Genomic DNA, 72,089 nt, shown 5'->3' with positions numbered 1-72,089 from the left:
AGGTTCCCCGTGACCCTGATCAGAGACCCCCAGCAACCTCCAGGTCCTGGAGGTGCCTGGATGCGCCAACAGCAACCCTGCAGATGTTCATGTTAATCCTGCAAGAATGTGCCAAGATAAGAACTCATAAAACAATAAAAGTAATTACTCTCACATACACACACACACATAGACAAACAAATACAGCTCGTGCAACTGCTCCCCCCCTCCCCCAGAGTTGCAGGACCATGTAGTAGGGACCCCCGAAAGAGCATAAAAAGAGAGGAGTGTGAACTGCATACTGTATGTGGTTTCACTCTCCTCGCTGCGAGTAACTTTGAATATTGTTGTCTGTCTCGTCTGTATTTCTGCATTTAAGTGTTTTTACAAGTGTCACAGGAGTTTGAACCTGACAATACGCCCCAGCACCCCCCCACCCCCACCCCCCATGGTCCTAGTGAGGACACGCAGCATAGAAAATGCATAGATAGATATTCCAATGTGAAAGAGCTGTGAATGCATTTTGCAAGAAATTCCGGACCTTCAATTTTCCTTCATGCCTTCATTTTTGCCAGTATATATCTATATGTATTTAATATCTTCAATGTCTTAAATTGCATTAAATATGATGTTAAAAAAAGTGTCATTGAAATCTGGAGAGACCCGGGTTGTAATTACAATTATTTTTGATATTTTATTTTACACACTTATATTTATTTGTTACAATGCGCCCCGTGAATTTGAAGTAATGTTAACTCATGAATAATCATACAACTGATGTATATGTACGTATATTGACTCGCTCCCAGTCTTCATATCCAGACTCAAAACTCATCTGTTCAGGACTGCACTTTGACTTGTTCATGTTGTCTTTATTCTTTGTTGTTTTGTCTATATGATGTGCAGTGTCCAGACTACGGCAACAATAACCAACCATTAGCATAACCATCCGTAGATTGACTAATTACAGATGGTGATGGCAGTGTGATGAATGGCTTGTTGTTCTGCAATCCTCATTGGTTTGGTTTTTATGGACAATTCTCTGACGACCCACGCCATGGTAAGGCCATGCATCAAGTGAGGGATGTAGTTTTCAATAAAGCCAAATCAATGTTCTCTTGAATATGAATGTGAAGGGGTGACTTTATTAAAAAGCGCTGGTGCATGGCCTACTGAAAATAAATCTGGCCAATAAAGAAATGAAATGGACGATGGAGGAGTGGTGTGAACTTTGGAAAATTATCCCACCTGAATAACTTTCAGGACGTGTACTTACGGCATCTCTATTGCTTTGGAACACATCTAAAATGCAAAACAAGACCTGTGAGATTGAGGCACTTTTGAGGGACATTGAGGCTTTTTATGACTTGAAATTGCCTTAAGTATTGGCCATTACTGTATAGGAAGCTAAAAATGGAAGAAAATAGAGAGATCATTCATCATAGGTTATTATTATTAGTCATAGGTTATTCAGGTTGAGAGAGAGACTTTGACTTACTTCAATTGTACGCGCGTTCTATGGTTGCATCACAAAAACAAAACCAGTCGTTACAAGATCTTGGATAATGTCACATGTAATGATGGGAGCAAGTCTTGTTTTGTTTAATTAATGAGGTATGTTTTCCAGAAATGGCTCTAAATTTGGGTCATTCATATTTGGTGGTTCAACTTTATGTGGTAGACTACGTTAAAAATCCATAGCATTTCAGTATGTGGAATCAAACTATGGAATGGATTGAGTAAGGAACTCAAACAATGCACAACGATGAGCCAATTCAAGAAACAATACAAGCAGTTGATGTTTGCTAAATACAAGGATGAAGAGTCTTGAACCAGTCATGATGTGCTATATATATCACTATATTGACACTTACTATGGTACCCATTATGTCATTGTATGGTACGTGACAAAAAAAAACACTCTTAGGAAAGCAGGTAGTGAACAAATGTAACAGTTACTGATTGTAAAAGTACCAGATGGAGGGGTAGGATTTAATAAGCTTTGCTTCTTCCTACTCCTTTTGGACATGTGGAACTGTGAACTGATTATGGGATGCATTCAATTGTAATCTGATGCGTGTTCAAATGAAATAAAACCATTACCATTACATTTAAAGCAACAGTTTGGCAGGTGTAGCTGGTGTTTATTACAACTGTCACCAAGACTCTTTAATTATCAGCAGCAACAGGGAAGTGCCTGTAGACAGTGACACGCGCACACATGCATAATCAATTGTGTATTATTATGGTGAACAAGAAAAAATATCTTGCAGTCAGTAACATCCCGACAGTGGGAGAGTCACAGTTTGACAGGATAATAACCATCATTAAGGTGTAAAAGCTTGAAGATCCAACAAATCCCACATCCTCAACCCATCATTACCTCTTAGGTGCATATGCAAATGAGGACATACCCTTGTGACTGCACTTGTTGTGTAATGTGATTAAATGTGAGATTATTTGTAAACAAAAGGTAATTTTAGGTTTTCAATGTGTATGACAAATGATGTAGATCAAAGTATATTGTTTATCGAAGCAGATAGGTCATAGGTATTTTATGATATTGTTTAATGTTAGACCGTTTTTTTTTATATAAAATAATATGCTTAATCCCACTAAGTGTTTGTTTCATTCCTTCAAGTTCTTAGTGGTGCGGAATATAAAAGCATGTATGCAAATGTGTGATTATGTACTGGCTCACCACTTTTTGTGTATTTTGTTTAATTGGGTGTCTCATGTCTATGTGTGCGCTTGTTGGTGCATCTCCTATTTGTTGAAGTGTGAGTTTCCCTTTGTTGGACATGAAGGGTAATTGCAGCCTTTGTAGATTGTCGAGGCAGGTGGTGAGCCATCTGGTGACGGCAGGTAAGAGAGGAGGATTGAATCTTCGGGGACAAAGGAGTTGCGAGTGGCAGACGAAAGGATGGATTCACCCTTCCATCAATCACACTTGAATAAACAGTTGCAGTTACACGGGCAGTGGAAGCCATAGGAGGAGGCCTGATGTAAAGAATGGGAGCTCATGTGTTGTTTCATTATCATGCAGTTAAATGTCTGCGTGGAGGTGATAATGATAGAGGGATTTGCAACAGATGTTCGGCTCACTTCACTGGTTAAATTCTAACTAATTTGTTTTTTGAAAATAAAGTGTTATTCCATTTTACAATTGATCTTTTGGGTTTGAAATGCATCGTTATGTGATCTTTTATTTATTTATGTATGTCTAACTCTGAAGGATTTTCTCCAACATATGATGCATTTTGAACAATCCAGAGATGCAATCTTTTTTGCAGCGCAGTGTAGTCCAATGAGGAGTCTAATGACATCTACACTGGCGAGACTTAACATAACTCATAGGAAATCAGTTTCTTCTGGCCCAGACTCAGCAGTGAACAACAATGTCCAAACTGCGGATTGAAAGATGTGTGAAAGAAGCCTTAAAAAGGCCGTCCCTAACCATAGAAGGAGGTTTAAGGGCAGGTTTCATGCAATGAAACCAACAGTCAGTACTACTGCTAATATCCAAATATTAGTGGTATTTCACTCTCTCTAAACTTTATATGGCAGGGTAGTTATGTAAATTGAAATTATTTTGCTGGTGCTCGTGGCCAGGTGTGGAAGAAAAACAGTTTGAAAGGGACAAGCAATGAGGGTAGCATATTAAAAATGATAATTAGTGCAGATGGTGATATAATGCTTGCTTTCATTGCAGAAGCTTTTAATTCTACCTCTAGTTCGACATTTGCCAAACTGACTTATTTAACTATGACTTATTTAATGTAATAATTTAATTTAAGTACTAAAATTAAAAATTAAAAAGTAAAAATTAAAAATTAAAAATGTTAATTTTGTTTTAAATTTTATGTTTTAAATTTTATGTTTTTAATTTTTAATTTTTAATTTTTAATTTTTAATTTTTAATTTTTAATTTTTAATTTTTAATTTTTAATTTTTTTATTTTTTTATTTTTTTATTTTTTAATTAAATAAAATTTAACTGCAATTTACCGTTTACGCTGTATATTGTTGTACAATGTACTTAACTTCTACTTAACTTATTTAATTATGTGATGTATTCCTTTGTAACTTCATTCATGTCAAAATAAAATTAAACCATGACCATTACCACAACTATACATTATCCTTAGGTCGTGGTAGGATTTAGCACATAAGGTCGAGATGCAAAGTTTGAGTCTAATATCAACATACAAGGAATAAAAACAAAAATCTTTAGAAAAGGGCAGCAACTTCACAATTACCCGGTAAATGGAAAAATAGTAAGAGAACTACAATGTGTCAACTCGACAATAGCCCAGGTTCCTTATTAAAGCCATTTAGAACGGTGGTACTCAACCAACTGTCGCCATATTTGTTTTCACAAGAAATCCATTCAAAAATGTGTATTTCTTCAAGTCCTTTCTCCCTATTTACTTGTTATACTTCAGTTGATTCCACAGCTTTGACTCCACACTGGCTAGCTCGAAGAAAAGCTCCCAAATGTACAGCAATGCATACCCAGCGTCTATCCAGCAGCCCCCCCCCCCCCCCCCTTACAGATGACAGACAAGACAAAGCATAAAAAAAGTATTTGTCAAACAGCTGACAGACTGGCTCTATGAAAGATTCTCTGTAAACCTGCCAAACTTTATGTCTCCCTCTTTGTCTTCTTAGCCCTCAAACATTTTTGCTGTCTGCAGGCGGGTTTTTGTACAGTGCGTATGGGTGACAGTGATGCCTTGCACTGCAAGACATGCCGCAGTATCACTATGATTCTTACATTACCGCTAGAAGAGCAGCAAGTCAGACAAAAAGACTCGAGGCGTATGTGGGAAATATAGAACCGTCATTTGGACCATTGTGTGCAGCTTATGAGGTCAGACCATTTAAGATTGGGGGTGCTGTTACAGGGAAGGGATCTTCTACAAATCCGTGGGTTCAATGGATGGAACACATTCATGACAGTACCTCATTGATGCAACAGCACTTTTAATTAAAAACTTTAAGGGCACTACTCACGGCGGTCGAGTGGTTAGCACGCAGACCAGGGTTCAATTTCACCCTCGGCTATCTCTGTGTGGAGTTTGCATGATCTCCCCGTGCATGCGTGGGTTTTCTACGGTTTCCTCCCACATTCCAAAAACATGCTAGGTTAATTGGCGACTCCAAATTGTCCATAGGTATGAATGTGAGTGTGAATGGTTGTTTGTCTATATGTGCCCTGTGATTGGCTGGCGACCACATAGTACACATTTTCATACACATTTGCTTACCTCTGCTTCACATAGACAGATAAAGGCACCGTAATGGGTTTCTGTTGACTTTGCTGCTGCTGTTTTGCTCTCTAAAACAGTGACTTGGATAAAGACTGGATTGGACCTCTAGCTGGTGGGACAACTTTGACAAGCAGGTCATTATTTTGGAAGAATGGCATGACAATATTTGCATGGCAAGGATATTGTGATTACTTTTGACTGAGCTGTTTCAGTTATATTACAGTCATGGAGGCAATTAAACAATGGCAATGCTAGAAACAGAATTATTTCAGCAAATGATAGCGTCACTTCTCTCTAAAACTGCTAGTGTGGCTGTCACTATCACCAAACGCTTTTTATAGGCTGGACTACTGCGTGATGGAAAGGATAGCTCAAGCTAAATGGCTAATTTGACGAAGGAATTATGAGGCTTTTTCAAATGTGATGCAGAAAAAGACGACTTTTGTGGTTTTAATTCCCAGGAGGAGCATAAGGATGGCAATGAAAGACTTAACAGTTCTTTAACAGTAAACAACATTTATTTAATAAAAAATTTAAAAAATCTTGGCTGCACAACAGTCTAGTGGTTAGCACGCAGACCTCACAGCTAGGAGACCAGGGTTCAATTCTTTCCTCGGCCATCTCTGTGTGGAGTTTGCATGTTCTCCCCGTGCATGTTTGGGATTTCTCCGGGTACTCCGGTTTCCTCCCACATTCCAAAAACATGCTAGGTTAATTGTCCATAGGTATGGATGTGAGTGTGAATGGTTGTTTGTCTATATGTGCCCTGTGATTGGCTGGCCACCAGTCCAGGGTGTACCCCGTCTCTCGCCTGAAGACGGCTGGGATAGACTCCAGCACCCCCCGCGACCCTCGTGAATGAATGAATGAATGAGTAAAAATATCACACTAAATGCACTAAATATCCCATGTTATGATGTGAACACCTGGGCCTTATAGACAGGCGTGACTTATGCACTGTATGTACAAATCTTAGTTTCTCTTTAAATTTAGTGTGTGCAACTAACATACCGGTGTACTCTATAGTCCAGAAATAGGCGAATTGGTAAAACTTCTGAAAGAGTGGTTGTTGTATACTGAGCCTTAAAAGCTTTGCATTACTACTTGTGTATATACTGCATACACTAAACAGTATAAAAGGTAGTCTTTCTCATGTTGTAGCGTCCATCTGCAATTCTTTTGCACCCTTGTTGTGTTCGTTTAACATTTGCAGCACACAATATTGCTTGTCAAAATATCACACCGCAGGCACACAACAGTTCCAGAAACTTGTTAACTTGTGACACCTACTCTTGGTAAAGTGTTAAGGATTCTTACCTTTCCCCCGTTGGGAAAATGTTGACGTGTGTGTTTTGCATTTCTCTATGCACAGGAAGTATTCACCTGGAAACTATTTTAATTATGTGTACTACAGCACACTTTGTGAGACTTAATTATTGTTTATTTAACCTGAGGACAATTAATTACTATAAATGGGTGAAACTGTTCAAGATGGTGTTGAGTACAATTGTTGTTATGGTAACAGCTTGTAGCCATGTTAAATAGTACAGGTAATGATAACACATTTTCTGTCATTGGCGCTGAAAATGTAAAGCCATGATCACACTTCAATTAGAGTGATAATTGCTATTATCTATACGGAGACTCTACACTCAAACATAGCAGAATTAGAACACAATATCATCTAGGAGGCTTTTTAGAATTCATAATGTTGTGCTATAATAAAATTATGACTTGTGCGCCTGTTATGACGGTCAACTGCATGCTGTAGAATGGCCTCCATCTGTTTTTCTTCTCCACAGCCCGTTTTTGTGTTGTATCCCCATAATTCTCTTCATGGTCATGTAAGGTTTGTTCCCGAAGCATCTCAGTGGCTTAGCTGTCATCGTGGAAGCGTTCCAAATCTGCTTTACTGTTCATCTCCCAGGGTAGTCCTGTTCCAAACAGCGACTTTTGCTGCTAGTACTACCACCCACAAGCCACCCTTGTGCCACAGTGTAGCTTGCTTGGAAAACCACCCAAATGCTGTTTTTGCTCTGTTGAAGTTATGTTTATTATGGTGAATGAAGTATTAGGATACAAATTGTGTATGCGTAGTTAAATTTTATTTGCATAGCCCTTATGGCAATCTGGGTTAGGGTTACGCGTACCCCACTTTGGGAACCCAGGATGTAAATCAGTCCTTCAGAAATATGGTGTGTGTGTTCATACACACTGTATGTGTATGAATGTCTTCAGGTTAGTGAGTGAGACAGAGATGGATGGAGTTTCTGGTATAAAAACTAAAGTTAAATGTCACACCTGTCTGTCACAACACACCTGGTCTCACTGATGCTTCAACCATGTGGCAGGCTGACATTTACACACCTACACCAACAACACACATACACCCGTACACAAATTCTGTACAATAACTGCGCAATAACCATGCAATATACAAGTGCAATAACCAAACAAATACCCAGCTGTAAATACTGTACTGTATATAACTCTTGATCTGTATTACCTTGATTTTGCACTTTATATACTCTTGTGTGCTTTTGTACTCTGTACACTTGCTGCTTTTAAACTGTGTGATGAATAAAGGCATATGTCATCTTACCTTAAACTTTCATGTTCATGGATATACTCTAAATATATGAATAGTTCATTCATTCATTCATTCATTTTCTACCACTTATACGTACTCCCGAGGATCGCGGGGGTGCTGGAGCCTATCCCAGCTGTCTTTGGGCGAGAGGTTGGGCACACCCTGGACTGGTTGCCAGCCAATCACAGGGCACATATAGACAAACAACCATTCACACTCACATTCATACCTATGGACAATTTGGAGTCGCCAATTAACCTAGCATGTTTTTGGAATGTGGGAGGAAACATGCGAGAACTCCACACAGAGATGGCCGAGGGTGGAATTGAACGCTGGTCTCCTAGGTCTGAGGTCTGCGCGCTAACCACTCGACCGCCTGTATACTGATATTGTCCAGTACTTAATTACTGACACCGATATTGGCAAGTTTTATATAGCACCATTTATGCACAACTCATTCAAACTGCTTTATGGAAAAAAGGTAAGATTCACATTATAATTCCATAAAAACATAAACTTATTCCAAAATCATGACATAAAATTCCATAAATATTCACATAAAACAAAACAAAACAAAAAGAGTGAATATTAAATACTTTAACTTGTCAAATGCACAGTTGAATAGTGTGCTTTCATCAATTCATTGGATTATAGGATTATAATTACATCTCAAACCAGCCCCTCAACCATTTTAATTAAAAACAATATACATGTGTGCTGCATAGACCCACACCACAGTCTACTGGCTGCCTACTGTTGAACTCAGGTGCCTGGCTGGCTCAAGCAGCCCACTTCCTGGCCACTGGAGTGTATTTGACAGAGCACAGGCTAGAATTCACACAAATGTCTCAGCTGACCTAAAGCTGCTAAACAAGTGTGACAAGAATTGACATGTAGCTTGCCAACTACAAAATAGATGTAAAGTATTTGCTTTCCAAACACAGTAATATTTCAGTGCTATCCTGCAGGGCCGCCAACTTTTGAAGAAAACACATTTTGACAGAAGTCATGTCCGAAAGGAATGAGGGTAGTGATGCAACTTTGTAGATATTCATTGTTATGGAGATGCCATAATGTAGATTGATGTCAGTATTTTATAGCATAAAACACAAATGCATTGGGTTGTGTCCCTCTATATTGTGAAATATATCGATAAGTAAATATCACATACTGTGAGGCTCTGTTGGCTCTGCTGTTCATTACTTACTAATACTGACTTACTTACAGTAACTCATCAAATGTTTAACTTTTAGTAAATTACCACTTTTTGACCCTTTGAGGCTACTGTAATTTGTATTCATGCTCAGCAAATTCAAAGTGACCCTGCAAGGCTGAGTTGGGATGTGTCACAGTCGACTACAGCTGTGTAGAGGCACAAATTTTGTTTTCTATTTATTCCATATTTGTCATGCTGTGCATCTGTCTGTCCATTCACATAAAACAACCGTCACTCCAAGAGGGAAAAAATACAGAGATCGCAAACTCAGAGAGCACACAGATGTCTGATGGAGACACTTCCATGAACCACGCCCTGGATGGATGCATCATATATGAAACATACAGTAAAGTCTCGTTATATCGATATTCTCGGGAGTCGGAAAAAATACCGATATAACCGGACTATCCATATATCCGATCCTGCGCCGAACTGCATTAAAAGTGGGCGGCTCTTTGATATGGCATGTAATTTTCTCCTTGAGTTCATGGATTGCGTATCTAGCATGCTTTTGTACTACAATAAATTTTGTACTACAGTAAATAAAAATAAACTTACGCTGTAGTGATTACCGGGACATAATTCACCCCGGAACATAATTCACCCCGGAACTATCGATAGGGAAGGTGTTGCCACCCGGAGGGGTAGGCGCGAGGGACGGGTGTTTTCCGCTGTGTGTGCTGCACTCTGGTGGTGGAAGTGTGAAAAATAAAGTTGACTGGAAGCAGCCGTTCGCCGTGTTCTTTTTTGGTATTGAAATCCTTAAGCAAAGATTGATTTAAGCTGCTTTTGTATCGATATAAGCAGACCAAATTGGCTGGCGGGAGATGAAAAGGGCATCCTAGTAACCGGATTATCATAATAACCGTGTATCGTACTAACGGAGCTAATTATATCATAAAAGACTAGAAATTTGCCGGGAAATGAAAAAGTATCGTAATAAGTAGTAATTCGTTTTAACCGATATCGATATAACGAGACTTTACTGTATAACAACCTATAATAATGAATGTTAAAGGGGAACTGCACTTTTTTTTTGATTTGTTTATCATTCACAATCCTTATGTGAAACATTATTTCCCTTTTCTGTGCATTATACCACAAGAAAATGGGTTAATATGAGCTAGCTAACAAAGAACTATGAAGCCCTATTAAAAAACCAAACTTTAATAACGTTGCATCATTTGATATATACATACATGTGCAATTAGCGATTAGTGACACGTTGTGTTTTAATCCGTGAGATAAAAATAAAAAAAATAAAAAAAAACATGTAAATGGAACGCTGTTGGTGATTTTGGGGGTTTTTTTGTGACGTTTTTTGCGTCAAAATACATGTGCCCAATGACGTCCATTGTTAGGTAGCTCATATTAATGTGTTTTCCCGTGCTACAATGCACAGAAAAGGGAAGGAAATATATGAAATATGGCACCATTATGAAAGTGTCTACAATGTGGCATCCATGTAATCTACGTGCATCGTTGATGAGAAGGGGATCTTGCTTCTTCTCTTGTCCTGCCAGTATAAACATCATCTATGTTTTGACAAATGACTTATTGTCTGAAAGGGCACAAAGAGATAGTAATAACTCACCACTTATCTAAACCAAACACATGTTTTCAATTCACTCACGTGTACACACCGGCACATGTGGAGAATTGAGTATTGTAATAAATTGTAATAAATTGAAATGAAATGGTTAAGGATGGCAGACACCTATTATGTAAGACCGTAGCTGAAAAGACTCGGTCCTGCCAATTTTCCATTGATGCACAAGTGCAAGAAGTTGCTCTTCGCCATTCTATTCAAAAACAATTGATGCACGCTTGGCATATCCCAGATATTATATTTTACTTGCTCTCATATTCTTCTGTCACATTGAAAATAAATTTTATAGAATACAATCCTGAAATAACTTCTACATATACAAAGATGGCAGTCCCCAAAATACAATAAATCTGTTAAAATATAATTTATAAAAATAATATTTATTATATTACCCATAAATATGTATACTGAATGAAATTTTACACATCTTATTTACAAAATGAAGCCTTTTAAAGCATTAAAATGGCTAAATTAATTGAAATACCTACAGTACATATGGCATTCAGAAGACGCATTCAAAGACACTGAGAATGATTGATATGTAGTATTCTACAATGGTCACTAGGTGTCAGTAATGTTACTGTAATGTTCGGTAAGACACAATACCAGATTTTAGGATACAAGCCGAAACAACATGCTATTATTGTAGGTTTGAATCACACAACAGTCACAATAAAAAAACGTAAAAATCCCAAAGTCACTTGCTGTCCCCCCCGGCACTCAGCTCCCCCATGGGGACACTTTAATAGCAACACTCACTGGCACAAGATGTATTTACGTCTTAAATGGCTTAAGTTATGTCTACAATATCGGATAATATGAGGATACAGGTGACTGTAGGGGTGTTATTTCATGTTTAGAGTTCTCTAATAATGTGAAAAAGCATTTTATTCATTTAAAGCATTTATTTAATTCAAAAAGAAAATATAAACAATCTAACATAAACACAACACTCTTCCATCCAGAATGAAAGGAAGTAGAAAGAAGACAAATCTTATTGTCTCTGCCCCCAGAATCCAACTACAAAGGAAGCAATTTAAAAACAACAACATAAACGCATACATATACATAGCAGCCAGCCACACAGACAGTCACACAACTCCTCAGTTTCCCAATTACAAGTCAGCCGATGCCATTACCCGCACCAAAAATGACCATGGTATGATGGTATATTTAATAGGTCGTAAACAATTTTATTCATGAATAATCAACTTGCTTATCACATTGTGTGGTTGTGTCTAGGACTAATTAATGACAATAAACAAGAGATTACTGAATATTACACCTTCTCCAAACCTACTGACTAAGGACTTGACAAGAGAGCATTGTGACAGCACAATTTTTAGATATGAATACATATGCATGCATAAAGTTTTATTTGAATGGCGTGATTTGGGCCCACAACAATAATTTCTTAAACTTGGTGTTTTATGTGGACATAATGTGTCAGTGGGACTATCAGACAGTCACACACAGAGTCTGGCGAAGCATTAAAGCGACAAAGTAATTTATTTTCTATGTGCGTCATTCGGCTATGATAGGAGTCCCTCAGACATTTTTAAACGTTATTCAAGCCAAAAAAAAGTAAAATTTGCCTAAATATACACATTTGTTTACTACTAATAGACTGTATTCAAACACAAAACAGTGATCATTTATTATTTAACTACTCTGTGAAAAACAACAATAGAGTGAGAGTGTGATGTTCTATTTGCGATGTAGTGAGGGACGACTCTACACACAATCAAAATGGACCTTTTTGTTTAATGGAGATTTATTGCTTGTTTGTTTTGTTAAGCATACAAATCAAGCCATCTCAATATAATTACATTTTCATAAATAACTCTTTTTTTATGAGGCCGAGTCAAAAGAACCAGCTCCCTCAAAAGAGCAGAAATTCCCATCACTGATTATTTATGCTTGTTATTCAATTCATATACATCTTTTGCATTGGCACCTCACATTTTGGAATAACTTACTATGCATGTGCTCTTGAGGCCAATAAAAACACCCACTCCATTTAAAAATGCACACATATTGAAAAATCCACAAAATATGTAGCTGTGATCAAAAAAAAAAAAAAAATCAGAGCTTGGAAATATATAAAGGTACCGTTGCTGCCATTTTGTCTCTTGAGACGTCATAACCACTTTACTTTTATTGTTGGATGATGGCTCAAATCACTTTACCTCATGTCACCCTCCCTTGATGGAAAACCATACCTTGTCCTCTTTGGATGGTTTATAATTCATGTGGGTCTCTTAAAGCCAAACCAAGGTCTCAACAGAAGTAGTTTAGTGGATCCAATGAAGTTGTTAAATTTGGACAAGAACAGAGGCTGACTCCAAGATGCATTCAAGTCAAAAATGCGGAATCCGAAATCTCATTTTTTTAAATTAATCACATTACTTAAGAACATTCATTCATTCATTTTCTACCGCTTTTCCTCACAAGGGTCGTGGGGGTGCTGGAGCCTATCCCAGCTGTCTTTGGGTGAGAGGCGGGCCAATTACAGGGCACATATAGACAAACAACCATTCACACTCACATTCATACCTATGGAGTGGTCGATTAACCTAGCATGTTTTTGGGAGGAAACTGGAGTACCCGGAGAAAACCCACGCATGCACGGGGAGAACATGCAAACTCAAGGGTGGAATTGAACCCTGGTCTACTAGCTGTGAGGCCTGCGCACTAACCACTCGACCACCGTGCCGCCCTAAGAACATTCATATGATCATATTACACTGAAAAAGTTCTTATATACAGCTGTTGTGAAAAATGTACACAGTCTTAGTACAAATGTACATAATCCAACTGTTATTTGGCACAGTGTGATGCTTTGGATCTCCTTGAGTTCTCATTGCTGCTGTCTGTTGAGATTTGGGGAGGAGGTCTGACCCCCAGTGTCTGTCGATACTGAAGGCTATTTGCATCCCAGTCCCTGCTGAGGGACGGATGTGTTCTGTTAATGCTAGGAGGGTGTGTCTGTGTGCATTTTATGTGTTTATGTCCACTCACTGGCTTTGGCCCCTGGAGCGTGCTTGGGCTCAATATGTCGCTGTCATTCCACATGGAGCCCAATGGATGACTGACGTGTGCATTGTTTGGGAGCATCTACTGTGCTTGTTTCATCTAGAAGTGACACATAATCAGATTTTAACCGTTTCTCATTTATGGAGTTGATTGTTGGAATTATACCGACTGGGCATCAATAACTGCTAATGTGAATATATATCAAAATAACCTTGCATGATGACAACTTGTCATTTTTGTTCAAAAAACTCACTTGGAAGCTGATTAAAAAAATGCACTAATGTTGGTCTAAATCATTGAATTTGTCTTGAATTGAATTAAAAAATTGTAAAGTGACCACATCATAAATTAAGTGCTTGTACTTAAAATTGCTATGCATCTTTTGACAGGCAGTTTATATTATACTCCTTATTATAGCATATTTGCTCAGTCTCATTGATATAATTTGCGACCTCTCTCTCTCGCTTGAGGTGTATGATGGCATTCACTGGCATTTCTGACCTCCACACATGGCAAGGTTAAGCACTGTGCTTTATAAGCTGACTAATGTTCGGCATGGGCTGTTACAGTAGTTCCACATTAATATAGCTGTCACATGCCTTCATAACTGCATGCTGCTGCCGTTCCTTACACGCCACTTTGCCGCCATTTACAGTTTTAATTATATGGTTACTGATACTTAACATGAAACTAACTCAATATATGTAACTGCTAGTACCGTAATACACATGAAAGAAAAAGAACCTCGGTTAGAATATGCCTGGTTAGTATGTTTTTCTGTTCACTTTTTGCTTTTGGGAATTAATTATATTTACACTATTATTATTATTTATGGGAAAATGTATTCATTTGAGTATGAATGTGAACTTCTGGTTTTCATTAATTATCAAGATTCCACTGTATTTGGTAGTGTAGCTTCTTGATAATAAATATCAGTCATTGGAAAGCATGTTTATTTCCCTGTTTAACAGAGAAATGATTTGTAGAGGGGTTTTATGCTGCTGATTTCGATACACCCAAGTGTGAAATCGCCCAATACCGACACCGGTCACATGGATAACTGTAAATGTTTAAATGTATTTATTATTTTTTGTATTTATTGATTGATTTAAAGAGGGAACAGCACATATTAACGAACATTTTTACAAATGTAAATATGCCAGATTATAGCTTTGAGCTAAATACCATCTGCAGACTCCCTGGCAGGTTGATGGTAAGGTATACATACAAGACACTATGCAGACAAAACACAGTAGGACAAACCCAAGGACAGTAGACAAGTATAAAAAGAAAAAGACATGCATATTGCACATCCTCACATCAGAGTCCATCAAGCATTTAGCAAATGCAACTTCTATTGCCCTAACCCATATTGCACTGCACGTTATTGCACAGATTTATATTACGCAGACCCACTTCATATTGCACAAATCCATATTACACTAAATATTATTGCACCTATTTATATTGCACAAATCCATATTATACTAAATATTATTGCACCAGTTTATATTGCACTAGTCCTTTTTGCACCAACATGAGCAACTAATAGGTCACGCATGCTCACATGATAGTGTTTCTCTCAGCCATAGTTTTAGATGTATCTTAAATGATTGTAGACTTGGACAGTCCTTCACTGATAAAGGAAGACTGTTCCGAATTTTTGCACCCTGGACTGACAGGAGGTTTTGAGAGAACGCGGTTCGTTTTCGTGGACGTTCACAGTCTCCTCTGACTGTGGCCCGGGTCACTCGTGCAGGACCACGGACAGATTTCTGCTTGATGAACTTATTCATTGTAGGAGGGGACAAATGGTGTAAAGCTTTGTAAACTAAGCAGGATGATTTAAATGGTTTAAATTTTGAAAAATGATTGGTACAGTTGGCTGGGGGTGCCGCATAAGGGGGAGAAGTTAGGACATCGAACATTGGCATCTGCGAAAGAAAGGTTTTAAGAACTAAAAATATTTTGGATGGCGGCCGAGTGGTTAGCGTGCAGGCCTCACAGCTAGGAGACCCGAGTTAAATTCTCGGCCATCTCTTTGTGGAGTTTGCATGTTCTCCCCAAACATGCGTGGGTTTTTTTTCCAGGGTCCTCCAGTTTCCTCCCACATTCCAAAAACATGCTAGGTTAATTGGTGACTCCAAATTGTCCATAGGTATGAATGTGAGTGTGAATGGTTGTTTGTCAATATGCTGGAATAGGCTCCAGCACCCCTGCGATAGAATGAATGAATATTCTTGTCTTATTCAACACCACAAAATTTCCGATCAGAAATTCTGTGAGAGCACCAAACATTGGACATTGAAAGTTAACAAAAGTGTAAAAAAAGGTAAAAACCTTGACGGTCCTGATGACTTCTAATCATTGGAAGAATCTATACCGTTATATAAAAAAATATCACCCAACCAATCATTTTGTTTTATTCCAGATAATTTGGCAATATTTTTTTTAAAGATAACCATTTAAAAAAAAAAAAACTTTCATCCGTCCATGTCAACAACTTCAACTCATTGTATCTTAGAATATAAATGGACCATGCACAATTTTACAACATGATGTGGCAGTTTTACCAAAAACATGAAAAGCCACTAAGTGTCAGGGAGAGTATATTCAAACCATTAAAGATGTACTATTTCAAGGAATGGCAGGAGGCGTTTGCATTGCTCATAGCTAAAACTGTACCGAGTCTGATGAATATTTTAACTTTGAGGGCAATTACATGACTCTAAATGAGGCGAAATGTACTTCAGCTCAACTTAAATATGCAGGAGCTGTGAAAGACATGGTGTGCAGCTCCAGACAAGTGAAATAAATCTGACATAATCACCTTTAGTATAAAATATGTTAATGAGGTATTTGTTAGCAGGAAGTAGGATGTCATTCAGCACTTGGGAAGTTTCCATTTGTATTTGTAGTGTTTCTGATGTCGAAAGACGGCGAAGGTTAACACTTTGATTTATATACGTGGTGGGGAGATATTTTAGCATATTTAAGAGAGTGTTATATAACACACATTGGTGTGGAAAAGGTGTTTTTCCCTTCCTGATTTCGTGTTTCTTTCTTTTTTTGCATATTTGCCACACTTAGATGTTTCAGATCATCAAGCAAATGTAAATATTAGTCAATTTTGTTTTTAAATTCAACTTTTTTATTATTAAGAAACATCCAAACCTTAATGGCCCTGTGTGGAGGAATAACAGCTAACTCATCTTTGCAAAATTGTTGCAATTCAGCCACATTGGAGCGTTTTCCAGCATGGCTACCTTTTTAAAAAGCACTTATTATGATCCTTTTCGGCTCTTTGTATTGAGTTGTTAACTCCAATAGATAACCCGTAGAGAACGCTTTAATTTATTCCACGTACGGACCGCCTCCAGGCACGCCCACTGTGATTGGTTCCACTCAGCTTGTACCACATATGGGCATGCCCAATATCAAGAAATCACCAGCTCCATCCAGCTGCTGTTTGGTAATTTGTGACTACTTGGATGACTGGTCGTTGGGCTCTTGGGGTAATTTTGATTGACTGGCCACTCCTGGGAACGTCCACGTTTTTTTGCCATTTGTGGATGATGGCTCTCACTGTGGTTTGCTGGAGTCCTAAGGCTTTAGAAATGGCTTCATAACCTTTTTCCAGACTGATGGATCTCAATGAATCTCAGTTGCGTTTTAACGGGGGGACTCACTTTTTCCACACAGAACCATATAGGTTTGATTTATTTTTCTCTCTCTTAATAATAAAATGTTTAATCTAAAATGGCCTTACGTGTTCTGTTTAGTTGTCATTGACTAATATTTAAATCATGTCAGTCGCACAGTTTGTTGATCTGATTTCATACAAACACTTTTTCCTTTAATAGTTTCTCCCCTATTTACAGTACACACGCATCTCTTTTTTGTGCAGCATTACTTCACTCTTTTTTTTAAATGCATGACCTACGGGGTTCATCACAACCCCTCCTGTCAATCACACTACTACAGCGGCCAAGGAAAAACAAACTATAAACTGTCGAGTCAGTAGTTTCTATTTTGCTGACAATGATTACTCCCCTACTGCCCCCTTCACTCTGACCAGTCGGATGAGGATGACTTACTACATATAATGTAAATGTGTGTGTGTAAGGGGTTAGACTAGATAACAATATCACAATTTCAGTCAAAACTCATGAACGAGGATGCGGTTGCATGTGTGAACAATTCCCCCCTCCAAAGACTTGAGCATAGGCCAGTTGATACATAATTCATTGCTACTGTCTCCAAGGGGAAATGTGGACAGATCAACATGCAGACACAGGAATAAAAAAAACAAACACCACAGCCAAAATAACAATTGAAGAATTAAAGGATACTTATACAGTGGAACCTCTAAAGTTAAATGGCGCTGAGGTTCACCAGTTGGACCTCCAATGTCATATGACGGTGTATTTTTACATTGTTTGGGGTAATATAACTGTACTGCTGCTGTTACAATGTTCACTCATACAATACAAAATTTCTTATAATCATAATCACATTTTGCATAATTTATATCAAGGTATCTTAATAGCTAACCGTGCAAACACTATATTGTATGTGTGAGTTTGTGTCAACATGAAGTTGCTATAAATAGCTTAAGCGTGGCATAAACACATATACATGTATGGCTCTAAGATTTATATTGTGTGCCAATGATTATGTCCTGTGTGCATGTGTGTATTTGTATATTTCTCATGATGATTCATCTTGCTATTTGGTTTACTTCATGCCAGTGTTTTTCATTATCATTCTTGTTGTTTTTTTTTTTATAAGATATTCAAAAAATGACATTGAAATGGTGAAATCACTCGTAATTCCTCTTCACTGCGAAGGTTTGCTGCTCTGCTTCTTGAGATTCACAAAGCTGTTTCAACCTTGCACAGTTTTTTTTACAAATATTTTTCAATCTTGAACCCATGAACTTCTTTTTATCTCTTCGATCATGACACCTGCTGCCTTTTGATTTGAATCGTAGTGCTGCATAGTTTTCCTCCCAGTCCGAAATCCCTCAGAGGTCTCCATCCACATCATCCGTAACTCTTGACATTCTATTCATAAGATTTACTTTAGTTCCTTTAGCTTACCAGAAAAACATCAGCAAATAGAGAGAATTGAATATATTGGTCTGAGTTTACCGATTTGTATTATAAAGTGTAGTTGCCTATTTACTTTTACTTTTACTTACACACAGCTTAGCTTAGAGACAGAACTCATAAAGGTATTGTTAGAGCTGTCAATTCCAACTCACTGTTGTAACAATAGATTCCTATACAGCAGAGGTGCCCACATATTACACAGTGAAACATTGGTTAAGCGTCATTAATCATTCCAGAAAATCAGACACAAACTGAAATGTAAGCAAACAGAATAAACATTTTTAATTTTACATGCAGAAAATGCATTGAATACTTGAATGCCTTAAACTTTTAAGACTTAAGTCTTTACGTTTTTACCTTTTTGCATTGACAACAGAAAGATGAGGTAACTCGGTGTGTAATTACTTCTGTGTTTCGCCACTTTAATGATTTTGTGAACCTTGCCTTGCATTTCTACGTTGATTATTCATTATTCATGAATATTATTGTATTCACATCAGAGTCATTTGATGTACTTGTTTCAGAAAGAGGCTGTATCACCTCAGGTTAGTTCATTTGTGCAGATTAAGGGATTTCTGTTCAACTCTTACTGCTGCAATCCTGTTGCATTGGGTCCAAGTGCAGCCCCAACAGGAAGTGGTAGCAATTGTAAATACAATTCACTTTGTTCTGATCAAGGACACTAGAGTTGAACAGGACTGCCAAGTCAGCATCCAACTCCGTAGTATGTCAGGCATGTCTTTGGCCACCATTATGGTGAACAGAACCCAGAAACATTGTATTGTAAGCATGTACTCGGTACACTGCTCAGCCATTAATTGTTGTAATAGATAACCACATTTTTCAAGTTCCCCAAAGACAAATATTGTATGTGTCATAAAAATTATGTAGATTTATAACACTGCAAGATGAGCTGCAAATTACAGGCAGGCATAGCCAAGGACAGCTATATGGGGGGGTTATGTCAATACGGCCATGTTTGAAGAGAAGAATGGACTTAAATAGCATTAGCAGCTCCAGTATTAGCAGCGTGAATCACTGGAAAATGGCCATCATGATGGAGTGAAAAAAGTTCTCCCATTCTGTGTGGAAGCAGTAAGTTTTTTTTTGTTTCATAAGTTTAGAAGAAATAAATTTGAGGCTGACTGGCTAGCTAGCTTGCTAGCTAGCAGCCGTCTGCAGCATAATATTTGTGCTCAATGATACATGTATGGTATATGTGTTTTTTGTGCCGTGTGTATGGGCCAACATAGGCTCAGTAGGTACCTTAATCCTCTTTTCCAGGGACCAACCTCATCTCCTTGCCTTTCAGATGTGTTTAAAGGTAAGTCGCTGAGTTGCACCGTGTGTGGTATTGTGTGAAATCAAAGAAGGTGAGTGAGTGCAGCCATTGAGGTATCAGCATCTGGCTTCAACACCGATGGCTTTGCTCTAGGGCAAAGGATGTGTGAAATTGAAGTGAGGCTACATATTGTCACCCATTGCAAAACTCTGAAATGCCACTCTTTCACTCATAAATTGATGATGCCAAATGTTTTTTATAGCTTGTATCAGGAGGAACGATGTTTGGCAGAAGTGAACTAGCAGGATTATACAATATATCTTTTTTGAGGACACCTGCACAGTCAAAATGAGGGTTACAACAAATGCACACTGGGAAAAATATAATAAATGTGCCATTATGCACAATCTCTAAGGAAGAAAAAAAAAGTCTCTGTTTCAGTATCTCTGCACTGGGACCAATCAGTGTGTTTTTGCTGAGGTGTGAAGTGTTCAAGCAAGTGTGCATGCATGCATAAATATGTGAGTGTATGTACTCAGCATTTCAATGCTCAGGAGAGTTGTTTAAGGTATCAGAAACAGGAGTATTTTGAGCTAAACCCTTTGAAGCTCCTCATTTGAATGTCAGACGATAGCATTGGATAGTGTGTACACTGTTTATGTGAGGGGATTGGAGTTTCACACTTTTTTTTCCATTTGTTTTTTTATACTTTATGTGCATGCTTCTTGTATTATTTGCATATGGACCACATTATCGGTAAATTCATTCACCTCATGCTTACCATTTTAGCTTTAAAGGTTGTCAATGTGATGCAAACTTGTTATAAACAGGTGCAATTCTACATTCATGAGTATGACATATGCTTTGTGGAGGATCGCGCTGTGATAGAGTGGTTAGCATGTACGTCACGCAGTCAGGAGATCGGGAAGACCTGGGTTTGAATCTCTGAGTTTGGATGTTCCTCCCGTGCTGCATTCCAAAAGCATGCCCGTTAAGTTAATTGCCAACTCCAAAATGTCCAAAGGTATGAATGTGAGTGGTGTACCTCGCCTCTCACCCAAAGACAGCTGGGATAATGAGCATTTGACAATACTGTTTTGTTAAATACACCGCAAACGCTATAAAACAAGTTAACCAACTAACTTTAAATATAATACAAACCGAAATGAGAAAAATACAGTACAGTCATACATAGTCATTTTTTATAGTTATTCTATAATACTTGTGAATACAAAATTGTTAACAGCGCAATGAAAACATATGCCCATCTTCATAAATGCCTGCCGGTGTTTGAATTTTACATCTTTTTTTTTACACAGTAAGTTAATTCTATGCATTAGGCACATGCAGTAGTATACAATCTAATGCTGACCACTCTGTAACCGTTTCCTTGGCCAGAGGGATGTGAAAGTGTGTCCCATATCCACCGTAATTACTACCCAAATCCCATAGGAGCAGAGTGGGCTGGAAAGGATATGAGCAGAAAATGACGTGAGGGCGGAAGCTGGCGGAGTGCTCGTCATAATAGGATATTTGCTATATTCCTAGACCGTAATGATGGGGATTAAAGGTGTTGTGGCACAAATTAAAAACTGTGCAAGATAATAATGGCTGCATATCACTTGATTGAGGAAAATTACGAGGGAGGGAGGGCAACACACTTTCCAATTTGATATGCTTGGAAAACTTCAATAGATGTACTACTTAAAATGATAATTTAACCAGTTAATTAGCACCCTGATTAATGCTGATGAACATATCATACATTGAAATCATGTGTTATGACTTTGACACCTCCCCGACTCACTCCCTCGGACTGACCCCGGAATCAGGAAGTATATATTGAGTATATATTAAATATTGCAATATACCCTTGTATTAATATAGGATGTTAAATTTAAGAACTCGTTTAAAAAAAAGTTTTATTAAAAGCCATAGCATATAAATGAGAAAACTGACACACAACGGCATTAGTGTCTGAGCTTGTCTGTAGGCAATCATACAACTAATATGAAAGCGGGCTGGATTGACAGCGAGTGAGCGAGAGAGCAAAAATGAGAGCGATGTCCCTCACTACAGTACAGCACCGAGATTGGGTCCGTTAATTATGAATGGCGATGTATTAAATTTGGATGGGTCCCTCCGTGCTGTACAGCCATTGAGTGAATGAGGAGCGTCTGTTGTTCCTTCTGTCGGTACACACACTCACACTGCAGGGGTGAATGAAAGCCAGTGCATTTCAATGACAGTTATGAGCAAAACCAACATGCAGAAACCTCCTAAGAGCTTCATGTTGGATAAATCATTACTAATGTTCCACCTTCAACCGTAGAGGTGCGACTGCATTTTTAGAAATTGTCAACACTCCTGATCAAAATTTTAAGACAAGCTGAAAAATTGCAAGAATTTACATTTTGCTGTATGTTGGAGGTTCTAAGTGCAACTTCAAAATGCAAAAAAGTAATCACAAAGAGTAATCACTTTATTGCAAACAACCATTAAAGAAGCTAGTCATCAGCCGATCCAAACACCACAGACTTTAAAAGCCAAAATTTTGGTGAAAGTGTGGATCAACGTTATTTTCACACTGTAATGATCTCTAAATGGCAAAAAAGGATTTCTCTCTTTGAACGCAGTCGAACTGTTGAGCTGCATAAGGATATTATTATAGCTGCATATTGCTATTAGGCATCATACCCTACAATGTGAGCACTACTAGCCTAAATGTTGCTGGGAGTATCACCATGACACTGAAAAAATGTTGTTTATAAATACTGGTAAATGTGACATGTAAATAAATCTGACAAATGCTACTGCAGTCTGAATCTTGTGTCTTGTACATTCAACCTATATGTAATCAAAAGGCGACAAACATCACAATTTGTCACCAAAATAAACAGACACAAAGACAAATGGCAGTCGAAAAGTGTCAGTGGCTACAATGTTTTGGAACCAATTACACATATCGGTGTCCCACCATTATTGGCTCCAACATTCACCTACATGCTCCTCGGTTATACTACAAAATTCCATAGTCAAAATTCATTGATGTTGTATTTCTTAATCTTCCACGCAAAAACAATTTGTGAGGAAAATGTGGACTTGGAATGCACAAAATCCTTGAAAGTGCCACAAACGTAATTTTCCTTGTGTGACTTCCTGGACGCATTCACATCACAAATACCAGTAAAATTGTTTTTTTGGTAATGTTATCGACTGAATAAAAACATGGCATTTATTTAAAAAATCTGAAGTGGGGCTGCACGGCGGTTGTGTGGTTAGCACGCAGACCCCACAGCAAGGAGACATAAGTTCAATCCCACCATCGGCCATCTCTGTATGGAGTTTGCATGTACTCCGGTTTCCTCCCACATTCCAAAAAACATGCTAGGTTAATTGGCGACTCCAAATTGTCCATAGGTATGAATGTGAGTGTGGATGGTTGTTTGTCTATATGTGCCCTGTGATTGGCTGGCCACCAGTCCAGGGTGTACCCCGCCTCTCAAACTGAAGACAGCTGGGATAGGCTCCAGCACCCCCGTGACCCTTGTGAGGATAAGCGGTAGAAAATGAATGAATGAATGAATGAATCTGAAGTGGGCAACATACCGTGCAGTGTAAACATAGCCTTATACTCTGGAGGGATTTATAGTTTGGAAAATACGGAGCAATAATCATAACTACCTCAGCTGAGAAGCTTGCTAGATTAGGTTACATGCATCTCCACTCTTCCACTCCTGTCATTAAAACTTTATGAATATGTGAATGAGTTTACAAAGCCATACTTCTAGTAAATATGTGGTAGATCATGGTAAAATTCAGTTGTGGGACTTCCATGTGTTTTTCATGTGCATGCAAGGGAAGCCACAGGCATGCAGCGAAACAAGAAAAAGACCCCCCGCAGGTTACACAACAGTCAGCACCAATGACAACACAAGTGACACTGATGCAGTTAGACACAGCATGCAAAAGAGGAGCTGGGGTAGAGACGAGCTGCAAAGTGACATCCAGGCAAAGTGGGAAGAAGGCATGGGCAGACTAAAGCAGCTTAAATAAGTGCTCCCTACCGATATGAGATTTGCCAGCTGACTGCCTGGAAGAGAATCAGCTGAGCCAAATCAAGGTATGGAAAGGGGTGGAAGTGGGTCAGCAAGCTGATGTGGGCTGCTTTTGGTTCTATTATTCGTATGTAGCGATAGAAGCAGAGCTGAGCTTGTAAAAGTGGACTACCTGAACAAATGCTGAGCTTAATTTCTGTATGGAAGATGGACCCTTAAAAATTAATCACACCAGCTTGATGCTGTTATAGCTTAACAATGTTTGATTCTATTTTGTCACATCCTCTATTACAATATTACATTCCATTACCTTGGTGCTTGGGTTAGAGGAATAGCAAAAGTCAGGCAAGGCAGAGTTTTTTTTTTTATGTAATTCCTACTAGTAATGCTAATTGTTTTAACTTTAGAAAAAAATTTGCTTTTTGTAAAATCAAAAATTATTTTATAGTTTTTACAACAATTATAAATACATATTAATCATTAATGAAAGGGTAAATTAACATTAACATGTCACGTTTAACTTCATAGAAGACGTAATATTGACGTATGTGAAACAACAATAACATTAATAATAAAAATAATAATAATACAGAAAATATTGTGCTGATCAACTTTGCGCTGCACTTACAGTGCCACAAATGCATTTACATTTTATTCTGAAACACTTTTTATTCTTAAAATTGGCTAGATCAACCCAAGTTGAAGCAGCCTGACCTTTTGATAACAGAAAAAATAATTATAAAATCTTATCTCTTCACTTCCCTCTCCCAAGGATTTAATTGCAGTCAGGGCTGTGGGGTTCTGCAAAGATTTTAACCGGATGTGATGCATCCTATTTCTACTTTGTCAAAAAAATGCTAGCACACACAATGCCATTAGAACTGATATAGAGTTAAAGTAAGCCAAATTCAACCTAAATGTGCATGAAGCGGGCATAGTAAAGTCCAGGTTAGTAAACGTCACTATGGGTTATAGTTTCCAAAATGCAAAGTGACTTTTTTGACGTTGTAAAACATATAGTGTTGAGCACTATTGGAAGTACAGTAATCAGAATCAGGACTTTATTGAGGGAAATTTGCATGCATTGGGCTACAGTGCAATGCCACTATAACACATTACAATAGCAAAAATAAAAGATGTAAAAGCTCATATAAAACATACACAAATTATATGTAGGACATTGCAAATGAATATTTTGTTGTTATACTTGTTACAATATTAGCAATACATAATAATGTTGCCACTGATTTGAAACTTCATTGACCCAATTGACTGACTGTGATGAGTAAGGCCTTCTTGTTTACGTCCTGGGATATTGCCCAGTTGCACCCTCGTGTGGTGGAGTAAGGAATGAAAAATATATTTATGTTTTTTTGTAGAATGCCAATGTATTGCATTGTTGATAGCTTCTAACATCTTGCCACAGGATAAGCCAATCGCTCACCAATACAACTCATTGCTGTTCGACTAACTGAGCGTTTGGGCAAATTGTTGTTTCCCAAGATGCATTGTACCCGTTTTAGATATATTTTCCCATGGTCAGGAATACGGTCTTTATCCTTGATGACGGTCGGATTTCACTTACATGGTAATAGTTTTCATACATTGCAATTTGAAGTGTTCACCTTAGACCTGGGAGACAGAATGAATATTAAAAAGTCAACTAAAAATAATGGGACGTCCTTGCTCAGTGTAGATAAGTACAACTACGTATTCTTATGCCACACGCACACAAGTAGTTTTCTTTTTTTTGTGAATATTTGATAATTTATGGGTGTGCATCGTGACACGAAATGTCATATACTTACATTTTAAGCACCTTTCTTGGCAACCTGAGAGACCATGTATGATGTCAAAGACCCTCTTGAAATGCCGGTGGCATGTACGTCCATACATGTCTTCATATATTTTCTGTTGTTTTTCTATTCCCATTGTCCCTGTCTTTGTTCTGATTTCTTGATCCGGCTTCTGTGTTCTCTCAGCTTCTGTCAGACCTTGGAAAGGGATGATTACTTAAATGTCTGCCCGTTTCATTTTACAATGGCACAGCTGACATTTGTACCATCAACACTATTATTCTTTGACCTTCCCCTCCTGTGTTTCTCTATGTTGGGTGCAGCCATTGTGCTTGGCTGTTTTCTCCTCATCCTGACTTTTGAGGAAGAGAGCCTCTTATTTACTTGAGTCCATGGTGAGTTCAGTGTCTACAGTATCTCACACAACTGAGTATAAGCTTCACATGTCAGCAATCATTTTTATTACCACACCAATTCTCAAGGGACAATATTATAGAAATTATACTTATATACTTCCAGTCACTTGTACAGTATGATTGAGTGTTAGGGCCTCATTGAAAGAAAAATAATTTGATGAGGTTGTAAATTTAAGAATAAAGTTGAAAAATTACAAGAAAAAAATCTCAATATTAGCGTGCATAGCAGTGTACATTTACTATACACTGGAAAGGGCTCAACACACAGCTATTTTTGTCAAAATATCTGGCAACACAACTGACTACTATGGTAATTGTGTCTTTCCTACAGTCAAGCATGGCGGTGGTAGCATCATGGGGTGGGGCTGCATGAATGCTGCTGAAACTGGGCAGCTGTGGTTCATTGAGAGAAATAGAAATTCCAACATGTATTGGTATATATATATATATAAAACCGTTTTCCAGCATGGTAACATCACCAAAAATGACATCTCATAAGCCTTAAATGCATTACTTGGCTGTTAGTGTCCATAAATGTAGACTGCTTTCTACGCTGTACTAATACTAAGTTATATACAAGTTTCATTTCTATAGTATTGTGCCTTGACAAGATAATAAAATGGTCGTTGAAATGTGACGTGTGAATTTCTTTGAAGAACAGTCACCAATAATTATTTGTTTACTAAAAATTGCCGTATCGATGACATCAAAGTCCGCCTTCAAGCATTTCCTCTCATCATATCATCAGCCGCTTGGCGTGTTCTTAAAAAGCAACCACCCCTGACCTCACATTGTTATGCAGTAATCTCAGTCATTGACAGCCATTGATGCGTTCGCGCTTGTATTCTTCACAGCGCTTCATCTTCAAAGTCGCAGTTGAAGTCTCTCCCTTTATTCATCCTCGTAATTCGACTAAAAACTTTCTCAGAAATATTCACTCTAACACATTCAAAACAAAGATTACTATACAATATCAAATATGAAAACTTCTTTAGCCCCAATAAAGTGAAAAACTCTTATTGTTCTACTCTAATGTATTAAATCCATATTTACCTGTAAATACCTGTGATGTTCCCAGGTGAGTTCCCCGGATACTGTCCCTAGGGTGTATATAAATGCATATCTTGCTGGAGTTTAACTCATTTACAAGCATGCTTTTGTATTTCCGTCTTGCTTTCCCTTCTTCCCAGCTCTCAGCCATCATCTTATCTGGTGATGTTATCCAATGAGCAGCCAAATCTCCAGTAGTGCAAATCTAACCCAAGGGAGTTCTGACACCTCGTTATCATAGCACATGCAGAGCAGCCCCTGTAGCATCCTCTGTACATGACATCCTCTTCCGAGGAGGAGACAGACAAATAGAGTACAGAGACAAAAGAATATGAAGAGCGGGAAGGGGTGCATTGTTTAGCGAGAAGAAAAGGGATGAGAATATACTTCAAACATCCATTTATCACGTATACGTTTAGGCTTCACACACTGGCCCGTAGGGATTCGGAGGACAGACCTTGGCTTTGTTTTCTCTCTGTATTTGCTTTCTTATTGTCTTTGTTGTCAATACAGTATGTTTACTTAGATAGTTCCACAGCAAATACAGTATATTTATTAATCAAGATGTAAACTGAGTCACTGAGAGTGTTGTGGTTCGACAAAGCCGTGTCAGTTCTTACTTATGCTGAGCAGACCCTGAGCCGGATAAATTGTGGAAAAATGATGGATGGAATATTGAAATGGAAAAGTAGACCCATTAATTTACAGTGCTGTCCAGCTGTCGCCCCTGAGGGATTACTGTGTTGTTTTTAACAGGTTGAACAGATGCAGTCCTAGCCTGAGACCAGTTTTAAGTGCTGCCTGGAAACCTCTACTGTCAACAACCAGGGGATAATATTGTAGTGTCAATCTCCAAAGAATTTCAAAAATAAAGTGAAATTAAATCTCAAGTCCACATAAAGTTACATAAAGAGTAAGAAAGGTGTTATGGGGAAAACATTATTTTTATCTTAATTTTTTTTTTTTAAAAAGGTAATCTTATATTCAGTGTGATCATTCAGGTTGTAGGGTTCAAACTGGATTAAAATACATAAATAACACCTTTCATAACAGGATAGGATTTGTTTGAAGTAGGGGTGGGGCTGAACCCGAATACGGTATTCAAAACGGCCATTTTTGTGGCTTTAAACTGCATGAACTCCTTTTTGCCTCTTGCTCAAAACACACATATATACATAAACACACAAATATGAATATATATTTTAAAATAAAATAAAAAAAAATATATGGCTGCACGGTGGTGGAGTGGTTTGCGCGCAGACCTCACAGCTAGGAGATCAGGGTTCAATTGCACCCTGTTCTCCCCGTGCATGCGTGGGTTTTGTCCAGGTACTCCGGTTTCCTCCTACATGCCAAAAACACGCTGGGTTAAATACCGACTCCAAATTGTCTGAAGGTATGAATGTGAGTGTGAATGGTTGTTTGTCTATATGTGCCCTGTGATTGGCTGGCCACCAGTCCAGGGTGTACCCCGCCTCTCGCCTGAAGACAGCTGGGATAGGCTCCAGCATCCCCGCGACCCTCGTGAGGAAAAGCGGTAGAAATGAATGAATGAATGTATACAAGTCTTTTGGAGTGAGTTTTTGGGTTTAAAAAAACGCATAAATATTTTGAGTTAATAGACTGTATTTTTATACAGCTTTAGTATTGACTTTGGCTAAATCAGAGATATTCGCGGACATCAGTTTGAAAACAAAGAATGTAATAATTTCATACCAGTGTAATAAATTGGAGGTGAAATTGTCAAAAAGCAAGAATCCAATGGGAGAATTATAGCAACATTCCATTCTGCAGAAAGTATAATTGTGTTTGGCACTGACAAGCCCAGGGTCATGCCTATCCCGCCCCCCCCCCCCCCCTCGTGCTTAAACTGAGTGGGGCGTACAAATGGAAAAGAGGCACGGCAGGGAAAAGCGAGATAAGCAGGAGTAGACACAGTTAAGAGAAAGAGAGTTAGAGCTAGAAGGAGATGAGTTGAAAGAGAGCTGGGAGCAGGCGGGGGTAAAAGAGGGAAAAGAGAAAGGGCATCCCCAATCAATGGCAAAAGCAGTATGCTCCAGATAGAGACGAAAGCATTGTTTCCATCCCTGCTCTGTCACTTTCTGCCTGTCATTCTGTCTTTGTGTTACATTCCTTTTAATGTCATTGCCCTTCATTTAATTTCTGCCAAACTGTAGAAGCGAGTGTCTCTCCTCTCCCTCCGACTACAAAAGCTGTTAGAAACAATCTCCTCACTCCTCGCTACACTTTTGTGTGTTTGCTGGCTTCCTGTCTGGATTTTAATGGGGTCAATCAGTAACTCAAAGTAATATCCCAGCAAGAAGTAATTAAGTTGTCAAAATAGGGTTCTTTAAACTTCTGCCCACATCTGATGGTGTAATTCAGTCTCTGCCTCCTGCTGGTTCATTAGCATATTTTTTATTATCCATCATTAACTCAGAGTTGACACTGTGCTCATTTTGTAGATACAAATGCGTGTATGCGCAGAAATGTGTGTGTATTCACATTGGAATGTTTATCTCAGCCAAGCTCAAAACGGGACATTAGTTGGGTGTTAGTTGGAATCTTACTAAAATGTAAACATTTTTACATAAAATTGTGGATATTTTACATTTGGCTGCAGGGCTAGTCTTTAAGCACGGTCAAGTGCAAAAATACAAAAGTTATGGTTTTTGGTTTTATCCTTTACGAGTTAGTGAGCCAAGATTTTGGTTTGTTATTTTTAATGAAAGAAGTTAAATAATAACTGAATGTCATGGTTGATTCGTGAGTTGACGCCTTGAAAAACATAACACCAGCAATTAAGCTGACAATTGCTTGACGCAGAAAAAGGAAAAGATCGCCATGGTGTTTGAAGAGACAGTGTCTACTATACTAGAGATGCGACATGTGCGGACATGTTGGTTGCGCCTTCTACAATTTGCATTCTTAGTTGTGATTTATGTAAAATGTTTTTTAGGTGCGGAAAAATTCCAACTAGGAATCAAATTTTCTTTCAAAGCACGGGGATATGACACCACCTTATCGAATGTTTACAATTAAAAACACAGTGAAATTAAAGTATAATCAATATATTCGAATAATTCCCACCAATACTGCATGTATTGGGTTGGTTGCGACAAGTTCCCCCCAGTCTTTTGAAGGAATCTTTGAAAGGAACAGCTCCTCGCGATTAGGGGCGCCTAATCTGAGATTGATATTTGATATCGGTCCGATGTAAGCAAAAATATATTATATCGGTCGGATATCCAGCGCCAGATCCATCATGCAGATCCCACGTGATCATAACAGTGCGAACAACCCCATCGTGCATCCAAAGCAGCACCACAAAAAAACAGCATTATGATCCTCGCAAGACCATGCAAGCGAAAAAACAAACCTCCGGCCCTCCAAACAATCAATGCAGTCTGAATCGATCACAAGTAAATATTTCTTATACCAACTATTGCTGACTATTGTTCCCTGTTTGAGTGATATCACTCGATCAAGACTACAAGGCATTTCACCATATGCAGTATTAAAGTGAAAATGTTGTATGGGACACACTTTGTCAAGATCCAACTCCCTTCAAAGAGCCGTAAATCCCATATTGAGTGTCTACACACCTATAAGACTGGAGTGGAACATGTTTTAACCCAATTTAAGGCTTGTTTTGTTCTATCCACATGTACTTGACTGTTTCCAACTCTATGTCTTCCTTTAACCACCAATAACATTTAGAAATTGAACACCATCTGGTCTTATATATATTGTTTTTAAGGAAGCATTAAGTCCAAACTATAACTGTAGGAGTCTCAACATGAACGAGGAGGGGGAAGGAAATTAAGGGAAAATAAGGAGTAAAAGCTGCAGAGAAAAGAAGAGCAACATTAAACTGTAATCCGGTTAGCTACAGATGGGTGTAATCTCTCATTATTAACATATTCCCAGTCTAATCTTCAAACTATCAAAGAAGGGGTGGGGGAATTTTCCATTGCGGCAGTTCCTTTTTACACATTCATGAGCGTTGTTGGAAGTGTCATTTTTGTAGACGTCAAATGTCAGACGGCTTGACAGTTTGTCAGGCGTTGAAGGGAGAAAATAAACACTGTAATTATAATTACAAATACCCCCTAAAACCCCTGATTCCAAGTGATTAGTGGGGATAAACAAACTGTAGTAGGATATGTTCTAACAAGTAAATCACTGAAAAATTGAAGTGTGCTTGTCATGAAGGGCTCAGAAAACATGCATAGGTGCTTGTGTAGAAAATCTTGCATATAAATTTGTTGTTTAGAAATAAGATGGAATCCAACAGGCATGGTGACATTAAGGCTGGATTTACACTACATGGTTCAAGTGACCCAATTCACATTTTTCTGGGATGGGGCCTAGTTTGGATATGCGTCATAGCAGTTTAAGCATGAAAAAATGCATGGATTTGGGCTTTAACCTCTTATGCACCCCGGCTTTACAAGGTTCTGGCTATATTTAAATGTTAATAAGAAATTTATAGTCATTTTCACGATGCCCGTGCTGCAGTAACAGCAGTCAGGGGAAGCATACCCAATCCAATAATAACATAAAATTAATTTGTTGATTGAACTTTTTTGTTAAGTAAAAATCACTGATCATTTCCTGATCAAAAACAGAAATCAGAAAACTAAGATGATGCGGGTGTCAGGATGGAGGATTATAATATTCACGCTTACCAGAAGGTGATCACACCTTTACAGGAAAGTAATAGAGCTTTTCCTGGAGACGGTAGGGTGTATACACTTCATCTACACCCCTGACGTAGACTAACTCTACAGCACTGCGATGACAACCGAACTAAGTTAATTAACCCATGCTCTTGAAGCTAGCTACTGTCCTACAATGCATTGGATCTGCTGCTTATCTACATTACAGCATGTCAAGTAACGCTAAATGAGGATTTATGTAATAGTTTGGGCATTAGGAGCAGATTGCAGGGATTTTTTTCCAATAGCCAATTCGATAGAATTGGCCGGTATCAGATCGGGCCATCTCTATTAACTCATTCTCTACCAAGGTTTTTACACCCTGAGATAAATTATTTTTATGCATAACCACCATTGTGTTGTTTATGTTGTGGCATAGTTTTGTTTTTTTTTTTTTTTAGATATTTTGGCTGAATACATATGGCTACATTTGTGTCAAAATTTCAAAGTTTTGCTTGGAATGCATCTTTTCAAAAAAAGCTGTTTTTCTTTGTTTTTTGTTGAAAACTGAAATTTTGCTCCAACTTACATATGTTTTACCGCTGATTAATAAAGAATAGAAAAATTCGAAACAAAGTTTTTGTCTGATGAAAAATGGGATTCTAATGTTTCTTTAGGCATATTTAGGCATATCACCCTAGAAGACAATATTCTGTATGCCTTGAAGAATCAGTCAAAATCATCAAAAAGTGGCATGTCTTTTGAGAAATGGCTGGGATTTAATTAGTGAATTACTTAATAAAATTAACAAGACTTCCACAACAAGCTAGAAACGGCAACAAGTATTATTTTTTCAGCCCTAAAAATCACTGGACAAGAAGCCAAAATATGATCGTCACATTCCTGGTATGTGGATAAAAATCGGATATACAGTAAGTGATAAACCACATGTCAAGGGGCAAAGACTGTCAGCAGTACACCATGGAAATATGTCAATGATATACATATATGCACCAGTCCAAAAACATGTCAAATCAAAACTACGGCCACAGCTTGGAAAACTGTGGATGAATTGTAGTCCAATGGAAGGAACACAAATACTAATTTTTCAACAGTAAATGCATATAACCTTTTAATTGCAACTGGATTTGCAAGTAAATGGGAAAATAGCATGGCCAATATTTAAAATAATGAGCAGAAAAAAGTAACTTCATAACCTTGAAACCATCACCGAAAGACAGCCATTCATTTTCTACCTCTCATCCTATTATGGGTATCAGGTGGGCTGGAGACTAACCCAACTGACTTTGGCCGAGAGGCAAGGTACACACTTGACTGGTCGCCAGTCAATCACAGGGCAACCATGAAAGATTATATGAGTCAAGGTGGAACCCAGCATTTGATTTGAAAGTACGTGTTTCTATCAGCCCTTACTTTGATGGACAATTTTGGCATGCAAAAGCACACTTCGCCATCATTCCCTCCTTGATCAGTCACACACACTTAGGTCTGAATTGTTTCACCCTTCCTTCTCTCTTCTCTGCCTACATCTATTAATTATCAAAACACTGTATGCACTCTGAACATGCTTATGCTTATGTAACACATCTGAAGGAGATTTTTTTCTTGTATCAATTTCATATCAGTGCCACAAATTGAACCTGTCTACGCAACACAATAGCAAGAACACATTCAAGTGTGCACACACTCATATACTTTTTCTTCCTTGCTGCAAGCAGGTGCTTGGACACAAATACAAATTGGGGCTGTCGGTAAGAAAAGCAGTCCAGATGCATGTTGTACAAGCCACTTGTTCCGCCACACACATTAGGAAATCCAATATGAATGTGTTAAATGAATTCTTGGCGAGACAGAAAGAGCAAGGGAGGTGAGGGACTGAGCGAGGAACACAGACAGGAAGCCAGGCGGCTTGTTGATTACTCTGGTGTTTAACATTATGAAATGCCAGAATGGAAATAGACCTCATATCACCCTGTCAACTGCCTTGTTAGCTTGGTGGTTTAAATTTCCATTTGTCTGAGCAGGCTCTGGGGAATAGGCAACTCTAAAATGCACCATTTTACAGTGAGCGCACGCACACACACACACTCACACGATTTGAAAAGTGCACAAATAAGGTGCACGTTTATTGCCCGATCCCACAAATAACAGGAATGTATCTAAAATGACCAAATGTCATTCATTCCAGCTCATACACAGTTGCTGCTTTGCCATTTTGTGGGTGCAACACCCTGCAGTTCATTCCTCTGTCACACCTGTTGGTGAATAGGAAGAGGTAAAAGCCGTAAATGCAACAGGAGTGGCAAACAAGTGAGCATTTGCGGTCATGACGAGGTTACTGAATACCTGCCAAAGAAAATCTGTCACACTCAATATGATAGAGGTAAAAGGGCTCTTCAATTTAATAGATGGGTAAAATGGATTTGTGGCAAGTTGTCAATTGTGTGAAAATGACCTGGGTGTTGGAATGCTTGTCTCCGAACATGTACTAATGGGTATTTTTGATCTATAGTATCTCCCAAAATACACTCCCGTGTTTATTATCATATGTATTTGTTAGAATAAAATGTAGATAGAATGAATATAGCATTAGTTATCACCCTTATATTCATTTGCTTAGACAATAGAAAGTGTTTGAATGTGCTGAAGAGGGAATGTTCCCGTGACCCTGATCAGAGACCCCCAGCGACCCCCAGGTCCTGGAGCTGCCTGGATGCGCCAACAGCAACCCTGCAGATGTTCATGTTACTCCTGCAAGAATGTGGCAAGATAAGAACTCATAAAACAATAAAAGTAATTACTCTCACATATATACACACACACATAGACAAACAAATACAGCTTGTGCAACTGCCTATCTAGCCAATATATGACAACCGCTTACTTACACAAAAGAACAAAGGTAGGACTTCTGAGTTCAACATGACTAAGTAACGTTGCAAAGCCGTCGGATTTCAGCAACAGTTTGGGCATAGTCCAGTTTTACCCAATGGTCCTTACTAAAACGGTGAAATCTCCGACAAAGCTGGGTTGGGGGCGGGGCCTACAGCTTGTGCTCACTGTCTGCAAACTGTGACATAAAAAAAAAAAAAAACTCTGAAACCAAGCATTCACAGCCATCCCTAACTTCTTTCACGGCTCACTTCCAAATGTGCAAACCTCATTATCTGGAATGTTGGCATCATTTAACACAAGAATAGAACATTCTAACAATTAATCTAATTAATCTAATTATAGGTCAGAAAAATAAAAAAGCACAATAGCTACCCTTTAAAGAAAACCTGCTAGATCATGCTGGTGGACCAGCATCACTATTGAGATTTTGCTGGTGCTGGTCCACCAGCATAGAGCAGCATGGAAATTATCCTGGTCCAGCATGGTCCACCAGTTAAACCAGCATACTTTCCATGTTCGTCTATGCTGTTTCTTTCAGCAGGGCTAAACTAAAATTATAATGGATTGTACAAAAACATGCCAAACCTTCTGCAGGAAATGACTTCTCAATGACCTTACTCTTAATAAAACACCCCATCATGTACCTCTGGAGACATAAACATCACAAAGTCTAAAGTAAGGATAACAATGGAGAACAATGTTCTTCAATGAGCTGTCCTCCTTTGACAAACCTTAGTTTAATCACCCTCTAGAGGTAGTCTGAGTCAGAGGCAGCAATAATAAATGTTACAAGCAGTTCCTGCATGACTACAAGGGGACACAAAGAGCCCCTGAAGTCATAATCACGCCATCACCATCAGACCTCCCGCCCCCAAGAGGGCAGTAATCATGTGGACTGCTCGGTAATCACTATGATATTGCTATTATGTTTCTACCGGTCACGGTCAGTAATCAGTGTAGTTTTTTTTTTCCACACATCCACTTCTACTTCTACTAATGATGTGTTTTTTTAAGCATTCCTATGGTCATTATAATGTCATTTACTTCTCTTGATCATGCAGTATTTGTATCAGTTATAAAAAATCCAAAGCTCACTGTTTGCTTTGAAGTGCAAAAGTGGCAGACCGGACTCAAGCACGTAATGACAAACACACACACAGCAGTCAACAGGGTAAACATAAGATGATAATTATGCATGTAGTTTGTTTTGAATGTGACACGTATCCCTCCTCCTGCAATTCGACAGCTGTGTCAACACACACACACACACACACACGTTAATGCTACTGCTCCAGATTAGAAATGCCGTTGTACCATTAATGAATACAGTACAGAACAAATCCATATAAAAAGCAATGCCAAATTCGAAGTTTCGGATTAATTTTAAAATGTTTAACATTTTTTCTGAAATGTTTATACGCCGTCTGTTATCGTACAGGGTGACACAAAAAAAACAGAGCTCACTAAAAGTCTTATAACTCCTGAAATTTTATTCAGTTTGAAACAAAAATTCTATGGAATTATGTACAACCTATGTAGCCAACATCTGCAAAGTCTCAATTCTCAATGACCCTCCTGCACTCCTCTCTCGGGATGGCTCTGATGGCTGCTGTGATGGCTGCTTTGAGGTCAGGGATGGTCTGGGGGTTGTGCTCATACACCCTGTCCTTGAGGTAACCCCACAGGTAGAAGTCTGGGGGGTTCAGGTCTGGTGAGTGCGGTGACCACTCCGGGTTGCACCTGCGGCTGATGAGTCGGTCATCGAAGCGCTGCTGCAGCCACTCCAGGGATTCATTGGAGGTGTGAGGGGTGGCTCCGTCCTGTTGAAACCACTGGAGGGCTCTGTCAATGCCTCTACGTCGGCCAAGTGCTACCCAGAACTTGCGCAGGACCTGGATGTAGCGCTCCGTGTTCACAGTCAAGGACCGCTCGTCATCGTCCTCAAACCAGAATGGCCCGATAACGCCATGAGATGAAATGGCCACCCAGGCAGTACACTTGACAGAGTGCAAGGGCCTTTGCAGGCAGTGGTCAGGGGGTGTGCTGCCCCAGAAGATGTTATTCTTAGAGTTAACGTGCCCAGACAGCAGAAAGTGGGCCTCGTCTGAAAACCACATGTTGTCGAGAAAGTCCGGTTCATCGTCAATCTTGTCTGAAAACCACTGGCACATGGTTACTCGCTTCCTCATGTCGTCAGCTGTGAGCTTGTGCTTGATTTGAATCCTGTAGGGATACAGATGGAGATCTGAGATCAAAATTCTTCTTACAGACTCCCGGTTGATGCCAAGTTCTTGACTTCGCCGACGCACAGACTTGCTTGGGCTGTGGACAACAGAGTCTCTGACTGCAGCAACATTGTCTTGTGTCCGTGATGATTTTGGTCGCCCAGAGTGTGATTGTCTGTTTTTGTCTTTTGCATTCAGGTTATTCACAGTCCCATGGGTTCTGAACTTTTTAACCCATCCGCAGATCACTGAGCTGACAGGAAATTCACGACAATTGAAATGGTCTTTGAATCGCAATTGCGTTTCCCGGAAAGACTTCAGCCGAAAATATGTCTCAACTGCAAATGTCTTTTGCTCTGTAGTCCAAGGCATCTCGAAGCTCACACGTGGTAGACTCTTAGATCAATCCGTCTTCTTAATGAATCTGAAACAAATAACAGAATTACTTGAATATTGCGGAAATTATTCAACTTTTTATGAGCTCTGTTTTTTTTGTGTCACCCTGTACAATATTGCATGCAACACTTGTATTACTTGTATTACAGTTAGGTATGTTGAATCTTGGTAGCACGGCGGTCGTGTGGTTAGCGCGCAGACCTCATAGCTAAGAGACGCGCGTTCAATTCCACCCTTGGCCATCTTTATGTGGAGTTTGCATGTTCTCCGGGTACTCCGGTTTCCTCCTACATTCCAAAAACATGCTAGGTTAATTTGCGACTACAAATTGTCCATAGGTATGAATGTGAGTGTGAATGGTTGTTTGTCTATATGTGCCCTGTGATTGGCTGACAACCAGCTTGAAGACAGCTGGGATAGGCTCCAGCACCCCCGCGACCCTCGTGAGGATAAGCTGTAGAAAATGAATGAATGAATGTTCATGAATCTTGTGGTATTACCTTTTTTTTTTTTTACTTCAACGCTAACCTCAAAAGTTAAACTTTTGGTTCGATGAAGGTGACACATGTCCGCCATCCCCTGGTGTAAAGTATTAACTACTAGAGGCACCATATTTGATGAAATGGCAGACAATTTGTCTTACGTTATGTGCTCATTAAACATATATGACATACATTAATAATAAGCAACATCAGGTTTTGATCAGCAGCCCCCAAATGACTAGCATCCAACTAATATGATATGCCACCCTACCGTTTTTGTACCACTGTGATTACTAATCAGTGCAACAAGACAAACAAAAGAAGCATATTTGTCAAAGCATCTTATTTTCCGCGTAATGAAAGTTCTAGCATAATAAAATCACTAAATTCTCTTTGTACACTTTGTTGTACTTGTATGAACTTACATAGTGCCCCCACAGAGCGCTGTAACTTCTTCATAGTGCCTCCACTGAGAACTTGGCAATGTCATTGTGTTCTGAGTTAAAGGAGGAAAAGACAAATAAAAGGCACTTGACATAGTAGAGAAGAAAAGGAAATAAAGAATCTTAAAAGGAACATCTTGGAGGAAAAGTCTTGTGAAATAAGGACAGTGCTTTTGGTAACTTTAAATATACTGACTACAGTGAAAGTGTTCTCTTTCATAATAAGGTGTATTTAAGGACTATGGGAAATTGTTAAACTTTGGACATCCATCCGTCCATCCATTTTCTATGTTGCTTATCTTCGCTAGGGTCGTGGGTATGCTGGAGCCTATACAAAAAAACAAAAAAGAAACAAAGAAAAAGCAAGACATATGCACAGTTAATCCTCCGACCCTTGCCAAGGTGACGTCTTGGAAAATTGTTTGACGTCTTGCACAATAGCGATTCAAACCTCAAAGTTATTGCACATTTTTCCTGCACGTATCGGTTACGTTCCAAAACAATTTTGTCTAATTGAGATGGGTCTTTCTTTTCGTAATTTGTAATTACTTTTATGTTGCAATCTGTTCCGTGTTGGGCACATACATGAAGCCATATAAACAAACATTTGATATAATTTTATTTTAATAAGAATTCAATTTAAACCAATTTGGCACCCAAAACCTCCATACCATATGATCCCAATTGTGGTTTCAGAGAACAGATTGTACAAAAAATGTCTATATTCTTCACAATCATGAGTTGTGAATGAGGTTTGTCATTACCCGAAAAAGGGGAATGGTGTGAACGGGTGACACTCACTAACGGCTCGTGCACAAGCACATCCACGCAGTCTGAGAGAAACTATTGACAATTAGCAGTCATGGCTGAGCAGGAATAATGTGGAATATACAGTCATACATTAGAATTCTAGTGCCCCCATTGCAGTACCTAAATATGACAGATAGCAATTTTTAACTGAATATTAACTTTAAACCTAATGTATAATACTGCCATTGCCTTAATTTATTGAATCAAATTAAAATCCAGGGCGGCACGGCGTTCGAGTGGTTAGTGCGTAGACCTCACAGCTAGGAGACCAGGGTTCAATTCCACCCTCGGCCATCTCTGTGTGGAGTTTGCATGTTCTCCCCGTGCATGCGTGGGTTTTCTCCGGGTACTCCGGTTTCCTCCCACATTCCAAACACATGCTAGGTTAATTGGTGACTCCAAATTGGCCATAGGTATGAATGTGAGTGTGAATGGTTGTTTGTCTACTATATGTGCCCTGTGATTGGCTGGCGACCAGTCCAGGGTGTACCCCGCCTCTTGCCTGCAGTCAGCTGGGATAGGCTCCAGCACCCCCGCGACCCTCATGAGGAAAAAGCGGTAGAAAATGAATGAATGAATGAAATTAAAATCCATGGTCCTACTATACGACTTTGGGTCTAACGTGTCCTGGTTAGTCTGTGGTGCTTTTCACATGGGTGCTTCAGACCTGGATGCTACTTGAGCTCTATTGTCACGAGTTTGGCATATTGCACACAAGGGATATGTTAAAAGATGAAAAATAACTATTCCTCAGATTTGAAATAGATATTTTTGATGAATGGCTTTGTTTGGAACCCAATTTCCCCTAAGCTACATAGCTACCAGGGAACAAACAAACAAAAACCACTTGCTTGCAAGCGATGTTTTTGAGGATTTACGAGAGGCTCACAACAATTTATAAGTCATCTTGACAAAAGGGAGAAGTGAGTCTTTATAAGCACACAGCTTTACAGTGTTGATGGAGTTGAGAATGTTAAGTGTTTAGTTTGTAAATATTTATTCCAGGGAGACACACCAAGGAATGTGTCTCTATGTATCCTGTAGATCCACTGAGTGGATTGCAGCTCTCCTTGTTTTATCATATTAGTTTCATTCTGTCTTCAGGTTAGCTTTCTTTTCCTCTCTTTTGTAGTAACTTTCCATTCCAGCCACAATTGTCGAAGGCCGATGAAGTACCTCTATCTGGTGGTCCACATCAGAGCATCTGAAGACAATTCCAGAGGAATTAAATAACATCAGATAAAGGAAGAACAATCAGTCGTTGAAAGTGTGTAAACATACACGTGTCACTATTTCAAAGTGTGTGTGTGTTAGCGCTCAATTGCACATTTGTGGTAGTCAGATGCAGAGAAAGCGTATATGACTACATTGTACAGTACTATGTGGTGGAGTATCAGAGATCCTGTCAGGCTAATTAATACTTGTGTTTGCCCTTTGGCTCAGCTGAGTCCATTACCATGGTAATTTTGCCCCAATAATGTTTGTCCTCCACACAAGTGACTCACAATGAAACACGTGAGCAAAAAGGAATCTTAAGCATGCATGTTGATGTTCTCATGTGTTTTTAGTGTGGGTCCGAGGTTCCCAAGGTGGGGTATGTGAAAAGACTTTCGAACCCCTGTTGTAAACAATTCCTTTTAGCTATTCAGATACAAATTCTACATGGCCATTTGCCAGTCAAAACAAAGCTAAGAATAAAAATATTAATAATTAGCTATTTCTACCTCTGCCTACCATGACAAATCTAATTAAAAAAAAAAACATTGAAAAGCTGCCTTTGTGACACGTGTGTGTGTATGCAGTCCTCCATCATTAAATCACAGTTCAAACATTGTACCCTAACTGGGGTTTTTTGGAAAATAATTAAAGGGGACCTATTAGGCTCATTTTTCAGCCCTTTGTATTGAGTTGTGGACTCCTATAGTGCAGCTGCACACAATAACCACCACACAGAGCTTTATAGTTCTTCCAGAATCTGCACCTATTAAGCTTAATTTATTTGGATTTCATGGTTCCTGCGAAAACTGTTTGTGCCGCTAGCTGCAAAAGCCTAAATGACTGTCATGCCACATAGGCACCATAGGTTTGAAACCCTGCTATGGCACATATTTACGATAATTATTGTTTTCTTTTTTGATACTGCCTGTCACAGTGTCCAGCAAAAAAAAAATCTGGTCAGCTCACTGAAGGCCTCAATACCAAATGCACCACCCGCCACTGTAGGAATTATCTACATGGAATTTATACTAGCACTTAACACCATCTGCAATGATCTCAGTTGTTTGATGCCTTTGCTCTGTGTATGACAAAATAAGCCAACTAAGTGCCCCATACTGTCACTAGGCTGACATAAATCATCACTGTGAGCAAAATAGCTGTTTTGTGTGTGTGTGTGTGTGTGTGTGTGTGTGTATATATAGCATCATAAATGATGGATTTTAAAACTGAAACAGCCTTAATGGGCAGAAGAGCGCAGTCACTTTTGAAAAGAGTCTCTTGTGTAGAAGAGCTCTCAATAGACCCAAAAGCCCACAACAGACATAACATAAGGACTGTACACTTCAGGTAACACTATTACTGATATCATTGATAAATCTACTGTCATCCATTATAACATTAGTACTTTAAGCATTTGTTTTGATTAACATAAGTGTAAATAATAAAAACACCTACATTCTATTAAATGCAAAATTCCCAACAGTTTTGGAGTTTTCCAGAATATATCACATCAGTACCGGGAATTCTATAAGCCTTATGTCTTCCTACCCAGTCAACTGTGTAGGGACTGCATGTGCAGATGTTGAGATTAACTGCAGGTTCACTAGTGCAGATGTGCTTGCGCTGTAATTCAGACATCAAACTGACAGCTCGGCAGCTTTATGTGCTCAACCAACTGTGTTGTTGTCACAGGTTCAGGCCAGGCTGCCTTGATGCGGCGTACACAGTATGATGTTAAATAAATATGTTCAACTAGACACACTCACACACACACACAGATCTGTTACAAGCTATCTGATCTGTCTCCTGATATGCCATCTAAAAATGTGGGTTCAATTATTGGAACGTGTGAAAGATATCTCTTGCAAGTCAAGGATTTAATAGCCTTTACAGTACACCCACTGTGTATGTGTTGTGTGTCGATTTTTTGTGTCATATGGATTCTACGTTTACAATGGAAATTATATAAGTCATTGACATAGATGAAGTACTTATTCACAAAGTAATGAACTCATCTTTAATTCAGGTGAAGCCCTCACTCAGTCGGAATATCAGTAGGTCTAGTCGGAATTGATGACATGCCAGTTTCATATCCATTTTGTGAACCAGTACACAACTTTCTACAGAATTATGCATGTGTCCCTCTGTCATTGTCCAATGTTACATCCAATACAGAAACCCACAAAAGCAAACACACATGTACACACCACGCTCTACCTTGAGCTGGTGTGATGCATGCAGTCGGGTCTGATGAATGGAAGTGTCGACAAAGCGAAATGAGCTGTTGCCTTGACCTCCCTTCTGGCATGGGCATCCTTCTCCTGACTGCCTTATCATCAAACAAATGGTTGCAAAAGTACAAACATTACTCTCAAAAAAAAAAAATCCCATCTTCAAGTAGCCCACCAAGTATTCACGACATCAACTTGGAAAAAAACAGATCAAACATAAAAGACATTTTGTTACTTTGGTGTGTTTTTTGTGTGTGTGTTCCTTTCATTGAAAACAAATATATACCCCAGACATTGTTTTGTCGGTGCATACATTTGCTTTCCTGACAAGTTTTAGCCGAGTGCAGAACACCAACAGAATATTCATTCATTCATTTTCTAACACTTATCCTCACGAGGGTCGCAGGGGTGCTGGAGCCTTATCCCAGCTGTCTTCAGGCTGCCAGCCAATCACAAGGCAGATATAGACAACCATTCACACTCACATTCATACCTATGGACAATTTGGAGTCACCATGTTTTTGGAATGTGGGAGGAAAACCCATGAATGCACGGGGAAAACATGCAAACTCCACACAGCAATGGCGGAGGGTGGAATTGAACCCGGGTCCCCTAGCTGTGAGGTCTGTGCGACCAACAAAATATCCTTAAATTAATTCTTGTTCCTAATACTCCTAATATTTCTAATAAATTTCAATTAATAATGTGAAAAACTGAGCAAAAAAATGCAATCTGAAATACAAAATGCAGAGAACAACCACTTTCTGTAGATGTTTTAATTCAAAATGTGAGCTGTGGATACTAGCATTGTGTTAAAACAACACCATCCAGTTTGTTTGGGTTGAAATAAGCCATGCAAATAATTAATTAATTAATATTAGTAATAATAATAAGGCTGATAACTGATTCCCCTGTGTACCAACATTGCATGTTTGCATGAATCACCAACTTCACAACAGATCATGCATCCATCCATTTTCTATACCGCTTATCTTCACTTGGGCCGCCGGCATGCTGGAGCCTATCCCAGCTGTCTTCGGGCAAGAGGCAGGGTAAACCCTGGACTGGTAGCCAGCCTATCACAGGGCACATATAGACAAACAACCATTCACACTCATATTTATACCTAGGGACAATTTGGAGTCTACAAATAATCCCAACATGCATGTTTTTTTTGTTTTACCCAGAAAAAACCCACGCATGCACTGGGAGAATATGCAAACTCCACACAGACAATAATTGCCATTTATTCTCCCCAAGGTTTAAACTACGGAGGTAGATCACACACCACAGGGAACATTTAATCCATTTAAAAAGGAAACAATACAGTTAACAACTGCATCACAAAAAGAAATCATTGTTTCCTTCTTTCCACTGGCTGCTCTTGTGTCACATTTTATTTCTTTCCATTCCCCTCTTATCATCTTCCTATCAGGTCCACTTTTTCAGTTTCTCTCTTTTATTTCTCTTTTATCTTGTATGCCTTGATTCTTTTTGATGCCCTTTTGTCTCTTCTTCACTTCTTCTGTTTGCTTTTTGTGCCATCCTTCAGTGGACTGCAGATGGGACCTACACACACAATTACTGTAAATAAGTAAATACAAATGAATCAGATGCTTCTACAAATTATGGCAAATACAGAGCCAGAAGGCAATGTGGATGTAAAATATGAATTAAGACTTTTTGGAAGACAAAAAAACTACATTTGAGTTGAGAGTCAACTGTATGTGGTGTCTCGGGTTCTCATTCACTTACTCTACATACACTTTGGGTTATTTTTGAATACAATTAGTCCAATACATAATAAACTGACCATGCACAGTATGGTGTCATTAATCAATTATTATCGGAACAATAATGGCTGTGCCAGATAGTAGCTCCTAAATAAGGATACATTCTGGCATTCGAACTCTTGTGTAATTATGTAATCACCCACACACACACACAAACACACAGAAAAGCTGGCATTCTGACTCCATTCCAGGGTGCAGCACATAAATCTTCCATAATAACAGTGGTGACATTTCAGCAACAATAGGAATTACACAAAACAACTGCTGGATGGTTGACCAGCCAGAACACACAGAGATACAAACTCAGTCATTCCCCACACACAGACACACCCGGCACAAATACTTGTGAAATCCACAAGTTCCAGGACATTTGCCTATTTATGAAAGGACTCCATACCTGAATGTAGTATGTGATTTAGTAGGAATGCACCCTGAACAAGTCAATTTTTCCAGAGAAGGGTATTTGGACATGGGGATGTTTTCATCCAAAATGCTTTTTGTTATTAACATGGTGCAAAAATACACATATTTAATATTTTTGAAAGTGGTACCCATATATAGTCAAATGTAAGACCATCAGGACTTAAATTCACTTACCCTGCTACATTACCTTGACTCAGTCTCCACTTCATTGTCAAAGTCCACTCAAAAGTTTGCATGTGTTTCTTGTCCGTGCATGCGTGGGTTTTCTCCAGGTTCTCCAGTTTCCTCCCACATTCCAAAAACATGCTAGGTTAATTGGTGATTGTAATTGGTAATTGTACTTACCCTGTCTTGCTTGTTGGTTGGTTGGTTGGTTGCTATTGGTCATGTGGAGTTTGCATGTTCTCCTTCCAAAAACATGTTAGGTTAATTGGCGACTCTAAATTGTTCATAGGTATGAATGTGAGTGTGAATGGTTGTTTGTCGATATGTGCCCTGTGATTGGCTAGCGACCAGTCCAGGGTGTGCCCTGCCTCTTGCCCAAAGTCAGCTGGGATAAGCTCCAGCATACCCCTGTGACACTCGTGAGGATAAGCGGCATAGCGGATGGATGGGTCCATCATTCTGAAACGATATTAGATTATCACACACATAAATTAACCCAGGGGAATTGAACTCCAAAAGAAGCTGAGTGTTTGATGAAGTAATGGTGGACAGGGTTGGTAGATTTACGGGTGCCATGGTCGGACGCACCTGGCGTCAGTTAGTTCCCAAGACATACGATCACATGTCTATACATTGACATGAAGGGACCAACCTTTGGGACAAAGGATTGACGTAACTGAGTGGACTTCCAGAGCATGACTATAAAACTTGGTGTTGGGCTATAACTCAGGAGAAGACTTGGCCTTCTCACAAGGATGCAGTCCTTGCTGGCTGTAATAAAGTGCTGTTTTTTTTAAATGAGCTGGTGTCAGTGAAGTTTTCCTCATCATTGCCACATGACTCTACCTTGGGAAAAGGCCTGGTATATCTCAACAGCAATAACACGTTTGTATTATACTGAACTATACGGTCTTGCGACAGAGAAGTGAGACGGCACAAAGGGAAAATAGGCAAAAACACTCAGCAATGAAGCTCATCTCAGCGGAATACCAGAATTCACAGAAAGCTAAATAGATTTATACGTTTTCAAATAGCCGCTGTCAACATGGGCACTAGGGCTTTGCAAGGACCTGCAATTGTTTACAGCAGGCGGTCTTTTTGCTTTGATTTAATACTATCCAAAAACAGCAAATATGTTTTTTCCAATATTTTGATGTGATATGGAAAAGTTATGTTGATGTAAGCCTGGTCATTTCATGTTTTTATCTGAGGTTTGAGTTTCTGCAGCGTGCGACAGGGCGTCTGATTGAATACTTTGTTGTTTCTAATGTTGCCACTGAGGAAGTGAGTCATACATCTCATCAAGGTCAGAGTGCATATACCTGGAAGGAAGATTGTGACTTGAAAGAAATATTTTATCTCTTTTTAGGAAGAAAGACTTTGAGGCTTTGAGGGAAGTTAGAAAGGCAAGTGTGACTGAAGAAATAGACGGTAAGTTGAGCAACAGTCATCGTTAGTATAGTATAGGTATGAAAGAAGCATCGCATATTTTTATTATTGTCCTAAAACAAAAAACATGCATGTTCAACTTGCATGCACAACTTATTTAAGATGTGCAAATTATTCAATATAGTAGCTACTGCCAATATTTTTTTTCACATAATATTACTACAATAGGGTTTGAAATGCTATTACTTGAAGACTAAGTGCTATTTTTAAATACTCTTATTGAGCACTGCATCCATGCTTCTTGACTTCCAATTGTGGCATGCTTTGACTTCAGAGGACTGACTCTAAAGAAGCGTGCCGTCCGAGGTGGGTAAATACAGACTTCAAAGGACATCTGCTTTGAAACCCATTCGTTTCAAATGGGATGCACTACAACAGTACTTACTGTACTTCAAGTATTTTGAGTCATCCCTGACAAATTGTTGAATTCAAGAATAGTTTACTTGCTGACTTTGAAGGGACAACAAGTTTACCAGCAGTTGTCTATATACAGTCATCCCTTCCATGGTATTATTAGTAAATTAGTATGCCTTTTTTTCTGTTATGTTTCTATATTGCACGTGTGTCAAGGTGACTATATGGGTAGTAGTTCATGTCTAGAAGGCCGTAATAATGTTAAAAACTGGATTTAGAAGTTCGTAAACAGGTTTTCCATGTGGTTATCTAGGGATATATAAATATATATAATATTCATTATGAATAAGGAATCCTACTACACGGAAATTCACTTGTCACAGTCGGGCTTGGAACCAATTAACCGGAATAAATGAGGGATCACGCATATGCGTGAGAGAGCTAGTTATGAGTTACAGTCGCGAGCCAATCAGAACTACTGTAATTTAGTGTGTAAGACACTACTTTTTTCCAACACTTTATACAGTGATGCGGCCAATTTGTTGACATAGTCTGTTTGTATGACACTTATGTGCTTTGAAGCAGTCATTTTGCGCTTTGTGCGTACTCCCTCATGGAGGCGGTTCTCCAGAGGTCGCAGGTGGGTTGCTGGGGAGGGCAGCACGAGCTTGGCGGCGGATTTGCCTTGGCCCGATGGTGGTGCTGGGAGCAACAACAAAAGAGGGAGAGAGACTGGTGGGCTGTGTGGTGAGGTAATTGTGGACTGGTCTGTTTTGACACTGAAAAAGACAACTTTTGTGGTTTTCATTCCCAGGAGGAGGACGAGGACAGCAATGAATGACTTTTCTGCTAGGGTACTACTATTCAACTATTCGTATTGCATGCACTGTTACGGCAAAAAACAAAAAAACATGTATTTAATTAAAAGGTAAACAAAACTTTATGTGTGCTAAATAGCCCTTGTTATGACCTGGATACCGTCAGCTTAAAGACCATACACATGTTTCTCTTAGTGGGTACATTTTATATTCTGGTGCACTTAATAGTTCAGAGCTGTTGGAGTTTCCACTGTGAACATAATACCGCAACAAGTTCCACACTGTAATATATCTATGCTTAGGAGAGAGAAAAGAGAAGACATATGGACACACTTCATGTTTGACGTTATGGAGAACAAGACAATGTGTAAACCACAAGGAGTGATAAATCCCAGCGAGAAACTTGAAACTTGAAGGAGCATCTGCAAGCAAGTCATCTTAGCAAAGAAAAGCGACAAATTGCACAATAATCTGTTATGTTCAGTGCTGTTTTTATTGCTGAGAAAGAGCAGCAGTGCATTATGGACGCCTACTGTGATATCTAGAGTTGTAGAGTTACATCATACAGTAGTACTGCGTCATATTGTTCATATAATAAAAAAACATATAATAATATATAGGCTAGTGTGAAATTATTAAGCAGGGGTACTTTTTGTTAAAAAAATTAATATTGAAATATTTACAGGTAGCCTTGAAAGATGACTTATCCTTTCCATTTCATATTTTAGTTGACTAAAATGTGAAATATAGTTGACTAAAACTAAACCAATTTAGGTAAATTATGACCAACACGGGTTGTTTGTCGATATGTGCCCTGTGATTGGCTGGCGACCAGTCCAGGGTGTACCCCCGACTCTTGCCCGAAGACAGCTAGGATAGGCTCCAGCACCCCCGCGTCCCTCGTGAGGATAAGCGGTAGAAAATGAATGAATGAATGACTAACACAAAAATATATTCTAAAATTGTCAAATTAACACTGCACCATGCTATTTCAGCTGGGGAGGGTGTTCTTTCTTTAGGCTGAACCCAGCCAGGTCACATGGGTAAAGTCACTTGCTTGGGAGCCCCTCTCCTAAGCCTGTTTTTAGGGTGAGTCCACACCCCTTTTCCACTGTGGCTGGTTTGGAGATGGTTCAGAATAGGTTTTCCATTATCATGGTTCCATGGGTTTTTCAAATTCTCATAGACATAGTACACCCTGACAACGTACTGTAGCGCCAAAGATCACTCAGGCACTCATAACACTCCACCACGTAAACACTGAAAAGTAATTAGTAGTCTAAGACAGTCGGCGAGAAATGCCCTTTGGAATACTTCACATTTCTATGGTTTTTGTGTGCTCTAAGGTCATACAAGGTCAGGAATACAAACCACACTTGTGTGCAGCAAGTGCAGCTTGTTGACAGAATTTTCCAAAAGAAGCACATCAGTGCATAAAACTAATTAAGCTCCAACGTATTCAGTTTCCCAGGAAGAAGTCAAGCTGGTTGATTGCTTGTTAAAAAATAAAATGTCTGGGGGGTGGCAAAGTGAATAGCGCTTATGGTAAATTGCATTTTCAATTGCCCTTTTTTTTTTTTTTTTTACCTCAGCACTTGGTCTTCTGTCTTTTTACCAATACCTCTGCCCTGTAATCGCTCCACACATTCCCAATAGTTTCACGTACCAGCCTTTCTCATCACAACTTGTTGTCAATGAAGACAATAAATAGCATTATGTCTGAATTCAATTGTAAATTCAAGTCTGTCAGCCCTGTGATTGACAGGTGATCAGTCCAGGGCAGTGTATACCGTTAGGGCCAGCAAAGACATCTCTGCTGGCCTTAACACTATGAGAAGCACTGACCTATCAATTTTCTATGTCACTCGGCCTGAGCCACAGGTGAGCTGGAGCCTATTACAGGTGACTTCAGGCAAGAGGCGGGGTACACCCTGGCCAGATCATCAACCAAATTACAGGCAAGCATTCACTCACATTAACTCACATTAACACCTATGACAACAAGTGGAACGCATATTGGGGGAGGATTAGGGAAAGAGGAGGAACCAAGATGTAGCCACAGATGGTGAAAGCATCCACTTCATCACCTGCTTCTGTAGTGCTGAATGATCAGTGGGTGGAGGAATAGTGGGCGTGTAGTTATCAGAACTGACTGAAGAACCTTGGGACTGAGTCGAGTCGGAGAACTGGGGATAAACAGCAAGACATATGTCACACATAAAAGCAGACACAGTAATAACTATAGTATAAAAGCCTCTTTCACAATATAAAGTCAGCTGGGATAGGCTCCGGTGGCATGGAATTCCAATGGAATTGAATGGCCTTTATTGTCATTATACAAGATGTACAACAAGATTGGAGAGCTTCTCCTTTCAGTGCAATAGTCAAGTTAAAAAAAAGTATACAAAAATAAAGTAAAAAAAAGACAGTTTAACAAGATATATACAAGATACATACAAGATATCCAAGATATACACATAATGTTGCACAGGAGCAGATATGTATTGCAGACATATTGCAGATATATTAATTTTAGTGCAATGATGAATGGGTCTTATTGCAAATAATGACTGGGGTGAGTAAAAGTCACATATGAGTGTATTGTATTGAGTGTATTCAGTTGTTAAATAAATAACTATGGAAATATTGCACATTTGCATTACTGGAAGTTTGTTGTGTTTACCTTTTTTTATACCACTTTCAGACAAATTTGGCATATTGCCTCATCCGTGTTGATGCACTTATCTCTATTGCAATGTGTTCCTCCTCACAAGACAACTATTCTTTGCTACACTAGTGACCCTGCCACCTTCACGGAGACAAAGAGACTATGACTGACAAGAGGACTCACTTTGTTCAAGCCTTTGCTTCATGGAGCAAACGTGGCCAGGGGCTGAAAACAAGCACAGGGTGAACCTTCTGCTTTTTTAGGTGGCGAGATAGAATAACAGATGAGCATGTTGTTTTTCCCGGACAATAAATCTTGTCACATTTTGTGTGGCGAGATCTTGTGGCACCGCTGTTTATACGTACTATAGTATGTCAGCCTGGGATAGTGTTTATTCACCACTTCTATTGGAAGTGCTTTGGAGTGAGATAAACGTAATGTTTTTTGTTGTTTTATTAGATAAGTACTGATTCCGAACTTGCTGTAGATTGTTGAGTAGTGTCACTTTTCGGAGTTTGAGTTTTTTTTATGGTGAGTCCCCACTGAAGGACCGGGTACCACATGCACCACCCACCACTGATCCAGGATTAGGTTTTCATCTCCAGAGACTGACTTGCATGGGCCCAAATGTAGAGAGTTCACCTGATTAGTGCCTCCAGGTCCTGCAGTACCTGGAGGAGAGAGAAAGCAAGCAACACTGGTGGCATTCAGGGACTGTCACGCCCTGCACATGATAAATGTGATATATAAAACGGACTGTCCAACATGTATTGACATCTATTGTGGCAACCTACACTGGAAGGGCATTTTACCTGACTGCAGGGTCAGTCCCTTTATTCATAACACAGGCACTAAATTACTCTCACTAGATGGCTGACCCTTGGGTAGTCCAAAAAGTAATGATACACAAGGGCGATGTGTGTGATTAGTGCTTGTTGCCAGCAAGGGATATATGAGAATACACTCACAAAAAGTGAGATTGTTCATGTGGTTGTAAAATATACATGCACTCAGCTCTGTGTGCTCATTTGTGTGTTCATCCATGGCTTAAATTAAAATACACTGAGCAGTAAGGGGCTGTTTCCAGGTGATTAGTCTGACCTCCAGTATTCACTCTTTATTTCCCTTGGTAGCTAAACATATTAGACAACCCTCCAGCCTGTAAGCTGTTCACACCCATTTAAAGCACTGTCTGCACACCGAGACACAGGAATGCGAAAAACAAAAAATACCAGTGTGCTCACAAATCTAAAGTTATCAGTATAATATTCAGCAAAATAAAACATTATTATAACACATGTACATTACTTTACTATACAAAATTCAGCATTTTAATACAAATTTGGGTAAAGCTTGTTGTCTGGAACAAATACCAAGCAAAGCACTCCGGAAAATGACAGAAAATCCATCCAGGAATTCTAAGCTTTGACGGGAGTTCCCGATTAGATCCGCATGCATAAAACACAGCATGTGTCGTGACCGGAGGAGTGGCACATGGATTAAAGAAAGGTAAAGTAAGGAGTTACTCTTATTCTCAGTCGACCAACTTAAATAAATATATTGAGGCTATTGCAGGGGGTGGGTGAGCTCAAGAAAGCATATTCGCTGCTTGAGCCTCACCTGTTCTCTGGGGCTGAAACTTATCTCGCAGCTACTGCAGGGGAGAATAATATTAGAGATGTCTGAGCTGCTGGTTTTATCTTAAGGTCAGATTTTACATATCATAACCGCACAAATATACACACATTTTATCTGCACACAAGTTTACAGAACTGTTGAGTTCACTACACACTACTTGATGCTTAATCTTAATCTTTACACATCAGTTTATATCAGTTTAGTTGAGTTTATATCAGTACTTTTTTTCTGCTGATGATGATATTGGCGCACGAGTGATGACATGACTACACGAAGTACTTAGCTTAGTTTGGAGTTATATCCAAATTTCACTGATTGTATTAGTCTGGAGTTTTGTACTTTTCACCTGTTCTCATATGGATGTGCACAAATGTGCAGCTTTCCAAATTGTGTAGTTACTGGCATTATGTAATTGTACTTACCTTGTTTTGCTTGTTGGTAGTAGGAAAATATTATTTTAAATGACTTGGTCATGTGGAGTTTGCATGTTCTCTCACAGCTAGGAGACCAGGGTTCAATTCCACCATCAGCCATCTCTGTGTGGAGTTTGCATGTTCTCCCCGTGCATGCGTGGGTTTTCTCCGGGTACTCCGGTTTCCTCCCACATTCCAAAAACATGCTAGGTTAATTGGCGACTCCAAATTGTCCATAGGTATGAATGTGAGTGTGAATGGTTGTTTGTCTATATGTGCCCTGTGATTGGCTGGCCACCAGTCCAGGGTGTACCCTGCCTCTCATCTGAAGACAGCTGGGATAGGCTCCAGCACCCCCGTGACCCTTGTGAGGATAAGTGGTAAAAAATGAATGAATTATTATTATTATATATTATATAATTATTTCATTAAACATTTAAATATGGCCCTTTTTCTATAACTGCCACTGTGTTTTTTCCTGCATATATGTCATAGTTTCTTTGTGAAGTACATCCAGTGGCATCACAGGACATGATGCATAATGTATTTATTCATTACATGAGATGCGACATTAATTTGACGGAAAAGCTACTGAAAGAAAATTGGTGTTGGTTAATATCAGTATTGGTATTAAAGTACTGTACAATATTGGTATTTATTTCAGTATTCATTTAAAAACATTTCTGTCTCAATAAACACACACACACATGCACAAGGACATGGACGTTGTCATGGACATCCTTATAGGCTCTCGCTGTAATGTGACAACACCTATCTGCCACCCACAATAAGTGACCCGGGTTAAATATGTAATGACTGCTAGTCCCACACTCAGGATTAATGGGCTGTGGAGAAAAGAGATAAAGGAACATCATTATCACACACACACACACACAGACACGCACACACACTCACAGAAAGATAAGCAAACATCATTAAAGTTGTGTAGTCGCTCACTAATGCAACCACTTTTGGATGCAAGTTTTGCAGTCATTTAATAAGAATTTCATAAAACTTTGTATGAAAAGTAATACACTTAGAACATTTTGGTAAACTGACAATTTGTATGTGAATTCATACCAACCAATGGTTACCTGTAGTTGATGTCGTGGGTGTAGATACCTCACACTTTTACTGTGATAGGTTCAACTTCCCCTGTGACTGAACATGAACTATTGGACAGAAAATGGGTGTGTGGATGGATCCATCAACACTAATTCTCTGACTTGTTAAGTCACAGTTATTACCACACCTCTAGCTCAGCATGCACCTAACACCACGGACTGGACAGTGTAAAGTTGTGACCACTGTAGCACAAAAGCAAAGAGGTAAAAATTGAATAGCAGAAGAAAAAAAAAAAAACAGAGCAACCATAAGTGAATAAAATGCCCTTCACACAGTTTCAGTCGGACTCACATCTCAGTATCATTCGTGAAATTGATGGTGTGAGTTTTTCATCAAAGTTTTTCATCATTCCATCCATGCAATCACAATCAGCAGCCAGACAAAGAGATACAGTGATGACAAAATTAGACTCAGTGGCCATTACTAACAGTCTGTTGGAGCTGTTGGTCTTTGAAACATTTTGATTCCTTACCAAGGGAGACGATGTTAACAAGGCTTCACGCTTTGTGTCAGCGAGTGTGTCTGTCACCCAGACTCATATGAAATCCGCATAGCAACCAGGAAATGTAAATTGTGTGTTTTCCATCAATTGCGAGTATGTGCGAAACATGAAACTCATCCGCTGGTGTTTATCACAGCTCATTACCACAACAATGAAAAAGTCAAATCCTCTTATGCCAATGAGCTGCATTTAGATTTACCCAATTGCTCTTGGGAGAGGAACCTCATCCACAAACACACATGCGTACACTAAAATACACATACTGATAGGTTAGACTGACTAGTGTTTAGATTTATCCTAATACCTGAGGGAGACTCCAACTCATTATGCTGTGGATATGCTGGCTGGCAAGATGCTTAAGCTGAGGCCAGCGCTGTGAGGCCACCTGAGAATTTAGTCTGGGCTCCTTCATTGGTTCTTATTTACACAACTCAGGTTTAGGACCCGATGGCGGTCTGTTCGCAAAGTCATTTTGAAGCTTCGGAATCAAACAAATCATGTTTTATGCATGGATACGTAAACAGAAGGTGCACACACAAGCAAATGGAACTGTGACGGAGCGAAAGTAACATCCACTTCACTTTAAGACTCGGGACGCTCCACTGTCTCTGGCCACAGCAGTGCGGGAACTCTTTAATCTTCGGAAAAGACGTGCCTCAAAGCATTTTTTCCCCATGTGCCTCAGAAACTGTCTCTCTGGCTCCATCTCTGTTCAGACACCCCGCTTGTCATGTGTAGTGCATTCGAGGGCGTACCTTCAGTGCCAACACGTGGTTACAAACACATATCCCATATTCACCTCGCTGAACTGCATGCTCCCACTGGTTCTTCCTCTGGCTCACAGGTCTCACAAGGCTCTTCTGATAATGCGTTAAGTAGAGCATCGTGGCATGCTTTTGGAGGTCATGTGACCAAGAATATTCCAAGCTGTCCTGTTGTGTAATATTGTTACTTGTTGAATGAGTTTGGGTGCCATAATTGTCCTATTGCGTTTATTATGCTAATTATTGTGTTATGACAATTATAATAACCTGTTTTCCATGTTATTGGTATGGGCCTGCCTGCCTATGTGCCTGGAAGTTGAACTCCACATGTATTTTATATTTTAATTTTTACTAATTTAGTTTTTCTGGTTTCCTCCCACATTCCAAAAAAATGCTAGGTTAATTGGCAACTCCAAATTATCCATAGGTATGAATGTGAGTGTGAATGGTTGTTTGTCTATATGTGCCCTGTGATTGGGTGGCGACCGGTCCGGGGTGTACCCCGCCTCTCGCCCGAAGACAGCTGGGATAGGCTCCAGCACCCCCCGCGAAACCAAATTTGGAATACAATTAGATAGCTATTGATAGACATACTCTTGGTTAAATCACAATATAATTCGCTTTTTGTATCATCTGCTAAGGTTTGAAATTGATATTGATTAATAAATAATTTATTTTGTCTGTTGTTTTGTATGTTTCTGGTTTCTATGATAATTTGTAGTATTCTCTAAAACTGTCATTTATTTCAAATGGCTCCACGGCTAAGTCACCCGGCTAAGTTATAATGTATTTGATAGATCTTTAAGACTACTTTTAAAAATTTGCCAAGATAACAATTTTGCAGATTTCTCTCCTTGTTCATAATAAGTCTATTTCAACCACAGAAGACTGTGGTACTTTATCAGCTGACAGCTTATTATATTTGGTTCTCAGAAGCAGTCGCCCCTTTTCTTTAATAGGGTCATATTTTGTATTAAGGTTTATTTCCAAGCCTTTAATTTGCCTTTCTAAAGTTACCATTTCTTTTGTTTTTTTTCTTTTGATTTAGAGTTTGTATAGCTAATGATTTACCCCCAAATGCATGCCTTCATTTGCGTTAAAGTAGGATTTTTTTTTTTTAGCTAGTTCACTTGTATGCGGTAATTTGAAGAAGGTTCTCAGTATGCTTAGTGAGATACCAGCATAATCGCTGATCATTATGTTATCATCCCAGACATCTTTAACTAAATTCTTGGGATGCAAAAAATAATAAATGCAACTCAATGACAATATTCTTAATTACTTGGATTCCGCTCCCTCCGTATTGCAACCAGGTTAAAATCAGTTATGTATTGTTTAATCAGATTTCTAGTGTCTAGAGTCTTGGTAGTGTCAAGACTCGTGGAACGATCCAGTTCTGGATCTCATGTGCAATTAAAGCCCCCTCCAACAACACAACTCCGAAGTCAGAAAAAAAATGTTTCAAAGAATTTAGGATTATTTTGTTAGTTCCATCAAAAAATTTCCTTCACATTCAAAAACCAGAACTGACAAAGATCGAGTCCATACCACATTAAGAAAGACAAAACATAAATCCTAGAGTACACTTTTGCACAAGAAGACAAAATTGCTTGAATTTCAATTTGGAGAAAACCTTTCACTGTTCTGGGGATGAAATATTCCTTCTAAACCACAAATCAAATATTTGATTCTTCAATCATCTTCTGCTCTGACGGGAGGCAAGCACCCACATGTACACATTCTTATATTTCACGATGATAGATATGTTTAATCAACTTCAAAAAAATATATGATCACATCCCTGCTACAAAAAAAGCTTTAATTGCACCATCTTCAATTGAACATAAGCCAATACGCCCAAGAAAATCCTCTTTATTTGGTATAATACCAGTACCTTTATGCCTGTACAGAGGAGAGGGAATTGGGAAGAGGAGGATATTACTACCCAGAGAAGATGAGGTTTAGGGATTCAACAAGTGTGTGTTCATCTCTCCACATGTTCACTTTGGTTTCTTTCCGATGTATCTCTGTTCTATATTTGGTCACGTTGGGATAAGTTCATTTTCTAACCTACATTAACATGCAACATTCATGTGAATCAGAGATTGGGAGGAGCATGAATTATAGATGAAGGTGCTGTAAATCACTCTCTATATACATCAATAATAAGAAAGCCATTTTCTATGCCGCTTATCCTCACTAAGGTCGGGGGTATGCTGGAGCCTATCCCAGCTGTCTTCGTCGCCATCCAATCACAGAAAAAGTAATCCACATCACAGTATTTTATCACAAGGTTAACAGCATAAAACTTATTATACCATAAGGAAATCTGAGCTGCGCTAAAGAAAAAGTCTCATTCGAGTGTAGTGATGGTCCAGCTATCTATATTACATGTCATAGCAGATTCTGGATTAAGTTTTTGGTTATAAATGCTAATGTTTCCCCTCAGTTTCTCAGGCCATGTGAGGATTTTCCAGATATTTTGAGCCTATGAATAGATAACCAAAATGGAGTATTAAGGCTTGATGTAAAAGGTAAAGCGCTTAATGTAATAATGAAAAAAAAAAAAAAAACCCAAGCATTTCTACCCACAGCATCAGTCCTAACTCGCAACTCATGGAATAAATTGGTAGTTTGACTCTAGTGCATGCATTCGTGCTGCTTTATGGCCTTGCAATGTCTAGTTTTAAAAGCCTGCAGTTCGTACAAAATGCCGCAGCACGACTCCTCATGAGGATGCGTAAATTCGACCGTATTTCTCCACTACCAGCCAACTTGGACTGGCTCCCACTTCATTTGAGATGCGACTTTAAGGTTCTGTTACTTGCCTGCAAAATATTAGATGGTTTAGCACCATCCTATTTGGTTGACCCTATGTTCCGGTTAGAAACCACGCTCACAACATGTCGGCCTTTTGCCAATATCGAGAGCCAGGAAGAAGTATGCGGGCCCTAGAGCCTTTTCTATTTGGGTTCCAACATTGTTACCTGCTGATATTAGAGCTGCTACCGCAGTAGAAATGTTTACCTCCCGACATCAATGATATCATGTTGTGGAAAACTTTATCATATACAATAACTTTCTGCAGCGGCCGCATGGTGGATAAGTGGTTTGCATGTTGGCCATAGGTATGGATGTTAGTGTGAATGCTTGTGAATGGTTGTTTGTCTATATGTGCCCTGTGATTGGCTGGTGATCAGTCCAGGGTGTACTAGTCAGCTGGGATAGGCTCCAGCATAACCTGTAGCCCAAGTGAGGATAAACTGCATAGAATATGGATAGTCAGCTGGGATAGGCTCCAGCATAACCCACAACCTTTGTGAGGGTAAGCGGCATAGAAAATGGATAGTCAGCTGAGATAGGCTCCAGCGTAACCTGCAACCCTAGTGAGGGTAAGCGGCATAGAAAATGGAGTCAGCTGGGATAGGCTCCAGCATAACCCACAACCCCTGTGAGGGTAAGCGGCATAGAAAATGGATAGTTAGCTGGGATAGGCTCCAGCATAACCCACAACCCCTGTGAGGGTAAGCGGCATAGAAAATGCATGATCCGCTGGGATAGGCTCCAGCATAACCCGCAACACTAGTGAGGGTAAGTGGCATAGAAAATTGATAGTCTGCTGGGATAGGCTCCAGCATAACCCGCAACGCTAGTGAGGATAAGTGGCATAGAAAATGGATAGTTAGCTGGCATAGGCTCCAGCATAACCCACAACCCTTGTGAGGGTAAGCGGCATAGAAAATGGATAGACAGCTGGGATAGGCTCCAGCATTACCCACAACGCTAGTGAGGGTAAGCGACTTAGAAAATGGATAGTCAGCTGGGATAGGCTCCAGCATAACCCACAACCCTTGTGAGGGTAAGCGGCATAGAAAATAGATAGTTAGCTGGGATAGGCTCCGGCGTAACCCGCAACACTGAGGGTAAGCGGCATAGAAAATGTATAGTCAGCTGGGGTAGGCTCCATCATCACCCGCAACTCTAGTGAGCGTAAGCGGCATAGAATATGAATAGTCAGCTAGGATAGGCTCCAGCATAGGGTAAGCAGTATAGAAAATGGATGGATGGACTGTGTCATGTCTTAAGTGTGACATCGTTATCACGAACAGGATCATATAGCTATCATATATAACTGGATCAACAATAACGTCTATGAACCTGCAATTCACTGTGCTTTTTTTGGTCTTATGACAATAATCAAATATAAGGAAATCTGTATGTTATGATTGCTTAAATATTCATTTAATTTTAATATGTTTAAGATAGGATGAAGCAACATAGAAAATATAATAGAATGAATGAATGTCTGTAAAGGCCTCGTGAGCCTGGACTTGCAGTGTTTGAAAGTGTCATGAGAAGAATTACTTGGCTCTGCAGTAAATTCCCCCCAAAATCCACAGAAATACTGATGGATTTAAGGTTTGCACAGACCCCAGCTAGACTCAGAAGGATCATAGAGCATACTAACGACTGTAAATACTTCCATCGATTACTAGCGCAACTTTTACGATCAATTTTGAGATGATGCTCGGATGCTGCTAGAAATGTCTGTTGTTGAGGAAGATGAGGAAGTGTCATGTCCATGACAGACCATCTGTCCTGCAGCTGTTCTATAAATCCTTTGTGGAATCCATCCTTAAATCAATATACAAGCATGATTAGGAAGAATGAGCCACAGCCTCAAGAAACCTCTCAACAGGACTGCAAAGATCAGCATTCAGATCATTAGGCGAGTTCATCCACCTTATCCACAGGGTGGATACACAAAAACATGTGTTTAACCCAAATTGCATGGGGCTTAAATCAGTGCATTATTTACGAAACAAGTTTACCAAGTAACTTTCAATACAAACTGACAAATGGGCAAATTGAGGAAAAGCTAATAAAATGGAGACTGGTGTAACAAAAAAGTACAATACATGATTATGGATAATGAAGAGATGTACTCGTTACATGTTCATACCCGCCAAAAATGCATTATCCGTAATGGATACGGCTCATCCCTAGTACCAACCTACCATTGTACCGAATGTACAAATGTAAAAAAATAAACAACGCAGTAGTACATATGTTTTAGATCCATATTTTGAGTACCTTTATCACTCGAATTTGGTATGGGATAATTTCTTCCATTACAGTCCAATATTTAAAAAGTAGTAATCAAATCTTTCAAATACCATGTTTATATAATAATTTATTATTATTTAATAAATTAATTTATTATTATTATTTATAATTATAATTCATTTGTGAAATAATGAGGGTAATAATCTGCTTTCTTAGGCCCATTCTTGATAATGCTGTTAAGAATATCACAAGTATCAAAGTTGTTTTTATATGTCTTGGGCTGCACGGCGGACGAGTGTTTAGCGCGCAGACCTCACAGCTAATAGACCAGGGTTTAATTCACCCTCGGCCATCTCTTGTGTGGAATTTGCATTTTCTCCCCGTGCATGTGTGGGTTTTCTCCAGGTACTCCAGTTTCCTCCCACATTCCAAAAACATGCTAGGTTAATTGGTGACTCCAAATTGTCCATAGGTATGAATGTGAGTGTGAATGGTTGTTTGTCTATATGTGCCCTGTGATTGGCTGGCCACCAGTCCAGGGTGTACCCCGCCTCTCGCCTGAAGACAGCTGGGATAGGCTCCAGCACCCCCTGCAACCCTCGTGAGGATAAGTGGTAGAAAATGAATGAATTAATGTTTTTTCTTATTTTTTTTGTAATTTATTTTCTAATAAATCTTCTATATAATGTGTTTTTTCTTATTACAAGCAGTTTGTGGTCCTTTTGTCATCCATTGCTGATTTCTCCTCTTTTGTTTATATATTAGACTATTCTCTCCATGAATAGCGGCCACTGTAGAACTTCATGTAAATATTTGTAAAGTTTTCACATGTTTCATCCACATAATTTTCACATTTGTTGTTTTTACAGATTTTTCTTGAAAGCTTAGTTAATTTTCTTTGTGCTTAGTGTTTGGAAAGTCCTTTTGTGTTCCATCTTTCTCTTTTTATAGTGCTCACTGTTAATTGTAAACACTGGAAGATGGCCACAGATATCATTAATTAGCAGACCACCAGCTGTGTTGTTATCAAAATCATTAGCGAATATATTATCAATTAGCGTGGCACAGTGGTGTGTTATTCTACTCGGTCTGGTGATTTTAGGACAGAGACTCAAACTGTACATTGCTTGAACACAAACATAGTAGAAACACTTACACTTACACTTACACTTACACTGGAGGTGGTCTACTTTACAAAAAAAACACAGACTATGTACCTTTCTGCTAAGCACAAAAATCTGATGCTCTCATTTGAAATTCATTCTGTTTTAGCCGTCACTCTACAGATACACACTGTCAAAACACAGGCCTTCCTGAGCCCATAATTTGTGGTAGATAACAGCTCGTGGCACAGGCAGGTGGCTATTAGTCCTGATACATTATGAATCAGCTTCATAACTGACTGTCTAGTCCCTGCTAGAAATAAATTACACTTGGGTTCCAACACATTGGGCATGCACATAATTCTATACATAATGATTTTTTTTAGACTACTGATGGTGTATCTACTTGTGTACTTTTTTCCCCCGAATGTGCTTAGAAATGAGTCCTTATGACACACAGTAAACTATGGGTGTGTGTGTTTCAGGCTATGAAAACGATGCTGGCAATAACAGTAATGTGCCTCTCCTTGTGGTGCCATCCTGATAAAGACAAATGAGCTGACAGCAACGTGTAATGTAGAAACCGCCGGACAATACACACACACACACACACACATGCATGCCACAAGGAACTTGTGCTAACCACAGTGCATGGGAAACGTCCAAGGTGGGGCGTTAAATGAAAGTCAGTCTAGAAGAAAAATTCAAAAGCACGAACGCATAATTAAATCTGAAAGCAGCATTGAACAGGCCCGCGGACCGAGGGCCGATGTGACCTTTTGGAGTTGAGTTATTTGAATTTCTTGTGGCATGGTGAATCATCAAATATTCTGCTAACATTTTGTAGCTTAGACTAAAATATTCCATTTGTTTTTTATCCATAATTCCAATTTGGGTTCATTAGGCTGAATTCTGTAGACTGAGTTTGGATCAAGTACGACCCTTGGAATTCACCAATTCTTTATTTATTTTTTTTAACTCTGATAGAACGAGGGATCAGTGTAGAGCAGGGGTGCTCGATCGCGGAGGTGGTACTGGTCGATAACTGGTCGATCGCGGCGTGACATTAAAAAAATATCATCCTAGCATCAATGCCGTCACTTGATTGACATACAGGGCAGCCATTCAGATGACAACTGAATGTTGCCCTTCGGGTGACCAATCAAATCAAACAACGTCTCTAAGTGCAGCAGAACTTACGATGTCAGCCTATCATCCATCCCCGTTACTTGATTGACATACAGTACAACCAATCAGATGACAACTGAATTTTGACCTTTAGGTCACCGCTCATGCGTAAACAACGATGCAAAGTGCTAAGCTAGTCGGCGAATTGCGTCAGATTTTAAGCCCTCGCTAAAGTTTATGGTCACTAAAATGAGTGAAGTAGCTGGACCAAGTAAAAAGGCAAAAACATATCACTTCCATACGGAATGGGAGGTGGACTTTTTTTTTCACAATGTCTTTTTCGAAGTGCGTTTGCCTGGCTAACCTGGCTAACCTGGCTAACCTGGCTATCAGCAGCTACTGTCCGGACTATGCATCCCTGGCTGATTCAATTCAGTGCAAGTCATCAAAGTAAACTCAGGTAATTACAAAAAATGTTAATAGTTAATTATGTGTGTTTTACAATATTGGCTCATTTGGTTATATAAGGTACATCAACATACATTGTACGTACAAATAATCCTCAATACATTTGAAAATAAATAGATGTTTTGCATTTTTGTAGTGGGTAGATCATTTTGACTCGATCATTTTAAAAGTAGCTCGCATTTTGAAAAAGTGTGAGCACCCCTGGTGTAGAGCATGATGTAGCGAGGGACAACTGTGCTCAACAAAGTACAAGGATTTTATAAAAAATGAATAAACCCTTGTCCCTTGAATACTAGTAAAATGTGAGAAATCAATCACCATTGTCCTTCTTTCCATCATCTCCATCTTTTTGCAACTTTAGGCTGGTGAAACCTGTACGTATCAAATAGCATCAAATGATTATTCTACAGCAAGTGCTATCCTTCATCCAAATTGATACCATCACAAGAAGGGAAATTGCAATGGGAGGGTAAAAAGTGGGCATACAAATTTGCTCACCGACTCTCACTTTCTGTCTCTCTCTAACACACACACACACACACACACACATACACACACAGATTGAAGTGATTGCTCACTCCGTTCAACCCTGACCTCCGCTGTGATATCGGCTTCTTCTGCAGCCCACTTTCTCACCATGGAGATGTCGCTCAGAGGTTCATGTTGTGAGAAGGTTAGCGGCTGTCTGTCTTTTCCGTCAATCCGCCTGCCCCTGAGTGTGGAGCATGTGTGCACACAATTTTGCTCATTGCTTTGAAACCTTGGGAACACACACACACACACACACACACAGATATTTGAATTTGATTGCAAAATGGGATCCGATATTAATAAATGGAATATGTCCATAGTTGTTGATTTTTTTAACATTGTTAGAGCCCCCAAGGCATGAAATAACACCCATATAGTAGCTATAATCAAAGAAAATATGACAAGATAGACATAAATTTCCTGCGGACAGCGTACTTCCAGTGTACTCCCACCACTACAATACATCAATGGCAGCTTAAATGGCTTTACACTCGTATTAGTAGACAAAATAAGACTAAATATGCCATTTAAGACGTACATAAAACAGATTGAGCAGTGTTACAGTAATGTATTCCCGAGGAAACCTTAATGATGAGTCTAGTGCCTGTCTTACCAAACAATTATGGTAATGGTAATGGTTTTATTTCATTTGAACATGCATCAGATTACAATTGAGTGCATCTCATAATCAGTTCACAGTTCCACATGTCCAAAAGGAGTAGGAAGAAGCAAAGCTTATTAAATCCTACCCCTAGAATATAGTACTAGATTCACAATTACAATGCTTCTTCTACCTTGCATCTGCATGTTTGTTTATTTAGTTAGTTCATTTAGTTAATTTTCCAGCTTGAAAATACTTTATTTAGGTAATTAATAAGTACACTTTGCTTAAATATGCAGTTTTTTTCATGATTAATTATTTTTTTAACTAACCCGATAGAGAGAGGAAGCCGAACTGCTATGTTAGGATGACTGCATTTGCAAAAATGCTAACAGGTGTTACTGCCTCACCCCATTCTCTTCATGCACTGGCAGATAATGGTGCTTTTACTGCATCATCACATACACTCCTTTACCCCTGGCGATCTGCTCTGTAGTTTACACAGGAAAGTATGAAATGAGAAATTGAGAGAATGCCAGCGGCTGCAAAGCTTTCACAATTAACCTCCATTGCTTCCAAGGAAAGGATATTAGAATTGACTATGGTTTCAAATCCAAAACGGCAGAGGAATAAAGCACACATGTGAAAATAAGAAACACAAACATAGAAGCACCATTCCACAGTGCTGGAACACAAAAAGCAGATCTGTCATGTGTTCATGTATGAATGCACAGACCCATTTCCATGTCATTATCCCATAAATAGCAATCTACAGTTGCATACCAGAAATACTTTATTCATTCATTTTCTACCGCTTTTCCTCACAAGAGTCGCGGGGAGCTCTGGAGCCTATCCCAGCAGTCTTCGGGCGAGAGGCCGGGTACACTTCGGACTGGTTGCCAGCCAATCACAGGGCACATATAGACAAACAACCATTCACACTCACATTCATACCTATGGACAATGTGGAGTCGCTAATTAACCTAGCATGTTTTTGGAATGTGGGAGGAAACCGGAGTACCCGGAGAAAACCCACGCATGCACGGGGAGAACATGCAAACTCCACACAGAGATGCCCGAGGGTGGGATTGAACTCGGGTCTGCACGCTAACCACTCATCTGCCATGTAGCCCCCAGAAATACTTTTGAAATTAAAAAAAAACATGCATTAAAAAATGTCATTTGTAGCTTTGAGTCCAGTTTAGTCTTACGTTTTACATCAATGTTCCTTGTTAAGTCACAAGTTATGTCAGTCTACAAATTTGCTCTGACACCTTAAATATTCCCGACCAAATATTTCTGCAAACAAGAGGTTTCAAAGCCTTTACAAATATTTGCATGCATATTTCATGTTTCAATGAAGGTTTTGCTCAGACGTATTTGAGCATCTATTAAAGGTTCTGAAACTACAACATACATAGTAATAAATGAAAGCCCTCTGTCTTCTCTTTGCTCTTTTTGCATTATGAATGACATCACGTAACATTAGCTCACAGGGTGATGATAAGAGAACAGTGGCACTGGTTTGATGAGTTATGCATGAAAAGACTTCTTTCCACCTTTCTTCACTTTCCATCTCTACAAAGCTCATCAATATGTCTATGGAAGAATTTAACTTTGTTTTTTTGGACTTTACAAACTGAAACACAAAAGGCAGATCTGCTTACACTGACCTTGTTGCTTGCATCAACTCACTTTTGGTTCAGGAAGTAGCTGAGGAGTCAAAAGTGTAGTATGGTTTACTCGTACTCGTATAGTAACACAAGTAATGTTATATTTACACGTTACTTTCGTCGAGTGCCATCAGTGAAACCAAGAACGCTGCAGATCTGGGGAGGCGGTGACTATTGAGTGGGTCACATTGTCGATTTTAGAGCCCAAAAAGCGTCCTTGCACGTTATCCTTAGGCACTGGCTGCATCCTTTGGCCACCTCAGAGGCTGATCGATCTTATTGTCTGTTGCATATCCTGCCCATCAATGCTAATGTCTTTCAGAAGCCTGATCGTAGAGGGAGCCCCAAAATCTGTGTATCCTACTTCAGCTCATGGACCTTGGCCTTCCATTCTCATTGTTGTGCACCTTTTACCAGGTGTGTGGAGAGCAGTTTTCTGTGTTTGAAGGCCTCTTTGGTGGAACCCTACCATGGCACCCTGAGCTCTATGATGTTGACTCACCTTTAATGAAGAGGACCATAGCACTATGGTCTGAGAGTGGTGGGTTCAATCTGGTAATGGTAATGGTTTTATTTCATTTGAACATGTATCAGATTACAATTGAATGCATCACATAATCAGTTTACAGTTCCACATGTCCAAAAGGAGTAGGAAGAAGCAAAGCTTATTAAATCCTACCCCTCCATCTGGTACTTTTACAATCAGTAACTGTTACATTTGTTCACTTCCTGCTTTCCATAATACAGTTTAGGGTTTTTTTTTGTTTTGTTTTTTTATTTTTTGTCACGTACCAAAGTACGAGGTGATATGACCATACAATGACATAATGGGTACCATAGTAACTGTCAATATAGTGATATATATAGCACATCATGACTGGTTAGAGAAGTATTGGATGACATTTTTAGGTAATTAGTTATTTTTAGCCTTATGCATTATTTTAGCTGTTTGAAGATTAACTATATCAGCAAGTTTAAGTAATTGTGATTTTAGAAATAAGGAGGGGTAAAGATCTCTGGTAGTAAAGATTCACGGCTGGCCAATATTAACTAGCATGTTCCAGTCCTGGGCCATGGCGAGCTGTCCAGCTGCTGGTTTGATAGTGGAGTGGTGGGACATTGGGCACCACCATGATCTGGGATGTTTTTTTCCTTCAATGTAACAATGGAGCTTTAATGTTGTTATTCCCAACACTGTTCATTTCAATGTTCAAATCGACTTATTTCACACATAATTTTGATTATTTTTAATTACTGACAAGGTAAAGTAACGCACCTGACGTTCCTTGTGGTTTCACTCTATGAGTGCCTTCAATCATGTTGACTGAGGTTCAAACAACTGCTGCTTTAAATACTTCCTGGTGTCAGACATGTGGTGATCCTTCAAAGTCACAGCTTTATGACTGAAAATAGCCTTCTTGTATGTCAACGTCTCTCCAGTGCCATAAACAACATGTCCTCACTTAGATAGAGCTTTATGGACCCTTCCTTGTGAGGGTGTGCTCATAAAAACTAGAAAGGGCAGGTCCAATCACTTCTACCATACAATGCTCGCACACATTTTCTAATACCCTCAACATACATTATTGACATTTCATTCCGCTAACCCTGATATGCCCAAACAACAAAGGAGTTATCCAAGACAAGTCCTATGTCAGTTGAGGGTCAAATGCAATGTTGAGGCAGCCATCTTCATTTTTCCATTCAGTTTCCAGGACTAACCTCTGTAGTTTGCTAACCATGCATATGTGTTTGTTGGTCTTAGCAAGATTATCAAATAAATAGTTGGTGTCACACCTTACAACATCTTGGAAACCCATCAGTTTACCAGTTTACTGAACGGTAAACGGTAGTTTTGAACACAACACTACAGTCTGTTCATAGGCCAACAGAGACAGTGGTGACTCATATTTCTTCTGTATATTCATCCAAAAGATAAGGTTCTGGATCTTTATTTTTCCCAAAGTAGTCACCAGCGGCTGTCAAAGAGTCTGCTATGTTTAGTGGGAGCAAACACAGAACAAACACTCTATGCTGCTGTTGTTGACGGAAGCAGCTTTACTTGCTATGGGTTCTTTGAAATCAATGCACCCAAGACATTAAGATCTGGTAATGCATAAAATGACCAAAATAGTGTAAGTTGTTTAATAGTTACTGTACTTACATTCAATTATTATTCTCAGTAATTTTCGCCATTCCCCAACTGGGGGACAGAAATGTTTTTGTGCCCCACGATTTGAAATTATGTATTCATTCATGATCTATATCTATTTATTATCTGTACTGTACAGAACTCATTGAACTGAAACCAGCAAAATGGAGAACAGTGAAGTATACAAGCATGTTCCAGAGTGGCTATAGGCAAAAGAGGTGAAAAAGTGCAGTTATTCTTTAAACTGTGACTACATAAACGTCGCCCAGCAAAGCGTCTTTTGTGAAGCCCACATAAAATGGCTTTATTTTCGATATTGTAATAGTCATATTTTTGTGAAACCTCTTTAATTAAAGATGAAAGTCTACTTTTCAAAAATCCCATGTTGTCACATCCATGGAGGTGTATACATACAACATTTTCTGGTTGTACCTGTAGTACATCCTCAATAATAGGTGATAAAAAAAGGAAAAAGTTAAGCCGCTGTAGCATCGGTGAGCTCTCACAAGGACACGTCTCCGTATGAGATGCAGAACGAGCAGAGAGACATGTTGGATTAAGAGAAGGTGGCAGCTGCTATAACAGTGGGAAGTCAAAACCACGTGCATACACACACACACACACACACACAGACATGGATGACGCATTTGACTTGATGAAGCCAATAATGCACACATGTGAATGTTCAGCCTGTCTACATAAGGCCATAGTGGACGAGAACATGCTGCTGATGCATCGCACCCAAAACACAGCTGTGACTGCATTTTCCCCAGATGTCACTCCAACCTTCATCCTCCACCATCTGGGTCAAATTGGCACTCTCATAATAAAAGGCAAACATCGTCAGATGGAGGGATGCACTCCCAAAGTTTTGGATCCATTCCTCCAAACCTGCAGTATTTGTTTATAATAATTGATTTTCTTAATACAGGTAAACACAGGCCGCCCAGAAGAACTCAATGACAGAATATACAAAAAATAACATGAGTAAATTCATTCATTCATTCCTTCATTTTCTACCAGCGAGGGAGAGGCGGACTGGTCTGGTGCCCAGCCAATCACAGGGCACATATAGACAAACAACCATTCACACTCACATTCATACCTATATGGGCAATTTGGAGTCGCCAATTAACCTAGCATGTTTTTGGAATGTGGGAGGAAACCGGAGTACCCGGAGAAAACCCACGCATGCACGGGGCAAACACAAGAGATGGCCGAGGGTGGAATTGAACCTTGGTCTCTTAGCTGTGAGGTCTGCGTGCTAACCACCAACCGCCGTGTATAAGTAAATATTAAGATAAGATAATAAGATAATATTAAGATAAATCAAGGAAATACAAAAGTCCCTCATGATTCCCATAGATTTAGAATCTGCCTTACAACAATAATATTGTTCCTTTTTTTCATATTTTAGTTGCGTTATTATGTATAGTTCAGTTCTCAGTGCATAAAATCCCTTTAATATTTACCACGTTAATGACAAAAGTAAATGAGTAGTCAAATCTGTGGAAATTATTGCAAAATGAAGAGTAACCTTTAATTGTACAAAGCACATCAAGACTATGCTCAATTTCTTGCCATGTTTGCTGTAGCATTGTCTCATCATTGATGAATGTTTTGCCTCAGGTCTTGTCTTGTATCGTTGTTCAGTAACAATATCAACATCACACCATGGGCTCCTGGGGAGTGATATCTGGTGAACCAGGTGGCCAGGGAATTGGGCCACCACGTTCTAGTCCATCAGTCTGGAAATGCTGGATTTGCAAATTGTTGTTAAAAACTATGATAACTATTGAACTATTGAACCCTGTATAATGATTTCTTAGAAGCTTAACACACCAACAGTTCAAAACTGAATTTTGTGTGATTGTTTTTCAAATTTGCTACGCACATTTTACTTTCCATTGATGCCACCCAAAGGTATGCCCTTGAGTGCGTTCAAGTATGGTCAGGCTTTGGTTGAGGTTGAGGGTACATGCAGTGTCGAGGGCGGGGATAAAACCATGATTGAAGAAATCACAATGCAATGTCATATTCTGCACCTACAGAAATAATTGTGGGTTATGTAAAATTGCTCTTTGGTCTCATCATCCTCTACTTAGGGGTACCCTCAATGCCTCTGTAGTTTGCGCCTGTCACATACGTAAAGCTTTTGCATCATCCATGGCAAAAGATCAACAAAAGTCTCTCTGCACAATGTCTGCTTTCGTTGTTTTGTCTGTTGCAAATCTAACTCTGCATTACGTTGCATGGGCTGCTGGCTTATTGTTTTTTTTTTTATTTTAATAATACTTGAGCTTTTATTTTCATAGCTGTGGATGCAAATCCAATAACTGCATGAGGGGCACCTCAGGCAGCAACAATGCTTCATTTTTGTGTGTGTGTGAAGTGTTGGCCTCCATGTTAGAAAGGCAACTTGTGACCCAAATGCCCTTAATCCCATATGGAGCTGCCGAGTGGTACAGGATGTGAGTGAAAGAAGATTACATATACAATGTACTTACCAAATACAAAATTGTATACCCTTTGGAGCTGTTTTATTATATTTATTATGCTTTTTTTTCTGTCCCATTTCTGTGTTCATTGTTTCTGTCCTCTTCAATTGCCAGTGATAAAATAAAAACATCATAAAACACCACATAAATAGAAAAATGTACCAGATTTGAATTTGAACAAAAGGAAAAGCTCCCACAAATGTTTTAGCAAAGAAAAAGTTTGCTAAATTGGTTATTTCCACTTACAATGCAACCTGGCTAACAAATACAACTTCATAATAACTTTATAAATAAAAATGATGCATGGTTGCACATCATTATTAAAGCATGATTCAAGCTTTAATGTACTTTATTGATAGATTATATGACATACTTTATATAGTATAGCTGTAGTAATACTCTATCTTCTTGCTGATGGCATTGCAAAACATATATCTGCTTGTATTATTAGACCGGTATCTCGTATTACAAAGGTCAATATCTGAAACTAATTGGAGTTCTCTAAAGTAATCTGACATGTATCAGGAAATATAATCAATGTTTGAGGAAATTAATGATTACATTTGTGATAGGAGAAGGAGAACCAGTGATGGAGGTATGTGTGTATATGTGAATCTGATCCCAGAGTGTGTGAAAATCAGCATCCAGCAAAGTGTGTGTTTGTGAATATGCCATAGCCCCTCCCATTAATTAGAGCAGGACATATCCACATGTGGCATTTACCTCTGACCTCTGCTCCACGGCAAGTACAATTACGGAAAGGTCAGCCTCCTTAAAGAATGTCCATCATATCCACTGACTTCTCTCCTCCCTCCTGTCTGACTTCTTTTCATTTCCTACCTTTCTGCCTTTGTTGTAATGTAGAAGGAAAGTGAAAGTAACTTAAGTAAATGTAAACAGTAGCAATATAAAGTGTGGAGCCTATCCCAGCTGTCTTAAGGCGAGAGGCAGGATGCACCCTGAACTTGTCGCCAGCCAATCACAGTGCACATACAGACAAACAACCATTCACACTCACATTCATACCTATGGACAATTTGGAGTCGCCAATTAACCTAGCATGTTTTTGGAATGTGGGAGGAAAAAACCCGGAAAAAACCCATGCATGCACGGGGGAGAACATGCAAACTCCACACAGAGATGGTCGAAGGTGGAATTGAATTCGGGTCGCCTAGCTGTGAGGCCTGCACGCTAACCACTTGTCCGCCATGCAGCCTGTAACTAATAACATTCATTCATTTTCTACCGCTTTTCCTCACGAGGGTCGCGGGGGGTGCTGGAGCCTATCCCAGCTGTCTTCAGGCGAGAGGCGGGATGCACCCTGAAATGATCGCCAGCCAATCACAGGGCACATATAGACAAACAACCATTCACACTCACATTCATACCTATGGACAATTTGGAGTGGCCAATTAACCTAGCATGTTTTTGGAATGTGGGAGGAAACCGGAGTACCCGGAGAAAACCCACACATGCACGATGAGAACATGCAAACTCCACACAAGAGATGGCCGAGGGTGGAATTGAACTAGCTCTCTCTGTTCTAGCTGTGAGGTCTGTGCGCTAACCACTCGACCGCCGTGCAACAGTACTTGGAATTCAATTTAGAAAACTTGCTTTCTGTCTTTACATGGGAACGATAGCGTTACTTAGAAATTTTGATCAGGGTTTTATGCTGGGTTTTTTTTTTTGGAAGGCTCTACTGACGTCAAGAGGTGCAGAATCTGGAAGACCGAGAACATTTTCTGTGCAGTATCGTGTGTAGCTTCTCAACAGGAGTCCACAACTCAATACAAAAGGAGACTTCCGCTGTGAGAGTACATTGTCTGATGGAGTTCAGGCAGGGACTTCCAGGTAGCATAAAGCCAGGCTCCAAGTGAGAGAGCAATCAGTGTCTTCCACCGCAGAGAAAGGCTGGTCATCTAGTCCAATGAATTCACTTTTTTGGGGTTCTTT

The 72,089-nt window shown here is 39.3% G+C and overlaps 1 long non-coding RNA gene across 2 annotated transcripts; it reads left to right on the top strand.

Annotated features, from left to right (window-relative positions):
- Positions 1 to 19,779: 19,779 nt before the first annotated feature.
- LOC131135074 (uncharacterized) lies at positions 19,780 to 48,274 on the top strand. Of its 2 annotated transcripts, XR_013627922.1 has the most exons (5): positions 19,780 to 19,911; positions 20,101 to 20,140; positions 46,551 to 46,612; positions 47,799 to 47,838; positions 48,105 to 48,274. It is a non-coding gene; the product is annotated as an uncharacterized LOC131135074 (long non-coding RNA). The 2 variants fall into 2 exon arrangements; XR_013627921.1 differs by lacking the exon at positions 20,101 to 20,140.
- The last annotated feature ends 23,815 nt before the right edge of the window (positions 48,275 to 72,089 follow it).

This window comes from Doryrhamphus excisus, linkage group LG8 (genome assembly GCF_037039965.1).
Source record: "Doryrhamphus excisus strain RoL-2023G ecotype Guam linkage group LG8, RoL_Dexc_Guam_v1.1, whole genome shotgun sequence".
In the NCBI taxonomy this organism is placed as follows: domain Eukaryota; kingdom Metazoa; phylum Chordata; class Actinopteri; order Syngnathiformes; family Syngnathidae; genus Doryrhamphus; species Doryrhamphus excisus.
Note: the sequence above shows the minus strand (reverse complement) of the source record. Positions and strands in the feature narration are given on the sequence as shown.